Raw genomic sequence first — 71,510 nt, 5'->3', positions numbered from 1 at the left:
CACATTCTCTCAATCTGTCCTTTTCTTCCACCCCTTGACCGGTATCCGCTCTTCAGCTGGCTCCCGGATCACTCAGCATTCCGAGCAAAGCCAGAACAAGCTTCCCAGTTGCTGTCTGTCTTTTCACACATCTAAGTCAAGCTCCTGCCTTTCTTCAAGTTCGGCATCAACACGCAACATTTCAACCGATGCTAGAGAATGTGACACACAAAAGCATATTCCTCGGCAACTGCCTCCCAAGCTTTTTGAGCAGGAGCAGAGCAGACCGGAGGCAGTAAATCAGCTGCAGAGGGATGCTGCATCAGTACCTCCCCCACGCTGGGCAGCAGAGAGGCCCTCCATTCCCCTCGCCTGGAAACCAACCATCTGCTCCATAACGCCAACACCAAGGAGAAATAGCCATCTATTCTCTCCCTGCATCTCAAACAGAGGCCAGCAACCATGAACAGAGAAAATGGCTAATGGCCAATTTTGCGCAAATCTACATAATGACATGACCACCACCTTAATATTGTAGTTTAATACAAATGGACTCCATGCTAAGAAATATTAAACATGTGTAAAGATTGGTGTAGTACTAACAGAACTAGGTGTTTTGAATCAATTATAGTAGTCAGGGAAAACCTAATACAAAACTGTAATGTGACATTGCCATATAGGTTCTTATAGGTTGTAGTAAGATATTGGTTTGGAGTCTAGCTCGAATGTTCAAGCTGTGCTGCTGCTCTGTGCATGAAGGTTATCAATGACCCTTGAGGGACAGAAATGGGAATATTCTCACCTGTCATTTCGATTAACTGTCGTTGACCAGCTTTGTCAACAAGTTTAGCAGGTCTGCTGGTAGTACTAGGAAACGACTCTGTTGTGGCATTTCATATAATATGACAATTTAATGTGCAGTAACAAAATGAAAGGGCTAATCTAATAGATGTGTGGAGACAAAATGAAAATGTACCCACTGGATTATATTAAGGGAAATATGCCATATGATTAAATATTTAACACACATTAAGCGTATTTCGAGAGCAAACCTCAAGGTGAAAAAAATGACTTCTTTGCAGGGATCTCCTTAGGCATGATGGCTTTGTGTAGCAACCTGGCCAATGGCATTAACACATTAACGCCAAACCACAGGAGAATAATACTACACTATTATTTTATTATTGAAATATTGCTCATTTAGCCTCACAGTCACTAATTTAACAACTGATCCGGAGTCTTGCTTCCATTCTCCGTATCCTCACGTCAAGCGTTGTCAGAAAATTCAGGAGCTAGATGAGACTGGCAGCTCAGGAGCCCAAGCACCTCCTTCGTGCTCTGCCATGCCACTGGCTCTGTGCACTGATTCAGTGGAGCATTAGCAGAAATCAATGCAGCGCTATGAAATAGAGCTCCCCACTCATGTTTACTTCGCACTAACGCAGCTCTTAATCCAGGGCTAATTAGGGACCGATCGATACTCCGAATCGCCACAATTCCCAGAGGCCATAAACTAAGTGAGTGACGGATACGGGCCGCCCGTGCGACAGGGCGACATGACGTTGGCCGTGATTAACAGAACTCGTGTCTATAAGTTATGGCGGCTCGCAGACCTGCGTGCTCGCCACGCTGAGCTTCAAGGGCAGTACTACCAGTGCTAGCACCACTACAGCTGTGCGATATTGATCTAGTGCTGCAAGGTCTTTCTTGAAAGAGGCTAAGACCTGCTTAGCTTCCTAATGCATTTCTTGGGCAGCTTCTTTATAGAAAAAATCTCATGTACTCTACATGTGAATTGAGTCTTGGCTAATCACAAAGTATCTGGGACAAAAGTGTCTCTACATTTTCCCAGACATGTACATTAAGATTAACATGCCTTATAACTGTTATGTTTTCACATAAAGATGATTTGCGCTGGTTCACATCTCTCCCAGTCCCTCTCTTTAGCGCCAAACCTTTAAATATCACTGTGAACTTGATAGCATGCCAGTTTTGACTGGCTCAACATTACTCCAGTGCTATTGGACAGTGAATCTCTCTCATTTAAAGCTATGGGGGAAGCAGTTTGAAAGGCCGTTTTGGATTGGTCCCGTGTGGGCAATGTCCAGTGTTCCACACAGTAACATGGCACCAGTAATAACACACCACCCATTCTGATATGCAACATTAGAGCAGGGTCAATATTGACATGGCTTGGAGTTGCTGGTGCACCGACGCTCTGAGTCATGCTGGTGCTTGGGGAGGGCTCAGGCTCGGCTAGCGTGAGGCTGCACCACTGAAAAATTGTCATCAGGGGCAACACTTTTAAAAGATGCCAGAGAGCGGCACTGCTAATTTTCAGGGATGTCTGTGGGATTTATTCTTGCAGAATGTAACAGACCGAATGAGCAAACCTGGTTTCGATCTAGTGTAGAAAAACAAACAATTGAGAAGAGCTGTCAGTTTTTCAAACCTCAAGAAAAGGCTTTAGATAAAGAGAATGCTGAAAGTCCATCAGTATCTCAGTCTGCAAGGCTGTCGCTTACATTTCTCTGGTCATAGAACAACCATAAGTTCAATTTTCCATTATCCTTCTTGCTGCAATAGACATTGATTCTGGAAACATTTATGGAAATTTCAGGTAATTGCAAATTATAGAGTTGAACTGAGACACTGTTTGCGTGCACATTCTGTTGTGTACATTAACATTTATCAGCTAAACACAGTGCACTGCTACAGCATACTGTGATTATTTACCTTTGGAAAAGAGTGATGTAGGACCTGGGCTAGAATGGATTACAGTAGGACAGAAGAGTGAATCTGAAAAAAACACACCAACCAGCTAAGTGTCATTAATCAGGATTCACTGTAATTAATTAATTGGTTAATCATTCTCTTGCCTGAACTGCTCATTAACTCTGGATGTGCCTCTGCCCAGCATGACTGGTCCTTAGCAACCCAGTTGCATACTAAATGTTCACAACTAAATACTTAATGTGGCAAAATGTAGCAAAATATATTTTTTTTGTATTTGGGTATGAAAAAAGACCAAGTGTGGCTCTTTCAGAAAGCTGCATAATATTTTTCAATTCTAATTATTTTTATAAGCCTCCAAAACTAATTCTGTTCAAAAGGCCAAAGTGTGTTCCAATTGTTTAAAATGCCAAAGTGTGAATCCTAGCTTTGCCAAAGGAGTAAAGGAAGTGGAAGTGTTTCATTTTGAACTTAGACTCTGTTCATAAAAAAGTCCACTTCTATTGGTTTTAAACATTGCTCCACTTTATTAAGATTCAGCCATTGTTATATGGAATGATTACAACATGATTCCAACGGCTGGAAGCTCATGCACCAGTGAGTCACTGGCAACAGCTCTGAATTTACTTATGGTGCATAAGTGCCCCAAAATCCATGCAGACACTTAATCTCAGTATCCCATCCTGACCTGCTTCCCCCTTAGACCCCAGGGTTGAGGTTCCATTTTTTTGGTTCCCAGCATCCTTTAGTGGCAGGTGCACACATACCTTCATGGAACCTCTGTGAAATGCTTCGGCCTGCCTTGCGTTAAAAAGTGGCTTGTTTGGAAGTTGCTAATGGAAAGGCACTTTACGGAACCTTGAGGAAAGTTGATGAGAATTAATGAGGGTTAACTTGGCAGGGGGGCTACCTCACTGTGCTTGAGCTACGCTGCTCTGTCCTCAGTCCTCCACAGTGGTAGCAGTGACCACAGGCGATACAATTAAGCAGAAGCAGGATGCTAATGTGCTAATGCAGATGCCTAATGACTCACTTTAGTAAGTTGCCTACTAAAACAAAAGTGATCAAGCTTATATAAGATGGTAAAGAGGTCAGCAATGGTGACTTTATGTTAATTAACATTAAGATAGTGTGCTTTTTAAATATGCAAAAAGTAGATTTCTTTAGAGTAAGTTCTAACAGTTACCAATTGAGTTGGGGGTTAATGATATGGTTGATGTGTTTTTATGGTTGTTTAGGGGAAAGCATTAGAAAATGAAGAGTGGAAAGATTGGGGGTTTTTTTTGTGTGTGTGTGTGTGTGTGTGTGTGTGTGTGTGTGTGTGTGTGCGTGCGCGCGCACGCATGAGGAAACACCGGCTCTGCAAACTAAGAGGAAGCAGAAGAACCTCTCAGACAGACAGGAAGTTAAGGGCAGCAGGAGGCAAAATGACTGACATCCTTTTACACACACACACACACACACACATTCACATACACAGCCTAACACACACACACACACACAAAACATTCAATACCCCGCAGAGAAGGTCCCTCAACCTTCTAAAATATAGCTAGAGTGCACACATTCATTTTCTGAGCTTGTGACAGTTTCCACCACACACTCTCCCCACCCCCCTCCTCTTCCAGGTCATGCAGCTTTCCCCCACCCTCTGGCCTTTTTCTCTGGGTCCCTCCACCCTTTTGCCGCTCTGTTCTCAGCCTGATCACTCTCAGGGCCGGAGAGAGCCAAGGGCCACTGGGCCGGAGGCTCGCACCAGCGTCCGCGGGGCCCCTGGGGGCCTGCGGCTTTTTGCTCTCCTCCCTCCAGTCGCTCGCCTCCAGTTCCTCCTGTTCCCCCATTCCTATGTGGTCCAGTACAGGGGTCATCCTTCACGTCATTGGGTCATTTCCCACAGAGCCTTCCAGGTCAGTTGCTGCTTCCCAGATGCGTTTTTTTTTTTTTTTCCCGAGCTGGCAGGGCAAATGCTCAGCTCCGAGCCACGCAGATTCCCTGCTGTTGATCTCCCGCACTCACCTGTAGCTTAGAGGTGGGAGGGGTGTTCTGTTCCCAGATCGTAAAACTGACACGGATGTTGTTTTTGGTTCCCATCACCGTAGCGTGTGAACCGGCCATTCAGTCGGCGGCCTTGGGCCTCCACAGCGGGTGTGTTGATTTGTTATTTGAACGATGACGAGGGTGAGTAGCGGGGTTCGGGGGAGGGGTAAGGATGCTTCAGGGGCCCCATGCTCCTTCCTCTCACCTTCAGAGCAGCCCATGTGTGGAGGGTTTGGGCACTCCTTGAGTTTCAAGAACAGAGCACTAATCTTTTTCCTTCTGCTCTCTGATCCTGATTGGCTCTAAGCAGAGGACAGTACGCTCGCATCCACAGTATCAACTCCTTCCACAGTAACGACTCCTTCCACCTTTCAAGTTTCAAGTTTGGTTTATCTGTCACATACATAGTCATACACAGTATAACTCGCAGTGAAAGGGTTTGACGACACTTAATGACATTTTCCACCTTAACGACTCCTTCCACAATATTGACTCCTTCCATCGTAACGACTCCTTCCAGGATTCACTGTCACTGGATGAAACCAACATAATGGTTAAATTGCTGGCTCAAGTGGCATGTGCCTCACGTCGCAGTAAGTTGTCATGTACATGAAATCCTGCAGTGCATTCCTCTCCTCATAAGAATCCTGATGAACTTTGTCTGGCACCTGGCACAGGCTCCCATCTGGCCTGCAACCTCAGCGGCATTACGCCACAATAAGCAGTCTAAGTTCCCCATATTGCACACATGCATACTCAAACAAATCCCTCTTAAGATGCACCACTTCAGATGTGAAGGCAACAGAATCGATGAGATGCACTCTGCCCACTGCTTCCTGTTTACTGCTGGGCTCATTAACAGGAGGACGGGGAGGCTGTGCCGTGCCGCTGGGTGGCTCGGATATTGGGGACTGTCTCGGTCTCTCTGTCTCTGTCTCTCTCTTTCTTAACTCTCAAATTCCACTGTCTGGACCGCTTGAGCCACAGGGTCTCGCTCTCCACCAGCAGGAAATGGAAAGAGGAGTGCACTCGTCCGAGTGCTAGAACTGGGCGCGTAGCTCTGTGACACACTGCGGTCGGCCGGAGTGAAAGGGTGTTTAGGGCTGGCTAATGGCAGGAGATTAAAGGAAGCAGGGGAGTTTGTCTGCTCAATTTCCGACAGTTCAGTTAAATTGTACCAGTTATAACTATAATACTACTTTCCATCTGTAATTCTTTGGCAGGGATATTATAGAGAATAGCTTCTACAGACTGCATATTATGGTAAGCATAAAACCGGGTTGGGTTTTTAAACTGCTTTAACTATTGCTGAACTTCTGTGATTTGATTGGTCAAGTATATTGAGCATCAGAGAATTACATGAAATCCATAATTATGTATTCCTCTCTTTAGTCCACGGTGCCATCTCCTGAGTGTGTGGGTGTGCATTTCTCTAGAGCTCCACAGCTTCCTCTTCTGGTGAGTTTGATCAGATTGGGCTTCTGGCCACTGTGGCATCACTGGTGCACACAGTTGGAGCCCAGAGCCATTGAGTAGCATCTGACAGACCAACGTGGGGTTGGAGAGGGAGTCCATCTCAGAGACATTCTACTGTTGTGGGTCTCTCCCCATGGAGCACACAGACCATGAGCTATCCCTCAACTCCATCCTAACTGGAATGTTCAGTTTGCACACACACACACACACATACATGTGCACATGCATGCACACACACATGAACACACACACGAACACACACACACACACACCATACACCAGATGGGATACTGAACTACACACTTCTTCCTCCTTACATCCCTGTACTCTTTTAGCAGGTAAACCAGTCAGGAAGCAGGAAGGAGACACCAGCATGAGCCCAGTGCTTGGAATGTCCCTGTCAGGGCTCCACACCTCTGCTCTTAAACACTCTACAGTACATCACACACTTCTCACTCATCCACATTCACTCCCACAGGGAACTCCTTCAAAGCTGTGCTTATTAGTTATGGCCTGCCTTTCCAAACACATAATCTAAGTGATCTTAAGAAGAGTTTATACTATAATACCTGTTTGATTAGGAAGTTGAGAATGTTTAGAAAATGCTACCTGACTTTGCCCTGACGAGGAAAGCACAGAGTTCATCTCAATTTTTGCATGTTGCAAAAAATAGGTTCCTTTTCCTGTTTTCGATCCTCTATTCAACACTGTTTAAAAGCTTTCACTGTTTAAAAATCTTTATTTTCTCTTTTCCTCTCTTGTCAGTTCTCAAGCATTAATTTCACATTGCCTTGCCCCTTACAAAACATTTTTTCTCTTTTATCTTCATTTTATATGCCTTTTGTTTTCTCTCAGGTGTTTCTGTGTATTGTACCTTTATCTTTGTCCTTTGTTCCCAGCCTGCAGACACTTCCCTCTCTTTCACACACACACACACAACATGCACACACGCATGCACACAAGCACACGCACACACTCGGCCGACCACTTGCTCTGCACTAGAGATGACAGTAATGATGAGCTATGTGCAGTCAGCCTGGAGATGAGAGACGCATCAATCTGTCCTCACTGACAGACTTTACATTTGATTTGTTTTCGCTGGGCCAGACTTCTACCCCATGCCAGGAGAGTGGAAGAGGGAAACAGCGTGTGAGAGAGCACAAGAGAGAGAACACAGACCTTTCACGTGTCATTATCTGCATCATCTCAATTAAGGAGAGAGGAAGAGAGGCTGAGAGAACGAGGGAGTGACCGAGGTGACGCCCTCCGCCGGGCTCACAGGAAGGAGGCCAACGGAGGGAACTTCATTACATTACCATCATTATAACTGAAGAGGAGAGTCATGCCCACACCACAGAGGAAGAGGGTGAGACCTTGTTCACCTCCTGCCTACCTGTTGTGGACAGTCATCAATAATGTACATCAGTCTGAAGTAATATTTATCGGGCCCTGCAGGCAGGCTGTGTTGCATAAGCATAGTGGAACGGTATTGCTGCCTGGTATTAGTTTGAATCATCACTGTATGATTCAACTTACATTTATGATTTGACTCTGTATGTTCTGTGAAGCTTTAGGATGCATTACTGGACATCAGTAAGGTTGTGAACATTTAATGGATTCACAAGCTTGCTTCACACAGTGCTGGTATTTGTGTCTATAAACTGATTCATTTTCATCTTGCTAAAATCTTCTCTTTATAGTGAATCAGCAGGCCCTGTTGTCACTGCAGCAGTGTGTGCGTGCGTGTGCGCGTGCGTAGCCTAGAGGCGATGTGTTCTCACGTAATGGGATCAGTGTTCGAGACTGAGGCGGTATTAACGGGGATAATTGAGTTGCTCATTCAGGCACAACGGAGCTCTGTATAGATACATGGAGTCAGACTGGGGAAGCTGCCCCCCCCCCCTCCTCGCTCAGCATTATGAGGTGCTGCTAGGTGCAGTAGGAAAGGTCACCTGCACTGTGCACACAGTCCACACAGCTCAACACAAGAAAGTATGAACGCCATTTTTTTTAAGATCTTCAGAAGTAAACGGGTGCTTCTTTTAATTCTCTTTCTTTCTCTTTTCTCTCGCACGCTCTTTTTTATTTCCATTTTTCTCTCTTGCTCTCCCCTTATATCTCTCTCTCTCTCCAGATGGTAATGTTCCCTCTCCTCCCAGCACAGTGCAGGCTCCTCTGTGAAGAGAGATTTATAGCAGCCCACCATCTCAAAAGCACCACCCTGTGTCCCCACACACCATGGAGTCTGTGTGTGTGTGTGTGTGTGTGTGTGTGTGTGTGTGTGTGTGTGTGTGTGTGTGTGTGTGTCCGTGTGTGTGTGCGCGTGTGTTTGAATACATTTCTGACTGCAGCAGCTTGTGTACATATACATCTTTGCAATGGGCGTGTGTGCATGCACACGCTCACACATGCAAACAAACAGGGTTGTCGTGCAAATAAGCACGCGTGTGTTGCACTTCAGGGCGAGGCGGGTGGCTTGTGCGCTCAGCTGTGACCCCGCTCGCTCTCTCATTTTCAATCTCAGCCCAATTAATTTAACAGAATTAATCTCTTGCTGTGCACAGACGCTCCCAACACACACACACACACACACACACACACACACACACATATATTATCTCCTCCCCACATCACGTGGCACAGTGAAACATGAAATAGTGTCTCATGCCACCATCCATCTGGCATCTTTACACACACACACTCTCACACACACACACACACACACACACAAGCGCACGCACACACACACACATACACACACTTCCATCCTCTCTGACATTTTGGAGATGGGGGTGTAAGTGGATGGGGGATGATTTCCTCAGCTAATGAAGAACTCGCTGTGTTCATGCAGGCAGAAACACGCTGGCCATGTTGACGGAGTTCTCAGTTTCACAGCCCTTTCCAGTTCATGGGTTAGACTGCACAAGATTTCAGTTTGATTTCCATTTGACTGTAAAACAACAGAGGAATGTACAGATTGACTGATGGATAGATGGATGGATGGATGGATGGATGGATGGATGGATGGATGGATGGATGGATGGATGGATATGGTTGGATGGATATGGATGGATTAATGGGCATACAACAAACAGCCACTTGTTACAGGCTGTTTAGAAATGTTTACAGTATTGAATGTTTCTTGGATGTGTTAGTCAGGAATGAAGATGAGGAAGAGCACATCCCTCTAGGAGTAGGAGTAGGAATACATTTCTTCAGTAATCAGAGCACGTCTCTGCTCATGAGTCTGCATGAACTGCGGTAGGTTCCACGGCAGACAGCAGGAAGTGCCGCCAATGACCACCTCCATCCGCCGCGACACCCTTAAATCCTTCATGATCACTAGTTTAGACCGGTGTGCAATGTCAGCTTCCTAATTTATGTGTCCTAGAAAGCACCATCCAATCCCAAGAGGCTGCACTTTGTGCATTCCAGAGCACCCCACCAGGAGGAATTCAGACGCCAAAACAGTTCCACACTCCCAGAAGGCCTCAGTCATATATCCCAGCTGAGTTACTTAGAATTCTGTACTTGGAGAGCTCACCTCCCTGAAACAACAACAGGCCAGAATATGCATGTTCATGCAATAAGCGTTTTAAGGTTTGTTTGCACTCTTACAAACAAGAGATTATGAAATACGATGGTGGCACTTTGGAAATGCTAACTGGATGGAATGAAAGAGATGCAATAAAACAAAAAGAGGTAAACCTACAATAGGTTGGTAATGTCATCGTTCAAAGCTTCATTACAAAGCATTAAGCTAAATGTGTGTTCATATGAAGAATGAATATAATGTATATATGTGTGACAAAAGACAAAATCACAGACGTTGTAGTGGACTGGAAAGTTGCATGGAGACTACTGTTTTAAAACCTCATAAAAACAAACCAGTTTCAATCCAGGCCCGGTATGTGTGTACTAGAATAAATGTACTGATCTAAAATATTATTGTATTTGTTCAGGTTTAATTATACTTAATGTCAAATGACACCACGTCATGCTCCACACTTTCCATCTCTTACTGAGGAAAGATAACCTTTGAAAAGAAAGCTTAGTATTTGCTTCTGTAAATCATAAAACATAGTTCATACCCTGCACAGTCAGGCTTGTTATTTTCCAGGGGGGGTGTTCTTTTTTGGTTTAGGTTTCTGGGAATAAATCAGGTTTCACAGTGAAACTATAGGGGATCCAGGCAGAATTAGTGACAGCTGGGCCCTGTTTTCCAGAGGCTATTCTTTGCATTCAATTTTATACTTAGTAATGTGTGTGTCTGCCAGAAAATCTGTGTTGAAATCATTATTCTTCAATATACGCCTCAGTATTGCTTAGCACAAGAGAGGGATCTTAAAACAGGGAGTGTATATCTTGTGTGTGTGTGTGTGTGGGTGTGTGTGTGTCTGTGCTGTGTTGCCGTGTGCCGAAGTGTGTGTATGTTTGTATGTTGTATGTTGCCGTTTTTGTGCCTGTCCCTCTAGAAACCATGCCAACCTGGCCATCAAGGCACCTGCCACCCATGGCTACCAGTCATGCCCAGTATCCATGCCACCAGTTGCCCTGACAACCTTGGCCCACAGCTGTCCAACTGATGGAGTGAAATTATGAAAGATGGAACAAAGGGGTGGAAGAGAGAAATGTGGAAAAGCTAAAATAAAAGAGAATAACATTCAATGGGGTTTTGACTATGCCTGAGGTTTCAGGCCAGGATTCTCTCATCAAGACAGTGTTGGATTTCTCTAAATAAAATAGTTCAGACTATTATTTCTACTCTAGTTGTCCACCATTGGGGATTTCAGAGCAGTAAAACACTAAACGACAGTTATATGGGGTTTTTCCTCATGAAATTTAAAGATGGAGTCCTGTATGGGAGAAATGAGTGCGTAAGTAGATCCTTGAGAATTAGTGAAAATATTTCAATATTGATGCCAAAAGGTCCTTTTATATATATATATATATATATATATATATATATATATATATATATATAAACATCAAGCTACTTTAGCAAAGAAATTTTTCCATATGAATTATTCTCCTGAAAAGGCATGAGACTAGTAATGCTCGACTACAAAGAGGTCAAACGATAAGGGAACAGTTTATTCAAAGGTTATTTTGGCATACTAACAACACAAACCTACCAGGAAGCTGAGACTAAGGCTGATATTGAATAGATCTCCCCAGTTTTATAGATTAAGTCCTGTCTTGCACTGTGCCGTCGAAGGGTCGTCGCCACTGACCGTGCACTTTAACGTGTGATCTGCGACTGGGAAAACTTTCGCGTCTCTATCAGCCACTGCTGACATCTAGAGGCCGAATGATGTTACTCTCCTTCCTCAGCTCCTCCAGTGCCATTTAGCCCTTTTTTGTTTTGTTTGTTTGTTTGTTTTGTTGTTGTTGTTTTGTTTTGCTGTAAATGTCAAGTTCAAATGCTTTATCGAGCTTAATTTTGGAGCCACAGTTAATAGAATAACCCTGCAGTGAAAGTCTATGTTAGAGGCATGCGAAATGTTAAATAGATCTCAAATAGATCTCAATGTACATAGCGAAATGCACAAGTAAAGATGTAGTTGTAGTTTTACTACAGAGCCAGGTTTATAGAAATAGACATTCCAAACAGACATCCAGGAAATGAAGAAAAAGGTTTGTTTTCCACTTGAGAGAAGTAAGGCAGACTTAGCCGCACAGCCCCTGTAGTGCAGTACAACTGCAACAACTGCAGGTTTTGGAATTAAGTATTAAAGCCTTGGGGTATTTTCCACTTAACTGTGACTAGTGCATTTTAGTAGTCTGGGCACAAGCTCATGGTCACCTTTACCAGAGTCAGCAGACCGTCACAGAAGTTAATGGCTAACTAAGCCAGACTTCCCCGTTGCTGAATATGGAGGTGCTGCCAGCTTAGGCAGGCTGAGAGATTCCTGTACTAAGGTGCTTGGCACAGTTTAGTTGTAATTTCTGGAGAAAGGGTTGTAATGAAGTCCAGAGTTGGGAAGTCAGCGACGTTAGACATAGTGAGGATGTCTTTTGAATGCATCCAGCCAGTGATTGTGTATCCAATTGAGGAAGTGTTAATAGGCAAAAGATTCAGTCTAAATAAAGATATCCTTTGGACCCATGGACACTATCAGCAGACCAGAAGACATATTAGTAAAATCTAATGTAGACAGAAAGCGTGATGTATAGCAATGAAAACAGTCCTGGACTGTGTACTAGATTGCTCTTAGCATATCTTATATATGGGACTCAGTACAATGCCTGTAAACTCTAAGCAGTTTTAGCCAGTTAATGATGTTAGATTCCCCTGCATCTAATTCTTTTACCAGTGACATCAATTTCTAAAGCCCAGCTGAACAATCATAAATGTTTCACAGCATCCACATCAAAGCGTAGATCAACCATCGAACATTTTACGCTTCCATTATCACATCTGTCCATTTTTGACCTCCTTCTGTACCAAAGGAGAGATGAGAAATGAAAGCGCGGAGGATTGTATGAGCAAGATAAGCTGGGAGAGGGTGCAAATGTGGTGAGAGAGAGAGAGAAAGAGAGAGAGAAGAACAGAACAAGAGAGAGAAGGACAGAGAGAGAGAGAATTCCATCAGCGGGCATGGAGTGGCATTACACAGCGTAGCAGCGACGCTTCATTTTTCCTGCCGCCCTGGCGACGACCCCGGTGCTGATGGGGTGAAGAGCAGGTGGAAGGAGAGAGAGGAGAGAGAGAGATGCAGTCAGAGGAAGGGGGTTCCAGGAAAGCATAGCCGCCTGCTGCTTATGGCTATTACCATGGCAATGCCACATGGTGTGCCTCCGATGTCATTTGTTTACCAGTAGCCAATTTAGTGCACACAGAAAAAAGAAAGTAACCTTTTAACGAATGTGTTTAATGTTGTATTGCTCTTTATGTGAGAGCCTCCCTCACTCTCTTTCCTTGCTCTGTTTGTCTCCATGTTCTCTCTCTGATCTGCCTTTGTTGTCTGCTTAATGTGTTCCTTTCTTCCCTTTCTTTTCATTTTCCTCTTTATCTTTCTCTCATGCGCTCTCATTCTCTTGCTCTTTCTCTCTCTCTCTCTCTCTCTCTCTCTCTCTCTTTCTCTCTCACCCATGCAAACACTCACTAACACACACACACACACACACACACACACACACACACACACACACACACACACGCACACAAGCACACGCGCACGCTCACACGCACACACACACACACACACACACAGTAGCATTGCATGCCCCAGGGGACTACAGTGTGATTGAGAATGGAGAGTCTGTCATTGCCCCGCCGATGAACTCGCTGCCTACTAGATTCTCCTCCTTGCACACACACACACACACACACACACACACACAAACCCATAGAAACATCATCAGCCATGCCACCATTGTACTGCCAACGAGAGTGTCTGAGAGGTTTCTCTCCAATTTCCCTTCAAATTGTAACACATACCAGAGTGTCACACACGAAATTCTATTCTATTCTATTCTGTTCTGTTCTGTTCTGTTCTATTCTGTTTTTTGCTGTTCCACAGCACCTTTTTAAAGCATATTTACAGCAACTCTACACACGTTTTGCCACAGGTCATAGGTATGGCACCTTTCAGAACATGATCCAAAAATTAAGAATGTGCATAATAAATATATAAATGATTACTTCCCAAATTGCACGTCTAAATGACAGCAGACTTAACCAAAATGACTTCATCCTCTCTCTCTCTCTCTCTCTCTCACTCATTCCCTGAAAGAGTGCATTACAAATGGCCCCTTGGAGTCATAATGGTGCTTTAAAGTGGACGTGAGTGGCTGTGATGAGTGGCCCTAATGAAGCCTGTTTACGCCGCTCCCCCACATCTGTAATGATTAGAGGCAGGATGAATGAGTGCACAGGCCTGCCTGACAGACTGCCTGCCAACCTGGACACTCTGCCACCCTACAGTGGCTCAGAGGGCAGAGGTCTAAACAAAAACTGGTCCACAAGTTAACCAACAAGTGACCCAGGCTACACGCAGGTCAGGGCCAGGTCAAATGCACCTCATTTGCATTTCGACGGCCATGACCACTACTTTCTGTCCAGTAGGGTTGGCCCTTTCGCATGGTGCAAAGTACTGAAGAGCTTAAACACAATCCATACTGCTGACCACCTGGTGAACTGCCTGTGTTTTGGGTGAATCTGAGGTCACATTAATATTCATGAAAGTGTGTGAAAATTCAAATATTCCCATATATGGTACAAAACAAAAGTGAAGGCTACAGACATTAGCCACCCAATGATGTAGAAATATCTGAGAATAAGCCTTGCTCGCAGACAAAAGGAGAGGAGGCAACAAACCTGCGCAGCAGTAAATAGGCAGCTGCCTAAAATGTTCACAACATGCCATTTCAACATGCAGTTGGTTCATGCTTCCCTTTCAAATGCTGCCATATGTCTTATATGTGAAATGATTTCTTTGGCAAAGGCAGTGTGACAACAAATTGGCAGATAAACTGAGCATTGATGTGCATAAAGCTACTCACAGCTTCATGCTTCGAATGTTCAAAATTCCAGGTTACCATAAAATCTTGTGTGCTCTGAATGATTCTGAATTAGCATCACATGTTATAATGGCAAGAAGCAAAACTCCATCTAGTACTGCATAAGAGGTCAGACGCGATCATCTGGGTCAGGTCATCACCCTGAGCAACATCACTGAACCCTTTTGTTTTAAACACTTCCCTGCGAAGCTGGCTGGGGACTCACCCACCTCAGTAGACATGTCTCATTCAGGTCTGAACTGCTTTGGGCTCACTTCTCTGAAAAACAATATTTAGTGCCTGAAATGCACAGCTGTCCAAATGAGCCACTTAATGCCAGCAACCGGGTGACCTCCACTTTGGTCTCATAGCAAGGGCAAATATTGGAATAGGGGAAAGCAGAGTCTTCCATTTCCCACAGTGTTAATTGAAACATTTGCAAGACCCTGCAGGTCCTGAGAGTCACCCTGTGGGTGACCGGAAAATGACCCTACGGTGGAAGTGACAGAGGCTTACCTCAAAGACAGATATGCTGGCTATGGGAACATGCAGGGGCTCTAGGGGGAGCACAGGTCAGAGTTTAGTGGACAGTGCTCTCCTCATGCAACTGAACAGGTAAATCAAATTTCAAGTTATTGCTTTTTTAAAAATGTATAATGTTTATTTGTAGGCTCCTGTTGGAACCAAATAAACACGGCCAGAGAGTACCTACTGGATGCTTTGCCCCTAAGGATTCTCCACATACATTTATTGCCTCAATAGATAAACTCCAGAGGAGAAAGCACCTGAAAACTTGGGTCAAAGCAGCTTTTTGATGGAAGATACTTTATTCAACACAAGAGCCTTATTGCATTAGGGTTCCCGTGTAAACCACTGATGTTGACCAACAGATGACCTGATGTTGACCAGGAGATGACCTGAGGCCGCAGACTGACCCCACCGTCACCATGGCCGCTGGGTGACCTGCAAAGGGGTCACAGAGGGCAGAGCCTGGGGTCAGGTCAGCTCCAGACACAAAGAGTCTCTGGTAACACAGCAGAAAAGGACAAGTGGTGGAACATAGGGAGAGGGAGATAAAGTAAAAGAGGGGAGGAAGAGCAGGGATCAAAGGTCAGCTTCTAGGCTCTTCCTTTCTCTGTTCATTCACCCGTCCCACTTTCTTTTTCTTCTCTGTTCCCTTGTTGCCCCATGACCTTTGCCCTAGGCATGTGCTGAGGATAATATCTGGGTTGACCTGACCATGAACGCAGAAGCTGTGAATCCTGTAATTGCCAACACATTCCCTGCAGCCTGGTGCTCAAAATCTCAATTAGATGTAGCAAAATACATCACTTCCCTGTTAACATCACTGCCACTGCAGAACTTTTAAATAGTTGTCTAGAAATCACTATTTTCTTGCTGGTCTGCACTCAATTGTAGCAGTATTGCATTTCAAAGCAAAAGGTGAACCTGATCAGAGATCAGTCAGGCAGAACATCAATGGCTCAAAGTGCTGTGTGGCACTGAGCCCCCCTCAGTTGCAGGGACAGACTGTGATCCTGTGGCCCCATTACGGCATTGCAAGGCCATTTGCCTGCAAACGGCATTTTGATCACAGCAATCGATCCTGCAGACCGAGTCAAAATAAGTTCAAGTGAGCGAGGATGATGGCTGATGGTGGGTGGAATGGGGTGGGGAAACATGGTGTCCAACCAGATGTTAATAAAAGGAAATGGCTGGTGTGGTGGTGGTAGTTTAAAATAGACTGTGTGAATCAGAGATAAAAAGAAATGAGAGCAATGAAAAATGGAAAGATAACTAGGAAAGAAAAAGACATCAAGCAGAAGAGTGATGTGGGGAAAGAAAACATGTAAAAAAGAAGCGGATGAAGGGAAAAGCATATGAAGTAGAAGAGGGGTGTTTGAACCTCTGCGTGACCTCCCTCTTTGGCCTTTCACGGACAGCGAGAGGGGGATCGAGAGGGAGACAGCAGAAAGAACACGTATCAGTCTCTCTGTGTGAGTCTGTGATGCATGTGGGTAAGACAGTGCCAGCACAGCTCCTTTGCAGAGGAAAGAATTTTAAAGAGTGCCGCACATATGGACCGTAGACACATTATACCACCTAGCACAGCAGGACTCAGTAAGAGAGAGGGAGAAGGGGGTTCACAAAAGACATATGCTTCACAAAACATTCTTCAAGATGTTCCATTCTGTGGGGCTTGAACTTGGCTAAAGCGCATGGATATGATTGAGAGAAAATGTGTTAACATGAAGCATGACTTTCAGGCATAAAAGCAATGGCAAGTGTAGCTATGTAGCTGCTATCACGGTCCAATTCCAGAGTTGGTCAACTTTACATTTACTCCGGGTCGCACGTCGTCGGATCTTACTAACTATTTACATATTCAGAAAACACATCATTTAAAAATGTCGCCCCTAGCCCGTACAATTGCAAATACATTCGTAACATCCTGCTCCGAAGCGCCATCTGGCGGTCAACAGATGCCAGCAACATTATATAAAGTCTCGACACTTTTAAAGACAAGATACATAAAACACTCCCAAGCGGACAGGAGTGATATTCTATTCTATGGTGTGAACGCCTCTGTCGTAACATCCGATAAACAGAGGCTGAACGGGATTACATTCTTGAGCCGCTATGGTGATATATTGATTTTTATTTCCCACCACGCTCATATTGGAGATTACTATGGGTTTTGTTGAGCTGCACGGGAATATAAGGCAGTGCGATGATGAAAAATTATTCATTCCGTCTCCACATGCTGGAGATTCATTTCTGGAATCGAGAGATCCCATATCATAATAAATCCATGAAGTATATCAAACCAATGTAGTCTCTTAGAGTTTCTTTCCTCTTGCGTTTCACACTGAATAAAAGTAACTATACTAAAGTTAGCCTGCCTCCCTTGGCAGTTTTCTTCAGCAGTATTTCTGCAAACTGTAAATAGGTGTATATTTCTTCATCCACAACAAATTCTGCTTATTTCATATCTACTAATAAATTATCTGATCTACTTATTGCCAATGATATATATTCAAGCAGTCGAGTTCATGTTTTTATCAACTGGCATTCGAGACGACAAGATATTAATGGGAATGAATGTTCACTTTAATGTAGTAAATTATTGTTTTATATGTGAAGAAATATAATTAATTCAGGTGGCATTCAACGTCTGGCCAATAGATGGCAGAATTGGACAATTTTTCATTGGTCTATATGTTAACCCGTGTAAAATGTAGTATGGGGTTTTTTTTGCACTAGAGGGCAGTAGACCATACAACATGTATTCAATCATCCTAAATGCCGCCAGCTCGATACTGTAAATGTACATGTAAACATCCTAAATGAATCGAATTACAGCCGGAAGCTATAAGCGGCGCTATGTTTCTCAATTGAGCTGTGCACGTACGTAGCTAAACTTCTAACTGTCATTCATTTGTCTGATGTATTTAAAAGTAGGCTAGCAGTTTCCTAATTTTTTCCCCTCGGTATAAAATGCTATAAATTGAAAGGAGTATATCAACATCAAAACGAGTGTGAAACTATATATGAACAACATGTTGTACCTGTGTGTTATATAACTAATAAGTAAATGAACGAATAAGTAAATTTAAACAGTCTAAAGGTTTCATTAATTAAAGTTAAATATTTAAAAGCAGTTAGTTAAATCAATTCATTTAAAAGTAATGACAGTTTATAGATGGATAGATATTATAGATAGATATTATAGATAGATATTATAGTTTATAATAATAGTTAATGGAGTGGTGGAAATTACCTATTTAAATGAAAATTCTTCTGACCAACGTGACGATGTGTTTCATGTTCAAAAGTTGAAGGAGAAGGAGGGGTATGAATAATGGAACAGGAGAAAGGTAATAATGAAGTAATGAAAACCATTAAGATGATTTGGGCATGCAATAACCAGGTCTGCATACAGCAGTGTGCTATACTACTCTGGAGTAGGCTTGGTCACCTCTCTATGACGTAGACCTCACTAACTGGTTAGAGCCTGGATTACAATATGGTGTCCGCTGAAGTGCTTGTCCCTAATCCCAGTCCTTGACAGGAACCCCATCTTTGGCACAGGTTCATTTACTCTAACACTGTTCTCAGTCCATCAGATTATCAACCCATCAATTATCAAGGCCTTTCATCAGCTACGTCGGGTTTGTTCATTATTAAGCAGGAACAGAGGAAACCCCCCCCCCCCCCCCCAAAAAAAAAAAAAAATCTACAGAGCACAAGATCGGCATAACTAAGATTGGGAACCACTACACCAAAATAGCATTTGATCAAAATAAACTTCATTCAACCAGAGCTGACCCAAAACAAAAAACAAAATCCAACTGAACCATGTGAAGTATCAGAAGGCCATTACTGATGGATCCACAGGACCTTTGGGTATCTCCTCAGTTGGTTAAGTTCTCAAATGATCAAATCAAATAAGAAAAGATCAAATGAAATAAGAAAGAAACTCTGAGAAGCATTGGAAGATTCTGTTTTTGTATTTGTTCAAAAGCTTTATTGAACTATTCACACAATTATTGGGAAATTATAAAGCCTTATTTCTTCACAAAACGACTTGAGCATGAGAACACCTAAGTCAGGTCCCTGACACCTTGGCAGAGTTAACAGACAGATTGTGCACACAACATGACAGAGTTGACATACAGAGCATGTGCAACGTCATGGCAGAGCTGACAGTCGCTTCTCTTGCTCTACTGTAGCTCTCCATCTGTGCATAAACGTATGACTGTGTCCTCATGGCTCAAACAAGGTTCCTGGTTTAACGTGAGTAATTGGGTAATTAAGACAATCATGGTGTTCGGGCAGGTGATAAATTTTGTTAGTGTGCGTCCTTTTTTTTCCACACATTTTAGATTAGAGCTCTTTCCTCTACATTACCCCCGCATATACACATCCACATGCAAATGTACGCATGCACAAGTACACAAATGCATGCACATGCAAATACTTTCTCTTTCTAATTCTGTGATCTAAACCTATGTGTTCTAATCCTGTGTGATCTAAACCCATGTGTTCTAATCCTGTGTGTTCTAATTCTGTGATCTAATTCTGTGTTCTAACCCTGTGATCTAAACCTATGTGTTCTAATCCTGTGTTCTAATTCTGTGATCTAAACCTGTGTTCTAATCCTGTGTGTTCTAACCCTGTGAATTAAACCTGTGTTCTAATCCTGTGTTTTCTAATTTTGTGATCTAAACCTATCTGTTCTAATCCTGTGTGTTCTAACCCTGTGATCTAAACCTGTGTTCTAATCCTGTGTGTTCTAATTCTGTGATCTAAACCTGTGTTCTAATCCTGTGTTCTAACCCTGTGATCTAAACCTATGTGTTCTAATCCTGTGTGTTCTAACCCTGTGATCTAAACCTGTGTTCTAATCCTGTGTGTTCTAATTCTGTGATCTAAACCTATGTGTTCTAATCCTGTGTGTTCTAATTCTGTGATCTAAACCTATGTGTTCTAATCCTGTGTGTTCTTACCCTGTGAGAACACACAGGATTAGTGTGTATATTTAGTGTGTATATTTATATATATATATATATATATATATATAAATCTCTATACATTAGTATATGTCCTCTCCTCTATACACTCCTCCCTCTTTCCACTGCCTCTTCATCCTTCTGCTGTTTGTTGTCTGCCTGACACTATCATAACTACTGCACCTTCTTCATTTGCATATATGTGTCAATCATATTGCATTGTAGATAGTCCATAATTTTCAATGAAGCTTCCAAGTAGACTCTTGATCACAACTCTGCTCATCAGACTTGTAGTGACTGCATTGAAATAGTAGGTTCCAATGCACATTATGTACCCGTGTCTTATAGCTTGCCTAGCAGCTCCTGACTTTAGACACCTGGGACCATTGCCAGAGAAAAAGACAGGCTGAAGACTCCTGTAAATACCTCTGCTAGCTGTTCACTGCAGTCGTGCAGCACCCATCCTAGAACTCCATCAGGGCCTGCAACTTTGTGTGGGTTCACCCATTGGCGTGAGAACATTATCATCTCCTGTGGTCGGGATTCGTGCTGAGCTCAATGGTGGTGTGATGTTGCTGTAGGAGCAGGCAAGCTTGGTCTTGTAGACAGTAATGCCTTGCCACAGGCTTCGGGTGTCAGCAGTGTTAAAGTGATCCTCTACATGCTGGCTGTGGCCGTGTGACTTTCTTAATACCTTTTCAATTAATTTCAGTTCAGTTCAACTTCATTGTCATTATACCAATACAGGGCTGTGCAGTATAGTGAAACATTGTCAGGCTATTCTCCAGTGCAGTTGTATGAGCAAAGGATAAGACAATAAGACAAAACAATAGGCATATATGAAGACAGGGGTTTTTTTGGTCAGATTTGACCTGGCGTAATTATATGCTGCAGTGTCACCAGATTTACAGACACTGGTGCAGTCTTTTAGAAAATTATGGCCCTCTTAGTTCATCCATGGTTTCTAGATTGGAAAGATCTTTATGTTTTTACAGCACCATGGATGTCCAAATCCATGTCTGTGCCTCCTCTGTGCCTGGGACTTGTTTGTTTTGCATTCAAAACAGTCTTGGAATTACGAGGCGGCTTCATCGGGCCATTCTTTGACCATCTTTACTGCAGATTTGTTCTTGTGGATGAGAGGTCTGTATGCTGGTGTCAGGAACAGTGAAACATGGTCACGTGAGATTGAGTCTCTAACTGAATATCCATTCATTAGGTTTTTTAATACATAGATGAAATAGAAGAAAATGTAAATATAATATTTCTAACATGTGTAGTGAATGTGTACAAATCAAGATCAACAAAAATCTCCACTTCTATATTGAACAATCAGTTATCAAATGCAGGTTTTGATGAATTGAGAAATTCTTGAAAGTTCTAACCAAAGTCACCTTCGTGCTAGTGCTAATTGACTGGGCTGAATGTGAGAAATGATGATGTGCATCAAAAGTGCTACAAGAGGCTAATGAAGCAGAACACATTGTTTTTACCCCTCCCTGTTCATCCAGGGCCACCCAACATTCGCCCACAGCACACAGTACGGGTCCTCTGATGCACATTCTGTGTGCGTGTGTGTGTGTGTGTGTGTGTGTGTGTGTGTGTGTGTGTGTGTGTGTGTGTGTGTGTGTGTGTGTGATTGTTTAATGAAATATTCAGTTCCAAATTTTTCAAAACTTCAAATGTTACCAACAAAGAGCTACAAAGACCACTGTTGCAGAAAGACAAATGATAACTGAAATATAATTTAAACAAGAAATTTCTAAGGAATATGGAGCCTTGGTATGTCTTTCTAATAGACAAACAGAGAGAGAGAGAGAGAGAGAGAGAGAGAGAGAGAGAGAGAGAGACTGAGTGAGAGAAGGGCATAAGGAAACAGTGAACGCGAGACTTCTACTTTTGTGCAAAGATAGTTCTATTCAAGGACAGACAAAAATGCTTTCAGAACAAGATTGGGCCAGGGTGGTCACTGTAGCAACCAAGGCAGAGTGTAAGAATAAAGTAAGATATGAAAGTCTGTGAGCATTTCAGAGAAGCGCGTGCCTTATGGAAAATTCCAGGCCATGTTTATTGGAATGGCCATTATCTTATAATAAGAAACTATTTGCATAAGGCAGAAATCAGAACACATAAAATAAATCATACAAAATCGTATTCCCATACACCAACCACTGAGTCATGCAAACCCTCTAAGCCTTCTGCTTGGTTGCAACATGGGCACCACATTGAATGGATTTCAGTAACAATTTCATCTGTCAGTCAAAGAACCTCTTCTTTGGACCTGACACAGGCCTAAGTGGTCTGATGTTCATATGAATCAAGCCCTTAGTGTACACATAGTATTTGGGGTTAGGAAAGCTAAAGTAATTTTCTGCTTTGCTTGTAAATATGTTGGTCTACTAGCTCTGTTTTCACTTTTAAAGTCAGTGAGCTTAGATGCCTGTGGATACAGTTGCTCAGTCATGAGTAAGAACATGTCTACAAGGGTGAGAGAAAAAAAATGCATGTTAGGGGGCTGGGGAAGACAAATGTCTAAAGGTCTTAGGGAGGGGAAACAGCCTTGGGGTAAATGTCCTCTTAGCCCCATTCGTGTCATGTTCTACCAACCTGTAAAGGAAAGGTGATTAGAAAGAAGAGAGACTGGTGAACCAGGCTGATGGCCTCAAAGTGCAACATTTTAGTGCTTGGATTTAGTGCTTGGATCTTAGTTGTATACACACTTAAGCTGGAGATTTTTCGGTTTTCGCCTCATATTTTGCTGCCATGTCTTTACCAAGATGGTAATGACCCATAACTAATATAATTTTTTTAGGTGAAATACTGCAGTTATTACAGATAGGTTGCATTTACACCAGCCTGCATGCTGTCTACCCATGGAAGATTTTTGACTGTGAAGTTATCACATTATAAATTACATGAGCACTGCAGGCCAATCAAGATAATATATAAACTGATAGAACTGGTGTTATGTGTTTAATGGAGAGTTTTCAATTAATGGGCTTTGAATGAACATGTTTTAATGCAAAACTGTTGGGTATATTAGTGTATGCCTTACCTTTAACAGGAACGCTGTCATAAGAACTTTGTAATATGTATACTCTATTATTAATAAGACATCTGAACATCAATATATGCACATCAGCCCTTATAAAAGTAGTTAGGCACACAACTGATACAAGAATATATGGTAGAGCAATATTATTAGATTGTTAGACTGTCTGGATTCCTTCACTTCACCAGAAAGTATTATATATTTGAGCCACTATATGAATTAACATATAGAAATAATGCAGGAAAAAATAGACTTTAAAATAAGTGGTTATCAGACCTTTGAAAGAAACTATAAATTGGTCTCTATGAGTTGTCCAGCTACAGGACAATTTCAAAACTTGCTTTCATTTATAAGATGCTAAAGATAGATATAGCTCAGCAAAGATAAACCTTCTATAGGAATCGTATGCATGAAATATTCCACAAAGCATTTAGGCCTTATCACAGTACAGAAATGGTACTGTTTAAGGTAATAAATTACTAAGGCTATAGCATGGTTACATCTCCTTCCTCATGCTGCTTGATCTCAATGCAGCATTTGAATTGGACTAGACTGATCTGAATACACAGTTTTCTGTTTTTCTTTCCTCATTATAAATTTTAGTTGTGGATGTATACGTCATCGATGCATCTACGGCAAGCCACCACCTTTGCTCCTCCTCTGTCGAGTACAGACGCCCGCCCCATGAGTACAGACACCTATCACCTAGTGTAGATGCCTATCCCCTGAGTACAGACACCTATCACCTAGTATAGATGCCTATCCCCCTGAGTACAGACACCTATCACCTAGTATAGATGCCTATCCCCCTGAGTACAGACACCTATCACCTAGTATAGATGCCTATCCCCCTGAGTATAGACACCTATCACCTAGTATAGATGCCTATCCCCCTGAGTATAGACACCTATCACCTAGTATAGATGCCTATCCCCCTGAGTATAGACACCTGTCCCCCAAGTATGGACATCTGTCTCCTGAGTACGGATGCCTGTCTCCCTTTTTTGTGTCATGACAACTTTCTTGTCAGTGTAGTATACCTTTGCATTATAAATGGATTTCATGTTATGGATCATTCTGAAGGAATTCTTGTATATGCTTTTGTTCATTTATTATTATTTCTGATCCTGTATTATTATTATTATTATTATTATTATTATACACTGTATGATATGTATGTATGATACTTTCTTACAGGTTTTATGCTTAGGTTTGTACAATGTGTCTCTGAAGCATCTGGTTAGGGCTTCCAAGACCTCATTCACCCACTCTGTTATCTCTTGCCCCTCCCTTGTCCTCGATTGAAATACCACAAGGCCATATGACAAACCTGGTGGACAGCTACAAATACCTAGGGCTTCACCAATCACATAGGAACCATGAGGCAGAAACAATAAAGAACAGCAACACCCAAGTACTTCCACGGGGTAATAGGTACTCGATCCAGATGAATGAGAATAATAAGATCAAAGCCATAAACATGTATCTGCCCATCATCAGATACCCAGCAGACACAATAAGCTGGTCAATAGAAGAGCTGGAAGCTGCTGACATCAAGACCATAAAAAAAATCTCTCGTAATGGCAGTAAACCAGGTGGAAATGTGAAGGAAAGGCCCATCCATGATGACACCCAAGCAATGGCCTCCAAGGAAGACTGAAGAAAGAGTGCCTTAAGCAGATAGGGTGCCATGGAAACAGAGTAGGTGCTATGGCAAGTTAATCTCTATGAAATGTACCACTGACAGACAGCAAATGTGTCTGATGTAAAACAATCCCACCAATGGCTGGAAAAGGCAGGAATGAAAGACAGAGGCACAGAGGCTCTATAGCAGTACAAGAACAAACACTAAGCAATAAGTCAGTTGAAGCAGCGGTATATCACACCGGACAATACCCAAGATACAAACTGTGCAAAAGAGCACCAAGTAGCAGGGTGCAAGATGCTACAGAGACAGCATACACTAAGAGACACAACCAAGTAGCAGGAATCTTATACAGGAAAATATGTAAGACATATGAGATGTATACCCCCAATTCAGAAGAGCCACAGAGAGTGGTGGAAAACAGCAAAGTTATAGTTCTGTAGGACCTTGAGATCCAGACAGATAACAAATTATGGTCCAGCATTATTAAAATGCTTTGCCATTGGAAATGACAAATCTTTCATTCTGATGGTCCGAAGGTGTTCAACAAACCAATCAGCAAGCCTTCTCTTTGTTTCTCCAACATAAAGATGATTTGCATCTCTTACAAGTAATACAGTAGACAACTCCCACAATGCATGAGGAGGGATGGGTGATGACAATTGATTATTTTGAGTATATATATATATATATATATATATATATATATATATATATATATATATATATATATATATATATATATATAAATTGTCATCACCCATTCCTCCTAATGCATCGCACACACACACACACACACACGCATCAGTCGCAATCATAACTCACCATAACTCAGTGCTGAAAGTATTAACCATAACAACTTAGAGCAGGTCACCTTGATCTTCTGCTGGGTTTTGGAATTTTGGAACAACCATAAATCTTTGGTGTGCTGGAACTGGTTATATGCAAGTGCATTGTACGTGTCTCATTGGAAATAAATATAAATAAATGACAAATTGGTAAACCCTTAAACCAAACAATCTGTTTTCAGTTTAGAGATTATAGTTAGATGTCATTTTTAATGATTTTTTAAGTAAAACAGAAGTCAGATGTTTCCAATACTTTATAATTGCACCCTGTCATACTGTATATACGTTATAAAAAAAACAACATGTCCTTCACAGTAGCAAATTCTATATTTAAAGCATTTTATTGCATAACTGAAGAAAAGTTGAAGCTAATAAAACTGAAAGGTCTCACAACATTTCTAAAGATTTGGGTTTCCATCAATTAGGCATACAACCTACAACTACAAGAAACTCAGTATGATCAGTGGTCATTCAACAAAGATGAGTGTACATGAATGGCACAGAATCTTCAAACACACCACAAAGATCTAAGAATCTGCACACATTCATTGCACAAGATATCATGTTCTTGAGTCTATCATAAGAAAAACACTGAACAAGAGTGGTGTTCAATAGTTCTTTGGTAAATGTACTCAACATTATATTTAGAGACTACTGCCATACAAAACTTTGCAAACCACCAAACATCAAAACCTTAACCCAACTGTCAAGCATGATGGTGTGGTGCTGCTTTGCTGGTCCAGGGCTAGGATAGCTTACAATCCTTGAGAGAGGTTTGGTCATACTGCTTGACAGTAAAGAAGCAAATCAACAACAGAATGTCACAAATTGAAGAAATTCTTTATTTTAGATACAATTTTCATGATCTAAATCTGAGTCCCTATAAATAAACTGAAAATGTACCAAAATACTTACTTCTGTGTGAGACTAGTTAACAGCAACAGCAAGCCTTTATTTTATGCTATTGCCAATAATTAACATATTAACTAGCTTAGAGTTCATACTTTTTTCCTTCAGTGACCTTGACTGTAAAACCATTTGTTCAGTAATGCAATCGCAATGTAATGCTTGTTTAACTCATTGTCATTATGACAAATACTAATAAGATCACAATTAAGGTATGTTCGCGCAGAAACCCGAGAAATTCTAAAACGTTCTCAAACTTTTACAGGCAAACGGACCAGTACGCTCTGCTTGGAAAGAAAACTACAATTCCCAGGATTCTACAGTCTCCAGCATAAGCACGCTCGTCAGAATTGGCGGGTTGCAAAGACTGCGTGCACCTTTTGTCTGTCTACGGGGTCTATTTCCACCAAACATTGTGAAAAATCATTTTGCAGCACTTTTAACACGTTTTTAATTTAACACTCAGTTGGGTGTCGCAACGTTGTTTTATTAATCTAACGGTAAGTCGTATTCTATGCTCACTGCATTTTAACTAATATTAACTTACAGAGGGGTGTGCTAGCAACACCATATTCAAAAAATGTGATCACCTTTGAATGCATGGCAATAAACTGACGACACTAGTTGCATTATTTTCAAACGGCAAACAAATACCCATTGAGTAGTGAAAACAGTCTGCTGAGTCTGAAATTTTTCTTATTGGTTGATTTAGCAGTTCGTATCTAGTTATTTTTCAGCTCTGTTCCAGGTCAACATGGAGAACCAGGCGTGTAAGGTTTGCCAGCCAGCCATTAGCGATACATGTAGGCTGCTAGCCCTTAGTTAGCCAAGTTAGCTAGGATAGGTTAGTGTCGACGGAGCAGTTCATTGGTCCGTCTTGTGCCCGTAGCTAACAGGGGATTTCTAAACACAGCGAATTCCACATAGTAATTTGGAAACTAATTTGGATGCAGTTAATTTATGTGGACGGTTTCCATTAGTTACCATTTTTGTACAGTCTTAGGCTAGCCAGCCAGTGTAGCAGGGCAAGAGGTAACGTTAAAGAAGCTAGTGAGCAATGTAGTAAGCGCTGCTTGTTGGTTCAACCCACTCCACTTGCAAGAAATAAAAACGATTTCCCTTGCGTTCGTCAGCATGGCAACGGTACTGATTTTAGCACGGATGTACTATGCATTGATTCCTACTATGTGAATTCAGATTGAAGTAAAACTTGATTTGCTTATGTGTTCTACATGTAAGATATTGTTCCATGTACCGAGTCGAATATTCTAGTTACCGATGTGTTTGCGCTCACCCGCACCGGAAGCGAAAGTACTTGCTGGTAGAAAAGGTCAAGGAATCGGGTGTCTCGCATCGACACATCACCACTAGTTTACATTGCACATGTTTGAGTTTCAATTTTGTGATTTGAACTAATCTAGAAATTATAAAACCCTTCTCGTGTTGAGTTTAGAAGATGAAAAATTCACAAAAATATTAATTTTTATTTTGTCACGGGACGATGCTGATTATAAACGACTGCAAACAACAATGAATTTTAATTATTTTTCCAGTACATTTAGGCTTAGCGAATGAGCAGAGGTGTGTTGTTTTTGTTTTCTTTTTTGCCATGCTCATTCAGATTTGTGTAAGTGATGCACAAGTGTCAAATTTCTGTCCTGAAGCAACCTGCATGTGCTCAATTTTCAGAAAACCTTGTCACAAACCTTGTTGGTTTATGTGTTATTGACGAACAGGGCAATCAGGTATTAAAGGTCAGAATGCATGGCTGTTCCTGTTTTAGTAGATATTGCCAGCAGGTGTGCAGAGAGATGTGCATGTAGGAGATGAGCTGGTAGTGTGTGGACTGAGACTCCAATCTGAATTTACTGTACAAGGAGAAGGTTGCTTTTTGATGGTGCTGTATGGTCTTCAGAGGTACATGGTACTTAAATCTCACTAATTCACAGACTTGGACAAGAGATAAACAGTGTTTGTGTCTTCTTTAAAACATACACATTCTGTCCTTTTTCATGAGGTTAAAGCCAGGCACTAAATCTTCTAGGACGTTAAAGAAAGGAGTTTTGTTTCTAAAATTCATGTCATGCTCTCCAGGCAGCATCCTGTAATCAGTAACAAATGAGTGTTTTAGTGGTCTCACAAAGTTGATGAAGAAAAAGGTACAATGAGAGAAGGTGTTTGCTGCCAATTTGAATGGACAAATTAGCTATACCAGATACAACTACTGCTTGCTGTATGCTCTATTGTGACAATTGCTATTGAGTGATTATGCACTTCTGAATAGTCTCTGCACATCCTGCTAAAATTTGTCAGGCTATGTGAACACCCGTGATTGGACAGAACACTCACTCTGCTTTGCATTGTGCAGGCAAAGCACACAGTAAAACTTATGGCTGCTGAAATGAAATGCATTACTTGTATCATTTTAGTAAATCAACTGTAGCAGTTAACCAGTTCGTTATGTGAGAAATTGTGCAGTTGTGCTATGAGTGATTTAATCTTGTTTTTTGGTTTGTTTCTGTTCTCGGGTGCTTGTCTAATTTTGTCACTGAAATTCCACTGTGCTCAGCTGCTGTATTCTCTCTTGCAGGGGTGCTTCCTTTATAAATGGCTTATCTTACAGTCACTCCTAAATTCATTAATCCTAACTCTATCTGTAATCAGACTTCCCTATGTTCTTTTTTTGGTTTGATCATAGGCTTAGAATGTACTATGAGTGGTTTTGACCCTATGAAATGGCATGTAGGCTTTCAAGTGATTAAAACTGGTCTGTGTGAATGAGGCCTAAAGCACCCCATCCCCAAATCCTAAGTATGTAACCTACAATCAAGTTCTGGCCTGTAGCAAATGTTAGTGACCATAACCATTGTTTTGTTCATAATGGCTCTGGTGAGTGGGGAGTTACTGGCAGTTCACAAGTTTTAGTAGAGACTTTTCATCTGATGACCTTTATACCCGTCAAAGTGTTACTGCTTTGAAAACAGGTAGCGTAAGAGCTGATTGTAATCAGTGTTTTACTTTGTTGCTCAAACACCTTTCAAGCATTTTATGTGACAGTAGACAATAAAAACCCACAGACTAACCACACAAGTACTTTTCATCCAATACATGTCACCTTATAGCAATAAGCAAATTACAGCAGTGTCTTAGCACTACTATGATTGTTTTTTCTTTGCCATTTTTAATGAACTTTGTTAATAGTTGGAATTTAATCTGTTAACATTTAATAGTCTTTTTATGGCAGTAGTCATGTCATACTTACCTTCTAATAGTTTGAAAAGCTTTTCTATTTTGTAGGCTACAAGTATCACTACTTCAGTGTTTTTAATTCAGTGCTTTACACATGACATAATAATGCAGTTTCTCTGTATCATTCCAAGTAAACCATTTTACCGAAACTTGATTGGTTCAAAGGTTTATTGGTTAAAAGTTAAAAGCCCCACTAGCACAGTGGTTTGTACATTGTCTGCAATAACTGTGCCGGTGTTAGCAATTGGCTACTTTGTGCAATAATACAATTGATAGTATTTATAGTAATAATAATGCTGTGTAATCTTATCAATGATATTTTATGCTGCATTGTTATTCTTTCTCTGATATCACTTGATTCATGAACTGTGACCCTTCCCACCCCCTCCCCCTCCCCCTCCCCCTCCCCCTTATCCACACTTTTGCTCTGTTCAGCTCTTTTGACGTTGACAAGGAACCAGAAGGTTCCACAGACTCTGCCCTGACGAGTATGAGCCGGCCTGCAGGCACCACTAGTGATGCTCCCAGTGTCACCTCAGGTGTCTCACATCTTTCTACTATACTAACCTTCAATTCACTGTGTTGTCGTCTCTCTGTCTTGTGTTTTGGGGGTGGGTGGAGGAGATTTGGCTTCACGGTGGCAGTTTTACAAGTTGCTGGAATTGCATCTGTATTGGTAGATAATTGGTTACAGTTGTATATTATTGCTATTGATAGGATAATTGGTAGTTGGCCATTCTTTGGTGCTGATGTTTTTGCTTTAATTAGTTCAGCGGATGAGCAGCCACAGTTCTGGCTGTGGCCAGATTGTCACTGTCTGTGCCTCTGAAACATCACTTTACAGAGAGGACATGAATGCTCGCGGTGCATATGCTAAACCTATATTATACTGCTTTCCAGTTTCAGCAATAATTTTCATGCAGGTTTGTTGCTTAATTTGGAGCATCCAAAGTTTGAACGTTCAAACTCTTCCCACTTCTATCCTTGATTGGATGTTAGTGTGGGTATATTCTCTGTGTCCACATTGGGTTCATGGCTTCTGTTAGTTGTTCCTTTTTCCACCAATCCCCTCTCATCTGTGTCTTATCCCCATGATGCCATCTAGAGGAGGGGCTTTGTGGAGCAAGCTAATTTGGGACTAAAGAAGTTCATCACTGATCAGTGGTGATAAATTGGCAGATGATTTTGCAAAGTTAGCCACTATTGACTATTTGAAGCGAATTGATCACACATTCTCTGGCCAATGTAGACCTAAAATTCATGTTTAAATATTTGATCATCAGGGTCTTTGTAGAACTTAAGGGACATAGTCAATGTATGTGTGTGTTTTACAGAAAACTACAGCAATACAGTAACTAAATGATTTTTCTCTTAACATTCAAATTGGATTTATGATTGTCATTTATCAGCTCTCAAATGCAGAAAGAAAAACCATCATCCTGCCTACTTTTGTTTTTCCTTTGTGGAAATTTGGTTAATGTTTAGGATGTGCTGAATTTGTGTTTGTGAATTTGTGTGGTGTATAAGTGGGTTTATTTCATTTCTTTTTGGAGTGAATCCACAAGGGGAACTTTACAAGTGATGGCATGTTTCAAAACAGGCTCACTGCTTACCAGGTTGAGATTTTTTGTCATATGATGGATAGGAACATGAAGGGAATATCCCACCATGGATCATCTTTTGAGTAAAAATAGATGTAATGTTCTCATCGTTTGCTACTGGACATGTTTGATATATGGTTTATTTCCAAGTAATGCTGTAACTTCTGCTTTGAAGGCAATGCATGTTCAGACAGATTATATGCTCCATCATATAGAAAAGGAGTATTTAAGATGAGTTGATGTTTGGCAACGGGAAGTATCTAATAACAGGCATTGAAATCTTACAGCAATATGAATGAAATGAAAAGGTGTTTTGAGTACTAGTTTGTATACAGTGGTGATATCTGCCATTTCTGGAATGTGATTACCTATAAAGTCCAGATGATCATCTGCTGGGTAGCCTTTTAGGTACATGAGGACTAGAGATCTAGAGCCTGATGGCTTTGCTGTAATAGAAATGGAAAAAATAAGGCTACCTTAACCACACCATGCTTTTTCTGAGACCATTTAGTCTGATCTGCCTGATCAAATTATTCTGACTTTGAATTGGGTTGCTCAGAGTTGTGCCTGAATAGATTTAGGTGGATTTCACTACTTCAGTGCAGATTATCATTTATTTGTTGCTTTAATATTGCAAACTAGTGGGATGTGAAGAGAGGCTGTTGGGTCTTGAAGATTGTTTTATGTAAGGTCTACACACCTGAAATCGGACACCGCTTAAACTTTGGAATGAATAAACTGAAGGTTTTTTTTGGCTTGAAACCCATCAGAGATGTACCATCAGTATATGTTTGTTCTTTTCTTTCTACAGTACCAACCTATTTGTTGAAATAATCAAGAAAAATAACTTGTTTACCAGCTCTTCAAACATTTCTGCTCTCTAGTACCCCCACAGGCAGATGTCAAGCTGGCGACCACTGGTGGAAAGAAACAGACCAAGAAGAAGGTGGAGGAAGTGGTGGAGGAGGAGGAGGAGGAGTATGTGGTCGAGAAAGTTCTGGACCGGCGCGTAGTCAAGGGCAGGACTGAGTACCTCCTCAAATGGAAGGGTTTTTCAGAGTGAGTGCACTAGACACATGCAAGCGCAGGGGTCTTCTGCAGTTGTTGCTGTTTTCCTCTGACCTGGAACTGCATGTTACATTAATGTATCATTCAAATATCATAATAGCTTATATCCTAGATGCAGCCTTTGGTTAAAAATAAATAAATAATGTGGCTAGCAGTATGGCCTGAAAATTCCCAAGTTTAGTTTGAGAGAACTTTATATTTGCATAAGCATTCAAAGTCTTTAAGGGGTTTTGTTTTTCCCATTGCACAGCAAGGCTAAAGCCAGACTGAGACTATGCTGCTGTAGACGAACATTGCAGATTGTGCAATTTTTCTTTGGCTATTCATCGACCAATGTCATGCTCGATGGCAACCGATTTAGAGCCTCTGTGACCAAAGACAGCCTTGCTCCTAAATTTGTCTCCAAAAATCTCGCAGTGTAACTACTGCTAGGGTGAACATCTGAATACAACCAATAGGCAGTAGCCACACACCCCCCCCCACATGTCAACTACAAATGAATGGTTATATAGCCAAACTAAAACAAAGTATGAGGACCTCAAAGCCATTTTGTTCATTGTGGCTCTGGAGAGAGTGCATTTTTGATGTCTCATTTTGGCAAAATTAAATGGCATATGGACACAAAACAGAATATAATTTTCTATTATTCTGGGTTTATTGCCAGAAAATCTTTATTGTATAGTTTGACTTTCAGCACATGTGAGATCACACACTCACTCATGGAATTTGGTCAAGATTTCACCTGCAGCATCTTGTACAGTATGACCTGCTGCAAATGTAGAAGACTGGTAGAATCGCAGTGTAAAGCCATCTTAAGAGTTCTCTGGTCACTGAATTTGGTGCAGTTGATTTAGGCCAGCACTAAATCATCATTTCTTTTATTTATGTGCAGAAACAGCATTCATAGCATTCATTGAACTTTTAAAACTGGAAAGGTTTTAAAAGTAATGAGTGGTCTTAGTGTTTTACAACCTGTGAATTGGTTCTCTTGCTTGTATGGCGATTTTTATTTTATTTTTATTTATTTATTTTTTATTTTTTTTTTAAATCCTCAACAAAGTGCCGAGGTATTTATCAGACCACAGTGATCAATAGAAAAAACAACACTAAGCTCTCTAGCACAGACTCGAATTTATGGAATCCCATCCTGGTATTCATGACCCCTGCAACCCATGTTAGTTTCTATTTAAAGATTGTTATTCCTGCAATGTGTTTTAACAACTGACTCTAGAGAGACAGTTTTATGACCGTTTGAATATCCTCATCAGCGAAGACAACACTTGGGAACCTGAAGACAACCTTGACTGTCCAGACCTGATAGCAGAGTTCTTACAGTCTCAAAAGAAGGCCAGCGAGGGAGAGAGAAAGGAGGTGGGCACCAAGAGGAAAGTGGGTGAGTCGGACAACGAAGCGGGCAGTGAAGAAAGCCGGCCTAAGAAGAGGAAAGACGAGGTGAGATTCTGTGCCCTTGCTTTGTGGACATGCCTACTGAGTTTAGCCCTGGACTCAATTTCACAAAAATATTAAGGGGGGGAAAAAAAAGAATTTAACAGAGAAATGAATCTGATTTTTACTGAGAAATCAGTTGTCAACTGAAGGTGTATCAGATGAGAACCACTTTCATTTCTGAGAATAGCGACACTTCAGCTGCAGTTAACGTACCTACTCAGAGACTCAAAATGGCAGCCCACATTTGAACTGCAGCCTGAAGGTTGGAACGTGTTCTTAATCTGGATTTCCTGCAGCAAGAAAAACCCAGGGGTTTTGCGCGGGGATTGGACCCTGAGCGCATTATTGGAGCCACAGATTCCAGTGGAGAACTGATGTTCCTCATGAAGTGGTAAGTGGAGATATTTAGTTCTGCCCAAACAACAACTCCTGCCTCCAAGTCAATCAGGTATGAGGCTGTGGGGAAGACCATCTTGGCCTGTTTCTGACGACCCTCAGCCAGGGCACAGTTTTGTTTCTGTTCCAGCTCTGAAAAAACCTAAGCAGTGTAATATCCATATAGAATAGCCCACAGAAGGCAAAACCAAAGAAGAAAACAACAAAAACCCACTAGCATGATTGTTAAAGCCCAAATGCACATCAGTCGGTGTGTTCCTTTCGAATACACACATGCACTGTAAAATCTACATTCTTGACTCTGCTCTCCTTTGGATCCTATGATTTATGTACCATGTGCACAAGCCTTTTTCTAGACTAGTACTTGGAAGCATAGCAAATGTGCCTACGCATAGCCTGCCTCTGCATGCACATATGCTGAGGTGGTGCAGCCCCACCTGCAGTGTTTAGCGTGGACAGGTGGAAAGTTTTTTTGAGGTAGTGTGGTAAATATATGGCTCTGGAATCCGTCAAGGGTTCCTGTGTTGTGAAAGACAGTTGTGATTTTCTTTCATGTCACAGAGAACTATATATTTTGTGTGCAGTTGGATCTGTCTGTGGAGCTCTTGTAGATGACTAATCACACTGGCTGGAACCTACACCAGGGATGGGCATATCTAGCCCTGCAAAGCCACAGCATGGCAGTTTCTTTTCTATGTAACAGCTAAAACCATGAAAGGCCTAATATAATAGAGACATGACTGGTGTTATCCATTCCTGGTTTATACTTTAGTGAGTAAAAGATAGGTAGGGATTCTTGTAAATGCAAGATTTTTCACTGTCGTCTTGGAAAAGGATCTGGATGTCTTTTTTCCCTTTCACATTTTAGTGTGTAAATGAAAGCATTTCTTTCTGACATATAGTTGACTCATAAGTCTATATAGCAAGGTTGGCCTCACTTTGAGCTTTACTGTATGTGTAATGTTGCTCTGCAGGAAGAATTCAGACGAGGCAGATCTTGTGCCAGCAAAGGAAGCCAATGTGAAGTGCCCACAGGTTGTCATTTCCTTTTACGAGGAACGGCTCACATGGCACTCTTACCCCACGGAGGAAGAGGAGAAGAAAGATGACAAGAACTAACCAACGGACAGGTGGTGTTGTCAGTGGGTGGCTAAGAAACATTGGGTGATGTTAGGAGGAGAGGAACAAGGATGGGGCAGCAGAAAGCTTTTTGCTGTTTTTAACTCTTGCCATAAACCATGGACACTCGATATTGTGTAGAACTCACAAGAATGCAGAATTGGAGGTCATCTGGAGAACATTGAGTTGGAAAGTCCTTAAGGGAACAAAGTGGATGTTTTTCTCTATACTAACCACAGAATCCCTTCTCCATTTAATATCTCCTCCTTTCATTAGCTTTTTTTTTTGAGGGTATGGGAAAAGTAGTCTACCAAGCTGCTAGATCACTCGAGATCAGTGCTGGCAGCTTCCTAGTGGGTTGTCTTGCAGGTTTGTTTTGGGTTATAAGTTTTACCTTAATATTTTACATGTTTGCTGTAAGAATGTAAGGGCCATGATTCCTTAATGTCCATACGTACAAAAAAGTGATATATGTATATATGTTTTTGTTTTTGTTTTTTCTTTCTATACAATGTTGTCTTGTATATGTAAGTTTTTATTGATCTTTTAAATATGGGCTCCCACTAAGTACTGCAGTAAGTATGCAGTGTTTATTCCATGCTCCAAGGATTCCAGTCCTAGCTCCTTGCAACCGAGGACATGGTCTCATTAGCAGCAGCAGCCACCAGTGCTCTATGTGGTAGGTCCAGAATGTTCTATAGTGTGGCTGTGGTTGATGCAGTAAATGCAATAGGAAGGAAGGGTTTTGTGTTATGAGACAGCGATGCAGGAGTCATCACTCAAAGCGTGCAAAGCTCTGACATGGCACCCCATGACATCACAGATGCAATACTGAAGTTTGCTGCTGTTAGGGTTCTGTTTGAGAAACAGCAGTTGTTTATTTGCTGTACTGTTTTACCTCTTGTGTTACTCAGTAAATAATGGGTTTTCCTCTGTATTTGCCTAATCTCTTTGTTTAAATAGATTTATCAGTGATTTTAGATTTAAAGTAAGGGAAGGAACATTCTAAGAATTCCTATTTTGGAGGCACTGCATGAAATTGCAATGCTGTTTAAAACCTTCAGCAGTACTTAAATGTTTCACAGTTAATCCTGACTGGGACTTTATCATGTCAGCTGCATTTCATAGAAGCCAGATCACACACAAGGTATTCAACCATGACATTTTGAGGTAATGCCTCAGATTTATTGCCCCCCCCCCCCCCCCCCAAAAAAAAAAATCAGTTTAAAAATGTGTTACAATTCAGCTTTGAAAACTACTTTTCCCCAAAACCCTGTCAGTGTGATTTATGTTTAAAGGTCAGCAAGGAGATTTTTACCTGGCCATTTTACTTGGAGAAAACTATCCAGTGGGTAGTTTCACATCAAACCAGTGTTGTATCAAAACGCTGCATTTCACTTGGAGAAAACGATTTTGTTGTCCTTAGTAACTGAACAGAGTCCATCACCTAAAAAGTATTTTCAGAAAAGTTCTGATTAACTGCTTCAAGGCGTATCTGTAAAATGGCACAAGTCTAAACGTATAAAGCACTACTTCTGAAAAACTTTCCCCCGTCAAACCTGGATATTGCCATTGGAGCAACTTTTTTTAAAAATGCTGGACTACCACTTAAACCCTAGTTTTTTTTAGTTGATTCAGTTGGTTTTTGGTTTAGTGACTCGATCTCCCATTCAATACTTATTGTGTTTTTAGTGGTGCTATTTTCTTTGACTGATTTTAAGGGGGAATTTTGCTTTCCTTCAGTCGACGTTTTATGTTACGGTTATTGTAATCTTTCCTGCGCTTTCTATGTGAAACCTGTCATTTTTCGTTTTTGAAAGTATCATCTTTTAAAAAATAAATAAATCCTGTTTTTTATTAAGTGTTGCTTGTTTTAATGAACATTCCATTTGCAACTACTTTTACTCAGCCTGATTTGATGATTTGACATTAATTCTTGAAATATGCAGAAAGCATTTATGAAGAGTCAATGGAGAGAGAGAGAGAGAGAGAGAGAGACAATAAATATTTTTAATTTTTAAACAATCCCAGCTTGGCAGGAGCGCATGTAAACAAAATTACATTTAAAAACAATTGAACAAGTGCATATGCAAAACAATTTCAAAGACTAAGTAGAAAATAGTTAATACTACAAATTTTTATAAGAAATATTTCCCTAATAATAAATTGACAAACATGACATTTACAAAATAAAGCTTTATCCTTATTCCCTGGTGCTACAGACATTATTTCAGTGACCCTTAATCCTCGGTGTTGAAGTTTGAACACATATTTACAACCTATGAGTAATATCTGTGTATTGCACTTATCTACTTGTTAACCATAGTCCTGCCAAATCTGCCTACAAGGCACTGTAGTGTGTTTTAAATATCATCAAAGGTCCTATGTGGCAGTTATGTTGTCGAGGTATAGAAAACTAATTTTAGAAAAATTAAATCCTTAGGCGCCACATTAATGCTATTGGAATTCTATTCCATTCCTCCCAGGTGAATGTTTAGAATTTAACTGTTACTAAAACACTAGCACACTTGATTGACACTTTCCTGAAAAACCACTTCCTCGTTTGCACTTTAAGCATGTTTATTTTGTTCCTTTTCTTCTCAGGCATATACACTATTTGGCCAAAAGTATGTGGACAACTAAAGGTCACATATGCCTCTTGGACATCCCATTCCAAAACCATGGACATTAATGTAGAGTTATCCTCACCTCTCTCTGTGCCGCTTTAACAGTCTTCATTCTTCTGAGAATGTCACAAGATTTTGAAGTGTCTTTTGGGAATTAGTGCCCATTCAGTTCAAACAGCATTTGTGAGGTCAGACACTAATGTACAAGAATTTGACTTGCAACTGATGAAATTCATTTCAAAGGTGTTGAGGGGGGGGGGTTGAGGTCAAGGCTTGGCGTAGGCCACCGAAGGCTGCAGATTATTCTCAGAACTGTTTCTACAAAGGTGTAGGAATATAAAATGTTGCTATAATATTAACATTGCCCTCCACTGGAGCTAAAGGGCCTAGCCCAAATTCTGAAAAACCATCTTAGATCATTCTCTCCTCCACCAAACACATTTACACTGCTCCACAGTCCAGTGATGGTGTGCCTTACATAACTAGCCGAAGCTTGGCATTGCTCATAGTAATCATAGGCTTGTATGCAGCTGATGGACCATGGAAACTCATCATGATGTCCCTGACACAAAGCTTTTATGCTGATGTTGCTTTCAGAGTTAGTTTGGGAATCTACCTTGTGATGCAACGGGTAAACTGAACTCAATAAGTAGAAAGGCTAGCCACATACTTTTAACCATATAATGTATCAGATGTTAACACCATTAATTTTTGACTTTATAAATGAATGCCATTAATTTCTACATTTCTGAAAAAACTTTGACATTTATTATAAAAGCCTATCAATGCTTTGATTACAGGATATTTTTTTGCAAACTGCTTGCCTTACAACCTGCACAGCAGATCTTTCTCAGCCTTTCCCCCCCCATCTTAATTATGGTAACCCTCTGAAGGAAGCATACTTCTCTGCAAAAACAGGAGATATAGCACTTCTGTCTTGCCTTATCCATTGAATTTTGCTGCGTCACTGTCCAGCCTGCAGGTGTAACATGAAAACGATGCAGTAGTAACACCTTAACCACTGGAAGCTCAGTGGTTAAGGTACTTGACTAGTAATCAGAAGGTTGCCAGTTTAAGCCCCACCACCACCAGGCTGTCACTGTTGGGGCCCCTGAGCAAGACCCTTAACTCTCAGTTGCTCAAATTGTACTCAGTCAAAATTGTAAGTCGCTTTGAATAAAACCGTCTGGAAAATAATGTGATATATCTCACTCCTCATCTTTGCGCCTTTTGTTAGATTTTCGTCTGGATTCTGAGCCGTGATGTGTGGAGATTGACACGTGGCTATGGTTGCCCTGCTGCAGGGTTGGGTCAATGGTTGAGCAGAGGATTCCTTGCTCCTCCCTGAGTCTACTGTATACCTCCTGATAAAGGTCATTAAGCCGTTGCTTCATCTCTCTGACAGAGCGCAAGATTTCAGATTTTTCCCTGAGCAGTCGGGCACGATGACAGTGCAGGCCATCAACGCTGCACTCTAGATCCAGTAACACGTTCATTTTCCTACGCCTACAGTTCTGTGCAGCCATCTTATTTTTGCCTCTGCGCCTAATGTCTCTGATGAGTGTGAGTTGTGCCTCACTTAAACGGTGCTTGGCAAGAAGTTGGTTGAACTCCTCGACTGGCAAATTAATTATTCGGTCATTGGAAAATGGAATCTTCAGTGCACGTGCCCGCTTCTCATCTCTGGTGGAGAGCTTGTCCTGGACATTATGATCAAGAGATTCATCTGCATGCTGTTTGGTGGCCTGACATTGGCTAGTATATTGGGGCTGGTTGTAGGTGTGATCATGGCCAACATGGAAGTGCTCAGCCTGCAGGAAAGTGCTGCACATCTTGTTTTGCTCTGGACTAAAACCCCCAACAGCTCCTCCTTCTTCTTCATCTTCTTCTTCTTCATCATCTGTCAGTTCCTCTTTGAGGGAAGCATATCCTACAGCCCCCTCAGGAGCTGATTCTGTGGATGACCACGAGGATGTCGAGGATGAACATGAGGATTCTGATCCAATTGGGGAAGCCGGGCTTTGGCTGAAGTGCAGAGACAGACCAGAGTCCGAGTCTGTCTCTTCGTGTTCTTCCATTTGGGAATCCTGTAACTGGCCAAATCCCTCCTCCTGGCCTAGATCCAACAGACTGATCTGATTAAACATGGCTTCTTCTAAAAGAGGATCAAAAAGGCTTGACAGGCTTTGTTCCTCCATAGAGGAAATAGGTAAGTTGTGGTTTCCATCGGAGCTGACTAGTGAAGGAGAAAGAAGGTAGTCTACAATGTCGGAGTCATTCAAATTCAAATTTATATTAGATGAGTTGTTTAAAAGGTGCTGCATCTGGTTTTGGTTGGAAGGGCAACTGTCTTCGTGGCTGCTTCCAAAGCAGATCTGTCTGGATGTTGGCAGTGTACTTTGCTGAAGGCTAATATACTGGTGGACAGGATTCTCCATAGATCCTGTTTCACTTGATCCTACACCAACATCGACATTGATGTAAGAATTGTCTGATGGGACACCAACATCCATATCCTACAGAGACAAAAGAAGTGTTATAATGTAAAAAGGTTTGTTTAGAACCTTGTTCAGATGTAGGTTTAGAATTAGGATGCGCTGTGCTTTAATTGCATGTTTTACTATATTCATAATGTTCCTGCTGTAGCGCATTTGACCGACGATCAGTTTAATCAGGAATATAAGCAAAGAAAGAGCTAAACTATACAGTGACCATCCGGGATAGGCATTTGATATTATTGGTTTAGAAAGTAAAGCCAAGTAATCCATTTTATTTTACATATGCTCTTAGTATATGCACTTGCCAGTTTTGCTGTGTGTATTTCTTAACAGAGGTCACATTTATAAATAAAATATTTTCTCAATAATTACAACAAAATATAGAAATTCAAACATTTGGTGAAAATACTTGGCTGGGACTTCATAAAGGAGGAGTGGTAACAGTGGTATTACCTCTGGTTCCATAATGGCCTGAACATCTTGCCATTGCTGTTCTAGGTCCAGTAAAGGCTCATGTTCAGACAGTAGTGGGGAGAAAAGTGACCCATGATGATATAATGGGTCCTCTGCATCAGCATCTGCCACCTGAGAAAAATACATAGATCAAATCTGACTGCTTTGAATTGTAATGGGCACATGTAGGAACAGACAGTAAGTAGTATATTTAATATGATCAAGAGGCTGCCATAAACTATCAGAATTTTCTGGCAACATCTACATAAACCTCCCTTCCACTGCACGGTCACAGTTAATAAGGCCATATCAGGTAGTTCTGCACCATATCAGGTCATTCATGTACTAGACTCCTAAAACTGGTTACAGTTGCCTTTTCCACAAGTGTTATGCTGGAAATTGGGGCTAGGAAGTATGTGACAGTTGTCGTTTAATAACTACGGTCACTCCAGGTGTTTAAAAAGGTAGAAAATGGGGAGGTTTTTTGGGCTATGTATGCGTGTAGAACAGCACAGGACATCATTTAAAAGCTACATGTTGGTGACGAGAGAGAGGACAACAAGGTGTGGCCTATGCCTGTCTAGAACCAGCAAGTCTGTCATCCCATCTAAATGGTTCTGTGGCTCTGAGCAGTTTGTAAGCATTCCATGCTGAACCACGTTTGTGTGGAAATGGAAATTGACTAGTTACTGCCCATACTTAGAACTGTTTGCCCCTACAGTGGAAGAGCGGCTTAGTGAACTTACGTGTTGATGGTCTTCTAGGGGCAAGCCATTTTCTAGTAGTTGCAGACATTCCTCAATGGAAAATGAGGTATTTTCCCCTAAACCTGCAAACTGGTAGATGAGTGTCTGAGTAAATATGAGGAAAATATCTCAATTTGAATTATGTTACTAAGTATGAGGAAACTGTTTTAGTTCCTAGAATGAGGCTTTGGTCTTGTGCCTCTGTGGAATGTAGAAAGACAAGGTGCCACTATGGACTCCGTGGCTCTGGTAAGATATCTGAGAGGGGGGTTTGAGCTGAGGGGGTGGCTCCAGGTGGGGATCGTAAATAGGAAATAATAAGAAATAATAATAATAATTTTAAAAAGAGCCTCCACCATGCTCCTTGTGGTGTGGTCCCAAGAATTGTGCGCTACGCTACTCATTGGGTGCATGCATAAATGGTGCAAGTAAGTATTTCTCTCTTTATTTCTGTTATGGCTTTTCAAATCCAAAGACACCAATTATATTCTACTGAAAATAAGTGAATACAGAAAAGCTGAATTTTTATACAACAAATAATTTACAAAAAGCATTTTATTTTTTTATTGTGGAATTTAATTAATCTAAAAGTTGTGAAATATCAAATGTCTCTTGAAAGGTACTGCTTTGAACACATTAAGTGTTATAACCCATTAAATATTCTTAATGGAGAAAGAAGGTTGGGACTTGAAATGTGTAATGCAAACCTTAGTAAGGTGCCAACCATTAAGCTGACTGACCTGGGAAATTTCCCCAACCCATAACCCCAAAAACCCACAATTCCACACTTAAGTGTGCATATCATATTCATTACTGTCAGAGTTCTGTAGTGCACATTATTTTAATACCTGTATATCCTCCCCGAGTATGCTGCCTGACTGATTATCAAACGGGAATGGATTTCTCCATCTGTCAACCATAAGTTCATTCTCACTGTCTTCATCAAATAAACTGAGGTGCTGGTGATGACTTTGAGATAGCTGCTCCTGGTAGACATCGTGATTGGGTTCTTGTTGCCACAAAAGATTTTCATCTTCCTGGAAACATAAGATTATCACTCAGCCATGGTATCCCGAATGCTTGTTAACTTTTTCATTTTTAACAACAAATTTAAGACATTCACTTTTAATAGCCAATAACAAAGTACTGCACCATGCAAGATAACCTATAATTGCAAGGCAAAATAGTTGTTAGTATTTAAAATGTCTATTACATATTGTCTTAAAGTGTTTCTTTTTACTGCCTCAACAGGAAAAAGAAAATCACAACCCACATGATCAAAAACATGGCTGGGATTTATTTATGGTAAATGACGCCCTAGAACTGGTTGTTCACACCACTGTCAGTGTGGATAATGCTTCTACTATAATCCACTAGTAAGCTCCTGATTTGGAAATCAGCAACCTTAAACAGGGTTCTGAATTTCTTTGGGTTGGTCAACTGAATAACAATTTTAAAAAGGTACATTCAATTCATCCTTTAAGATCCATTCTTGTTAAGAAATCATACACCTTTGCTTCATTGTCACAAACTCTGTGCTACAGGGACAAACTGTCTAGGCTGATGTAAAGATTAGCCAGGAATTTCTGTGTGTGACAGACATGTGATCCACCAAGATACCAAGATATTTTTAATTCAAGTCATTTTTCCCGCATAGGTTGTGATTAGCACTACCTCCCAAATGGTGTAACTCAATTTTCTCCTGGCTGTATTTGTAGCCTTGAATGCAACCAGACTGCCAGGCTGGCATATATCAGCTATAGACATGGGGTCATATTATTCAGGACCTTAAGTCACAAGCACTAAAGATTTCTGTTTGTTTGTTTTGTTTGTTTGTTTTTAAACCTTTTATGATCAGTGATGTGCTTGACATACAGCTAGTGTCTATAAATAAACGTAACCTTTTCTTATGCTGGCAAGGGTTTAGTGAAGCCGACTGGTTGTCTATGCCCTTGTACTACTATAATTAGGCTTGGAGAGTCCTTTCTCGCTTATAGACCAGAAGAGCTATATATGCTTCTATAGGTCATTGGTTGGAGAATAATATGTTACAACATACCATTCCAAAAAAACTAAACTTTCTATTCATTAAATCTGGATACATACTTCTGTCTCTTGCATGCTAGGTATAAGGTCTGAAGATGTAGCTTTACAATGTAAAGTTCAACATTAACTTTAGGATCAATGAGCATCAGACTTAATGAATAAGAGAAGTCTTTAGATAAGATAAGTTTTGTTAGGATTACTGTCTACTGCAGGGTCACTGTGGGTCTTTTCTTAGAGGTCACACAGAAGAGAAATTTCACCTATGACCCATGGGGTGATACTTTAGGTTATAAATACAGCTAATCCACCCTCTCTGTCCAATAATGCATAACACACAGATGATACCCCCATGATAACCCCTTTTCACCTAAACAGCTGAAATGGAATATTGTCTGCCCCATGTTGTGTCATTATTTTACATGCCAATGCCAAGTTTGTGTGTGTGTGTGTGTGTGTGTGTGTGTCTGTCTGTCTGTCTAAGAGAGTCCATAATCAGCAGCTGGTAAACAAGCATTGCGAAAGTGAATGTGCACACGAAGACCCCAGTGAAGGCTACTCGGGTTGCCAAACAGCTCAGCGTAGGGTCATGTGAGCCATGCTGCATACAAGCGCAGGCCCAAGCATATCTGACCCTAAAGTGCATCCATACTTATGGGTACATGTCATGACAAGCCTGTCTGGTAAACCCCAGGGTCCTTTTAAAGCCATAACGGCATTGGCGGAATTCGAACAGACAGCGGGGGGTGCATATGTCCCAAATAACCCTCCTGTCTGTCTAGTCTGAGAGTGCAATCCTTGTTTCTGTTGTCAGTTCATGGTGTCAAGACAAATATTACATTTATGAACAGGACAGATTGTAGAGGTTTGATATCTACCACAAAATTACATGTGAATAGACATGTTCAGTACAAGGTTTATCCTTTCCAGATTCACATATGTATTCAGACTGCAAAAGATTTCCAGTGCCTAGTTAGTTTAGACTGCAAATTTCTGCTTACATTAAGAAGTTCCCAAGACCATGAACAATCATCTTTCTTATTTTCTTTTGCCCATGTCAAACTGGTACAGCTGAGAAGCAAATTTTTAATTCCAGAAATAGTGCAGTGGTTTGATTTGGATTAAAACTGTAGATTTAACAATCACAGTAAAGAGCAGAGCCCTGGCTTTCCTCATCCTTGAAAGCTTGCAGTTGTGTGATTAAGGGACCAGACAATGACCAGACACCCTGTGCAGTAATTCTTCTTTATACTGAACAAGCTTAGCCACTAAGCTACAATTATCACTCCATGATGCTCTGGTGCTATTATGCTCTGTGCACAGAAAGTGAAAGATGGCACCATGAGGCAAAATCTCCCCTAGCACTCCAGCACTGCATGCAGTGAGAGAGTGAAAGGGAAAGAGACGCAAAGCTCACCACAGCCAGTCATTTGGTCTTAGAGCCAACTCCATGCTCCAGCTGAGACTGTGACATGAGTCTCCTCAGACTGAAATTCTAATTATAATATAATTCCAGTTATGAATTATACATGTATAGAACCATAACAATTCTGGACACTATATTTGCATATGTGTGGTGTTTATGAATATCTGTACAAATATGTACACAAGAGGATTCTTGAGATTCCGTGTTGGTCCTATTATTCAGTATCCAGAGAGCCTAGTCAGCATTGCTGTGCTGGCAGATGATCACACACAGGTCTCAGCGATTGAGTAACAAGAAACCTGATCAAGACTGAACAACAGATCAGGCCAGAGCAATATCCAATGCCTTCTGTTGCCCAACACTCAGCCCCACCACAACAAGTCATGCTTACAGTACTATTTCAGACACATGTTTGTTCCTCAATAACAAATAATCCTAGTTTTTACATTTTTAATCAGATGTAAAAATACATAACTACTCTGGCGATATGTGATGATGACAACCTGAACTGATGATGCATCACTCACCTCTTTAATGTCCTCATTATCTACTCTTGAGACTGAAGCCACTGACTCCAGGCTCTCACTGGCCACTGGGCTATATCCCAACCCAACAGTCTCTCCACCTCCCATCCTCATGGTCAAACCTGCTGGGTCCTCCAATACATCAACCCCATCCAGGGCCCCAGCCTGGACTGGCATGATTGTAGAACTGTTCTCAGGGTCTCTGTGGACCAGCCAGGCTTCAAGCTCTGCTGAGGGAACTTGCAGCTGATCCAGAGAGCGCACCCAGCGCAACAGCCTGTGGGTCGGGTTGAAGTCGTCCAGGTCCACGCTTTTCGGGTGGAGGCCATGTCCATCCAGAGAGTTGTGGAAGTTGTGGAACTGGGTCTGGGTGAGGGCTGAGCTTTGGCCATGGATGATCTCACGAAGAGGGGGAAAGTAAGAATTCACATCAACACGTATCCCCACCAAACTGAGGAGAATTGCCACCTGAATTAGGCCTTCTGTGAAGTACTTCTTGAGGGACTGCATGGTCCTTATGAAAGCAGCAGTGATTAGTTCTCTTAGCAATGAAGGGAACGTTGGTATTGTGGTAAATTTAAATGACAAAATTATTTTTATTTATTTATTTTTTTTACTCCATCAGATGAGGATGGTATCCTAAAATAACAAATAATTATTGGATAACATGTAACATGAACAGCACAATATACAATATACCCGTAACACTCCAAACTACCCAAAGATGGATATTTGCCAGTGATGTTACACAACTATGAAGTATAAGTCTTGAACATTCGCGCTCCGAGAAACTACTAGAACAACCTTAAAGATGTAGTGTTATTTGAAAGTCGTATTAAAACAAAACAGTCTGGACAACACTGACCTATAACGATAATTTATCAAAAAGTGTCATGACCACTGATCTACTGTTAGCTAACTGCAGCGGCGATATGAGTCACATCTGGATGATTTAAGAACGTGATGTAATCTGGATGTCTCCGAGGAAATCAACATGGCAGTTTAGCCCCGGTGAGTTTTCCCCCCTAGTAACTCGTAAATATGTCCTACAGAGTTGCTGGTGTTAGATGAACAAAATAATTGCAACATATTTCTGCCGCTTTAGATGGTCACACTAATGATATAAATCTATGCGAAACCCGTAGATTAGGAGAAATTAATCTTACCGATGTCAAACAATAATGTTACAGGAATAGATTTATAACCGGGGTTAAGTCGTATACATATAATATTTTCTTTACGTTTTTATTTTTTTTTCACCTTGTATTTTGTTTGTAGGAAACAAACGATCAATGTACCGGCTGTAAAATCGTCGATTTTCAGAAATCGCTCTAAACACTTATTTTTCACGGTGAAAGTTAAAGTTGTATGATTCACCTGTCGCGTTGAATTTTTCTGGGTAACGCATGACATTTCGTAAACACATAGACAACGTATAACGCATTACTATGATACATGCTTCTATGTGAATATTAAAGAGACCTTGCTTACCTCTCACTGGGAGAGTTTACTCTGAAAACAAAGCTAGATTATTCCTCTACAAGCGGTCGATGCACTGACTTGAGCGTTGCGCACTGTTTCAGTGGGTGTGTAGGCAGTTACGCACCGAGTGGTATCCTACGCGGCAAACATTATTATCTCCTCCCAATGTGACGCTTTACGAATTTCGGTTTTCTTTCATTCAGACAAGTCACGATGCTGTTGCTTTACAGTGTCAGGAGTGATTAAAAGCAACAGCAACAACAATAAAAAAAAAAATGTTAAAAAACAAACAAACAAACAAACAAAACGTTCTTGATTAGTTTGGCCTAGCCCACCCGGCACAGTTCTATATAGCCGCATCTGACAACTAGAAAAACTCAAGGTTCTTAGGTTATGTTAAACTTTCAGAGGCTGTAGTGTATAAGTTTAGGCTCAATCCCTGTAGGCTACCTGCTAACATATTCTAGTGAGAGCGACTCGTTTAGGAGTCAGCCTGCCTTGTAGCCTACCTAAACAGATACTTGTTTAAGCGTTAGGAGTCACCTAACGACAATTATCTTAATGTGCTGCGGTTAGATTTAAAGTTTCTTATTTTAACAAAATATTGATCTTGATCAAAATGAAAAGCTACTTCTAACATATAGCCCTTGATACTTTTGTATTATTGATTTAAGTTTATAAATAGCTTATAGAAACCTCATAGGTCAAGTTTCCATCTTCTAATTAGTGACCAGCTCCTGTCCTGCTAATAAAATACATACAGCGCGTATACATCGCGAGCATAAAACATCTTTATTTGAAATCATTTTATGTATCTAATTTTCATCTGTAATAAATTAAGTGTTATTCAACAGTTTCTGTTGAAAACTGGTATTTTTTGTTTATTGGGAGTCATGTTGTGAGACATTTTCCAGGCTAAACCAGTTAAACTTACATTTCACAAACTTCCAATTAACACTAGTTAGCTTCTGGTTTACCCACTGGTTGAGAAGCCTTCTCGATTTAATGACGTGTTAACAGCGCCACCTATCGGAACGGAAGATATATCCTTTTTTTTCTTGCACGTTGGTTTTTCTCACCTGCTGCTGCGTAAACTTACCTGTTGAATTTGACAACCTGCCTGGCGAGCAAAGCTCTAATGGTGCTGTATATTTATGCGTTGAGCAGAATGACTACTACTTTAGACTTTTTGAAGACTGATACCGCCCATACTAGGATTCCATCAACTGTTAAAATTATGCATAAAGCTTAGTGATAAAGTCTGATGCGAGTAATTAATTTTATTTTGAATTAATGCGCAATATAAATTCAATCCATCTTGAATTCAGTTAAACAGATTAATGCGCAACTGACGACATTCCGGTTCTCTACAGAAGAGACTTTTCAACAGGTTGTAACCGTTAGAACAGAGCCAACATGGCCGCTCATATAAATTAGTTTCGCGTTCGTCTCATTCACTCGTTTCGACCCGCCTCTTTATGAGTCAGAGGATTTTACAAGAGCTACAGTACTGACAGCTCAAAGCTGTCCACGTCAACACTAAACGCCACCATGGACTCCGTGGCTCTGGTAAGATATCTGAGATTTCATTTTAAATCAGTTTGAAAAATGTGTGTATTCTCTATTCATGTTAAAAATACGCCACTTGGTTTTAGCCGTTTTTGCGGAATGATAATGTTTATATGCTGACGTGGGGATCTTCCAACAGCATATACTGAGAAGGTTAAAAAGCTAGCGTGCTAACTTGAAACACTTTTAAGGTCCTGTATCTTACATTATGGGACTACTGGAAATACGGTGAGTTCTTAGTAGTTCATGTAGTCATTACGCTTAGCGCAAAAAATAACATAAAATGCAATATAAATAAGTAGGTAAAATGCACGCGACAGTGAAAAGACACAATATGTTTCACTCTTTTCGCAGAGACAAGAACAGCAATCTAACAGATGGTACTTCTCCGAATATGGCAGAACAGAAATACTGTTTAGGTCCGAACGAATGATACGCTGCTGCGCGTTGTTAATTGTGTCTCTGTGTTGACATTGTTGGGGATTTTGAGCAGCGACACTGAAGTTACAAATGTTTTATACTTAGTTGGCAGATGCTTAGAAGTTGTACCCCAATATCCTAAAATATACACGGTGCTGTCTTGGGCATAGTCGAGTGAGACGTGGATGCCACGTCCTCGGTGCGTAGCTGTCTTTTCAGACTCGCCGGAGCGTCTGCTCTTTTGAGTTGCACAGTAAGCGAATTGATTCCACAGGTGGATTGTCTCGATTTGCAGTTTCAGCACAAGAATATGATTTTCGTTTTGTACTTTTGGACTAGTTGACCACGTAAAGGCTTATGCAAACAATTCCAAGCACACGCTCACGAACACCATTATTTGTTTTATTCACTCCCACGTCCAGGCACCGCCACAAAAATGAACAGATTCAAGGATGGCTACTTTAGCCTCTGATAAAATTAGCTATTGTATACATGGTAAAACCGTACAAAACGCATTAACTGTCTCTCTAAAGCATCTATCGTTCCAAATTCTTTGCTTGGGAATGACGGGTTGTGGGCGGAGTTTGCCGGATCTTAATAGGTGTTCTGAAAGTAACTTGATCCTGTTATTCATCGAACATAAATAGTAAAGGCATTTCATATATCTTTAACTCGGTTTTCCTGCATCCCCGCCATAAAACTGTTCTCCTGGCCCAAGTTCTGTGGTACACTCCGACTCTGGATCAGTGGCAGTCAGTGCATAACAGAACTTTGGTCCGGACAGACCAAAACTGCAGAACGGAAGAAAAGGCTAACAAGCCGTGGGGACTGATGACGTCTAACGTACTGCATGTGCACGATACCACGAACTGTCCTGCACCACCTTTGTGCTCATTTATGCGTATTAATTTATGTCATCTTGATTTATGCTTTAAGATGACGACAGTTTTTTTAATGAATGTGTAGTAAAAGATTTCTCAATCGAAAAATTATGCATAATTAATTATATATCTTAAACTTAATAATACACATTGCTGTTATTTCAGAATCATGTAGCAAAGGACAGCAAAAAAAAAAAAATTCTGGTGTATTAAGATCTTTCTTTTAAAATTATTTTTCTTTTTTTAATCAGGAACCTTCATTGTACACAGTAAAGGCAATCTTTATCTTGGATAATGATGGAAACAGGCTGCTTTCGAAGGTATTTGTATTTTATGTACACTTGCAGCTTTTGTGAATCTTTTGTGAATCTTTATGCATCATTGGACTGTGCAAGGTAGTTGTGCATTAACACCTTTCAATAATGAAGCTCATTTGCTGACCAGTATGTTTTACAGCTGAGACTATATAAAAGAAAGCGGAGAAGATTTCAGCTTAGCTGCAATTTAAGATGGTGCTTTCGCTCCATCACTCTAGATGTACTCCACCTGAACATGATGCGCACATTATTATTAAAAACAATTACAGATTACTTAGGATGAGGGTTAGATGTGGTTTGTTTGTTAAACCAGGTACATTATGCTCTCCATATGTATGATGCATGTGTGTTAGAAGTGACTTATTTGTTCTTTCAGTACTATGATGCAGAGCTGTACCCCTCTATGAAGGAGCAGAAGAATTTTGAGAAGAATGTTTTCAACAAAACACAAAAAGCAGATAGTAGGTTCTGTGAGTGTGAGTGTATGTGTATGTACTGAGTGTAGACCTTCAGTTTTGTTTAGGAGCATACAGTAACATCAAGAGTAAATATGCCTAATGCTTATACAAGTAGAAGTAGGCAATGTTATCCTTAAAAGCTCCCCCAAGACATGTCAGGGTTGTTTAAAACTTATTTAAACAGAATAATTTTTATGGTGTCCATTTCATAGTAGAATATGTCTAAATTAATCGGAAGAGTTCTTTAAACCCTTATGCCATCTTTAATGTCATTTTAATATCTTTTTAATAAACTCTTGGACACATGCAGAAAGATGATGCCTTTAAAAGGCTGGAACATTATAATATTAGCTGGTTTATGGTTTATTAGCTGGTAATGGCTTACCACAGTGTCCAGTTTGAAACCTTTTTGAATGTTTGGTACACTAAACTCATTTTTCTAGACATTTTGGTTTTTAAGAGTATGGCTTATCAAATGACGGACTTCTCTGTCCGTAACATAGTCTCATTGTCATCAGACACTGGAGGCTAACCCTTTCACGCATGAATCTCAAGTTACAATTTAACAAGAGGGCAGAGAACTAGTTCATCCACTCCCAGCTGTATCTGTCTATGGTATGAATGAAACACGCAGTGCTCATACAATAGAAATTTCCCCTATGCCCGATGGGGTGATACTTTGGGATATTAATACTGCTAACCCACCCTCTGTCTCCCATGATGCATGACACACACATATACCCTTTTTCCCCTAAAAGAGGTGAAATTGAATATTGACTGCCATATATTGTTTCCTGAGGTTGTTACTGATCATGTTTAAAATTATTATTTTACATGCCCAGGCTGTGTGTGTTTGTGTTTGTGTGATGGAGTCATAAATTGTCCTTGTGGATTATCAGATGTTATTCAGTAACACCCATAGCTGTTCCTTTTCTGCACTCGCTCAGATGAAATAGCCTTCCTGGAAGGACTAACCATAGTCTATAAGAGCAGCATAGACCTGTTCTTCTATGTGGTGGGCAGTGCACAAGAGAATGAGGTTGGTATTTCTGAACAATTTAGTCAGTCACTTAAATGGTGGAGCTACTGTCTTTGTCACAGTTAAATGATGTTAAGTAAGAAAATTAAAGTAAACAATGTAACCAGTTTTTTAGGTCAAGAAGAGTTGTTGCTACAACAGAACTACCCCTTGCCTTCAAGCACATTAAATGAAGCAACCATATTTTCTGCTAAACCAATAAGTAAGTATATATAAAGAAAAAGAAATGGTCTGACCATCTCTTGTTTTCTACACAGCTGATGTTGATGGCAGTGCTCAACTGTCTGTTTGAGTCTCTTAGCCAGATCTTGAGGTATGTTTGTTTTAAACACAAAATACGCATTAAACCGTCTATGAAAACTTAATTAGCTGTAAATGCTTTCAGTAAGACATAAAACACAGAGATAGTCTAAGAACTCTGAATATGGCCTCCTTTCTCAGGAAGAATGTGGAGAGAAGATGTGTGCTGGATAATCTCGATGGAGTCTTTCTGGTAGTGGACGAGATCATCGATGGAGGGTGAGAGTTTACATCTATGAATGCTGATAAACAGTAATGCCCGAGTCTCATTGGTGAATATGTGGCATGCCGTCTAATACCCTGATGGTCTTGTTTGGCAGGGTAATCCTGGAGAGTGACCCTCAGCAGGTGGTCGAGAAGGTTAACTACAAGGTAAGCGCACAGAAACAGATGCAGATGCAGGCTTTGTGTGTGAGCCGATGGTAGAAGTGGACAGCTGAGTTCAGACTCTTTTGGATTCTGAATTTATTTGTGGAATCTGGAATCAGACCCTGGCAGCGTGCAAAGGTTTAGTACTTGGTCCAGGATTTTGTGGTATCTAGTTTCTTAGTAGTAGCTACTTGGTTACCTTCTCTTGAAAAATACTTTTACAGTTGAAGAAAATAATGGTATGATTGTGCTACATTATGCTTTATGCATTAATGACACACTTCTTAAAAGCTATAATATCTGCATTTTCAGATTTTTACACACACACACACACACACACATATACATACACACACACACACACACACACACACACACACACACACACACACACACACACAGAACTAAATATTCACTCCTCTATCCTATCAGTGTGTGTCGGAGCAGGCCTTTGGCTTTGTCCTGTTCGATTACATCACGGGTAACATGGAGGGCCAGGGACAGAAGAGCCAACTCTTATAACTCACAGAGCTCCTCCTCTCCTCTCCTCTCCTCTCCTCTCCTCTCCTCTCCACTCCTCTCCTCTCCTCACCCAGGGGAGAGAGGCATGGAGAAAAGAGGAGGGGGAGGGAGAGAAGTTATGGGCAGGTAACTGCATGGTGTGGACAAGTGTGCTCTCTCTGCCTCTTCTCCTCGAAGCATGAGCAACACTTTACAAAAGTTGAATTCGCTGCGGCAGAATCGACACGCAGACATACAGGCTTACTGACATTGTTTAAAGCATACATTGATCTTTGAACTTTTAAAATAAGAAGATAGTCCTGCTAACATTTTTGCATTTTTTGTTTGTTTGTTTAAGATAAATCATTAGTCAGATTGCTACAAATTAAACCCTTATGTTTTTAAGCATTGGAGAGGTTAAAGCAGGATGGTTTTTAAATAAATTGGCTTAGAAAAGACATCTGAAGCACTGTTCAAACAGCTCTTTGCCTCTCAGGGAGAACTCGGCCTCTGTAGAACAGGTTTTTTAAGGTAGAGTGTAATGTCAATGAGCAGAAATGTGCCCACTTGGGCAAAACATTGTTGAATTACTTGGTCTGTGAAAATCCCAAAGATTTGTTTTCCTTATGCCCCATGTTTGAGTTCTCCTGCTTGCTGTTTTCTAATTTGTCTGGTTTCATTCTTATAAATTTGGTTTTGGTGGTGCATAAGTACATATGTGTGTTCTTACCTGTTTCCTGTCTTGTGTGTTTCCATATGCTCTGATTAATCTGTGGGTGGCTCACATCTGGGTTCTGTTCTAGGCTGATGACAACCCGTTATCAGAGCAGAGTGTTGCTCAGGTGAGGCAAATGCACATATACATAAGCTTCATTATAACCCCCCCCCCCACACACACACACACACAACATACACGTACCCATGCATGCATGCACACAAAGTATGTGGTCACAGTATTATTTATTTTGCTTAGAAATCTAAAGAGCAGGTAGAGCTTGACTAAGTGACTCTTCAACTATCCATCTGTAACCCAAAACCCTGTTTTCTTCAGCTACACATTATAGAGTATGCAATAAAGCAGCACAATACTCTTGCCCTAACAGTATAATTAATAAAGTAAAAAGATCCTAACCCCTTGCTGAGATGGCAGGCATGTCAGACTGGGTGGATATTGCCATTCCAAAATTTCAACATTTCGATTTGATATACTAACCCTGCATCATATGTATCCCTGAACCCACACAGCATATCACAGAGAAATTGGCTCTCACTACTAATGTAAGTGTGTTCTCACACTCACACACAGACTCACACACAGACTCACACACACTTCTGCATCATTTCATTAGATGTTACCCAATTTTTACATTTCCTAATAAATACTGGTCTCCGGGCGCCACCTGGTGGCTAAGTATTGCAAGTATTTTTCACCGACGTTAATGCATTACGCCTTTTGCTCATTGCGCATTCCTTAATAGACTTTTATTGTTTATTTCAAACTTAAAATCACTTAAATAAAACCAGTTATTAACATTACAGGGATAGGTACAACGGCACTTCATATGTGGCTATATACTAAATACATAAAGTTAAAACATGTTGTACAGTCTAAATTACCACTCATTGATTAATCCTGATCTGTCACTTACAGGTGTATTGCATTTATTGTATGGTGAACTGTAATGTTCTTTTACTATTTTACAGGTGTTGCAGTCTGCAAAAGAACAGATCAAATGGTCTATATTAAAATAATCCCACTTCCATCTCACTGGTCTGTAAATTATCTTAAGGCAATGTGGAAGCATTGCAGCTATGCAGTTTTGTTTTTATGAAACCCACTAGGGTAATTAACTGTGAGTTGGTTAGTTAAACACATTTTGATTTTAAGTCATTCAGTCATGAATGCTTTGTTTAAACATATTGTTCAGTTATTGTTTAAGATTTAAAGAAAGGAAGCCCTATTCACAATGCATTTTGAGGGCTATTATTCAAGAGGTTTCTAAGTTTATAATAAGTGGTGTTGTGAGGGTTGCACTGAACATTTTCTATATGCCTGCATGAATCTCTCCTAGCTACCTAAAACCTATGCTGCAAAACAATTAATTAGCTCTGAATTAATTTTGTGTCAAATTACATATATTTATTTGTTTTGTGTTCTTATGTGACTAGGGTCATGTCTGGCTGTTGTGTTGCCTTTCATTTAGTGTATCATTTGCTGTTTTAGTGTCATTTTGTCTGTTCTGACTATAACCAAGTTCAAATTTAGATCAGGTAAACAAGTCACATTCTGTTACACAGGCTGATTAGCGGGTCTTTGTATATGTCTGTCCAAATGTTCCATCTTAAATCATGTCTTGCTCAAAAGCCAAAGAGTATAAGGATGGGAAAACTTGGTGATTCATGGAACCTAAAGGGTAACCGGAATGCCTCATTTGTAGGCCAGTTTAACATAACTGTGCTTCCAAGAGAATATAATGGCTTTATATACCTACCTGGTCAAATCTATTGGTCACAGATCTTAATGTAGCCTAATTCTAATATAAATGTTTTAACTAGTTAAAACGGTTACACTGTCATGCAAACAAACCAAAATGAGGCATTTTTATTTTGGTGCTAAATCCCATTAAAAACAATAGCATAAATGAATGGACCTTTTTATATAGGCGAAACCTGTTACTGTAAAGTTGTATCCGTAACAAAAATGTCATTACATGTTAATAAATATTATTTTGGTACGATGCTTGTTATAAGACACCTATTTTTTTTCTGTCCAGCTAAGACGATAAGGCGCATTGGCGGATAGAAAGTTGGAACTGACCAATCGTTCTTGACCTGACATACATATTCTGTATGTCCGTGCATCTCGTGAATTTCAATAAGGTTAGAAGGCGTGACTTACACTGCCATTGGAAGCTTGAAATGGCTTTGACGACGTCATAGTGTGTACGCCCATATTTTTATCCAATGGAGGCTTTGTCAAATCATGACTGGCTTTAATAATGTGGGTGGGTCGGAATTGTCGAACCCAACAGTCCAATGATTTTACGACCGAAATCCAAGACCGACTGTCTTGTACCCTTTAAGACGTTAATAACAGGTCAAAGTTACTAATAGGGCACAACTTAATACAGAATATGCTGACAAACAAGTACAGAGGAAATAGTGTAACCATTCGAGTACTCTGAATGTGTTACTTAAGTTATCGTTTACACATTGTGTATGTAATATCTATATTTACAGTCCAGCCACAAATATTTATAACCTACATTTTGTACACGTTTGCCCAATTATAAAACAAGACAAATACAAAATCTTTTTTGAATAATTCTCCACTAAAAGGTGAAAAGCAGGTACGCACTTATACTTTCAATGCATGTACGGACTGTTATACTTTTAATGCTGTATTTTTCTACCTGATCATCCAATGGCATCACATTTGGCGAATAAATGTAAGCAAATAAAAGCTATAAAGAATAATACAGCATAGGCCGACCAATAAGTACAACAGCAATAATATTGAAAATGTTATGTTGTGACTGGTCTGTTGGAACTTCGTCTGGTGTTATTTTCTTTTTAATTTAATTTTGTTTCGTCTATTTTTTTGTTTTATTTAATTTTGTTTGGTTTGTCGTTTGTTCTTCTTCTTCTTTTTCTTCTTATCATTATTATTATTATTATTAATTTGAGGAGGGGGCGGGATAAAACCCAAATAGCCAAATAATTATCTTTAATTAACTATAATTGTCGTAGTTCTAGCAAATATATTGTTATTACGATTATTATTGTTGTTGTTGTTCTTGTTATCGTCAGCAACAACATAAACAAAAAAATCAACATCATTAAAGAGCGTTTACGTTACGTTTGCTTTGCTTCTGTGTGTGCATGTGTGTGTGATTTTAAAATTACTGTCATATGCCTCGTGCGAACTAGTGTATTATTTCAACACTGAAAACCTGAAAGTGTGTGCTGTTTTTCCAACTTTCCTAGATTCTTTTCAGAAATTCTACATGATTAATATTGTGAATCAGTACGGGCGTGTCTGATGTACGTCAGCTAAATACGTCACATACAGTTATACAGCCAGCTCATCGTACGTAATCATATTAAAGGTTAATTAGTGAAAAGTCAATAAGTGAAGTGAAATGCCTTGGGATTCTATTACACTTTTTTTTTTAAATCATAATTTGTGTTCAGTGTCAACTGTGAATTTGTTACGGTATTACACGTCTAATGTAGACTTTCTAATAAATAAGGACCTTCTCGGAGGAAAGTAAAATGTGTTTTGTCATAATATCACAAAACAAACGAATATTCTGTTTTTCTGTGCTTAAATACATTGTAAAACACATTTTAATTATTGCTATTATTAATTCATAGTTGCAGTTTTAAAACACACAGGCAACAGCCAGATTATGATGATGATGATTATTATTATTTTAAATTTGCCACACAGGACCATTGGGCTAAAACAAGAAAAGGCATAACGCCGAATTATCATAATGTAGACTATTTTAAATCTGAAATGGTTTTATTTTCAACATTATTAAATGCACTTAAGGTACTTTACACATTTTCGACGCTTTAAATGCGCCTTGGTGACTGAAAGGTTGAAAAAGCACTGCCATATAATAATAAGCGAAAGGCGCTTTCTGGTGCGTGAGTAGCCCCATCTAGTGGTCAAATGCGAATATGCCTGGGTCTCTCTAAGAAACCCAGATTTTTTTTTAATAATTTAAATTTAAATGCTTAACAATCTTCGCAATTTTTTCCACATTGTTCGAACTTTACCCTGTTGTTCGTTTTATCAATATCCGTCCGTCAATCTAATCTGCCCTCAAACTTATTAGACACTATTTTCTTGTAGGCATTGTAGGCATGTGACACACCTGTCCCTATAGCCTCTTTAATAACCATCGATGAAAGAGGATGTAAAATAAATCAAATCCACTTCCACCTGCCACGGGTTCTTCAAAACTTTTAAAGAATCTTCCCTGCACCGCACGTGCACACGGCTTAAACGGGACATCCTTCTATGAGGTCACTATGGTCAGTTCCCAGACGTTTCATAAAAACTTGAAGTTGAACTTTGCAGTAACCAGTCCGTCCAGTATTTTTCTTCGCTTTTCACTTTTAACACATAAGAAATATTCACTCCACTATTAGTGCTAGCTCTTTAATCACCATTTTCGCTAAGAGTTCGTTTTTCACCTCGAAGAACGCTCCGCTTTGACGGCTGTCAGTCAGATGTTTTTTCGGTACCAAGGACAGCGCGCCACCTTACAACGGTTAGACTTATATTTGGCATACGATATATCATGTATTATGTTGGCCACAAAGGACGAAAAACCCGGGCCTATGCTGTCTTTATATCTATGCATATCTCTTCCATATGGCATGGCTACATAGAACTGATGTCACGTTATGCCAGGGTCAGCTGGTGAATGGGAAGACCTTTGAACCGTTCCTCATTTTTCAGTGCATTTTATGTTAGTGATTTATGCTGGTGTGTGTACGTTGCGAAAGAGCATAATGAGGTGTACGTTCGTAAAAGGGGAAAGAGGTTTGTAAAACATTTGGTGTGTTGGTTTTAACAGTCAGCCCAGTCAAGTCTTTAAGATGTACGTGTGCGTTAGGTGCAACATTTCACTTAATGCAAATATACCTTAGAGGCAAAATAGCCTCATCATTAGACTGAAACGTATTTATCATTGTTGTGCTTTCTTCTTTATCTGGGGCCTTTTTTCTAAAATATTCCATTTCTAACAGTTCATAAACAAATAAATAAACAATAATAATTCCAAAGTAGTAATTAAGAGGCTGCATTACAGTAGCTTCTTTCTCCCTTGAGCCTTTAAATATCACGTATCTTTCCATAAATCCCTAGCATATGATCCGTGACTTCGAGTTCCTGCATATATATAGCGACATGTAAACAAGGCGAGTGTGATTGGTTGCCTACTATAAACTAGGTCCAACTTGATTGGTGAACGAGAAGACATTGATGGATTGGTCATGTACTGATTGGTTTCTCCAAAACATGACGTTTCGGTGTGATGGGCAGGGCCAAACTTTGGGGAGGTGGCTAGTATTATGTGTGCTGTCAATCATCGGGGCTTTGCACACAAAAGAACCATTGCAAGAATACTTGGTAGTACAACTTTGTTGTAGTACAAGACGAATTTTATTTACCAGCTTGAGTTTGAGAAAAAATGTATAACTTGTAAAATAAAATAAAACTCCATTAGGTCTTCATAACGCTGTTCACGGTGCAAACTCACATTTTGCCATATGAAACTCGTACTTTCACATTAAATAAAGATACATGTGAAAGTTTTTTAATGCCCGTTACGCTTTATATTATACCACATTATAAAGTTCCATAATTTAAAATCACATGAAATTACGTTTTATGTCTGACCTCGGCGCATCATTAAATTATTCCATCCATGGAACCAAGGCACTTTCTACCAGGCAGCCCACGCCGTATGGAAGGCCTGCGCTTACAGAGAAACGGTTCTGTCCAGACTAACACCATTTTCTCTCCTGGTTCTTGTCAAAAGCTAAGGCCGCCTGCCAACCTCCGATCTCTCGGTCAGGGCCTCCAGAAACACATGGTCCGCGGGGTTCCTCAATACCCTCGCGTGCCACGCTCCCCATTTCAAATAAACACGTGAGTCCGTTTGGCGTAACTAAGCCCGCCATCTGCCTAAACAGAGCACGCGGGAAATAAATGATAGCGCTCTCCTAAACAAATAAACTCTCGCGCAATTCTAGGCCTTAGGCTCAGCGAAATTTACGTGGAGGCTGAAGCGTAGGAAGGAAAAAAGGACGATTTATTCTCACGAAGAGTAAACACGGCGACAGGTCCCTGAAAATATGTGAAGACGGGTGGAGTGGCGAGGTTTCAGAGAATATATCGTCAACAGGAAAGCAATCAAGCGAAAGTGAAGTTGAAGTCATTTGGAGAAATAAATTATTCCAGCACGGAGTGGTTCTCTCTAGCTTACCTCTCAAAACTATTTGTAACAAAGAGGTACAAAGAGGTAATTTACCCTCTCAAATGTATGCTGAACAAACTCTATCGAGTTCATGTTGGAAAGGCCCACGATGACATAAGATGTGTGTCACATAAAATATCACATAGAAATGAATGCTTCATAATTATTATTATTATTATTATTATTATTATTATTATTATTATTATTATTATTATTATTATTTCTACTACTACCTTTGTTGATATTTTAGACTGGAATATACTGAGAGATTTAGATGTCCTGAGATTACAGTTTTTATTAGCCTACCATGCTGAAAATTGCAGAAGCAGTAAAATAGACCCATCAAGGTCGATATACAAAAGGTATTTATGTTATACACATAAAATCAGGCTCATAAGATTCAACATAACGTATTGGCTTTTATTCCAATGCTAATTAGAGAGACAGTTTGTATTTTTCAAAATGAGTTTCCCCATCTTATTGCATTATATTTCAATATCATTATATTGTAAACCTCACTGTAGCCAGCAGAGGGCATACGAGTATCGGTGAGCAGTTACCGAATTAGTACAAGGCTCGCTGCATTTTCTCTAAGACATGACGACTGTAACACACATTTAGACTGCCATGGAAGACTGCCATCAAAATTAATATGAGAACCAATCCTACGACGTTATCACAGGGTTCTAAAGGCGTTCTGGCAGATATGTGAATTCTACAAGCAAGAGAAAAAGCTTGGAAAACCTTGGAAAAAGCTATGATTTGACCGCATGCCTGAATAAAAGTTTAAACCTTCCTGTCCTAATATATTGTTTGTTCTGACTAACTGCTGTATTTTATTTATCATAATTTATCATTTGTAAGAATGCATATCACTACATTCCTTAAGCCATAAAATATTTTATTTGTATTGTATTCAGTAATTAATACACCAGTCTCTCTCTCTCTCTCTCTCTCTCTCTCTCTCTCTCTCTCTCTCTCTCTCTCTCTCTCTCTCTCTCTCTCTCTCTCTCTCTCTCTCTCTCGGCTGGAGAATAAGCTGATTGGTTGTTTCAGTGTTGTCATTCAAGAGGTGGAGCTTGTGCCTGGAGGTGTCCTTTTTGGGCTGTAATTGAGGCAGACATGATGGCATGCGTGGGTGTGATAGGGCGATTGTGCCACAGAAAGTAAGAATGACAGGAATGACAGCTCCATTCACTGGCTGTTTCAGTCTAGTCAGTACAAGAGCATTCAGGGCTACTGGCCACCTCTTTTGTTGGCTTGTGCAGTGAGCTCCTGGTGAGCAAGCATTTACTGAGTGCGTAGGCCACAGAATGACCCTCTATAGTGCAGTGCATGGTGGGAAATATCTATGGCAGGTCTAATCTCTGATGAGGGTAACACACATGCATAAAAACATGTAAACACACACAGCCCACCCACATATTCAGAAGTAAGATGTGTCTTGAACATAATGCCACATAGTAAGTATGCCTTTCTGAAATTAGGTTCACAGGTTTGACTTCTAAACTACAGATAGCTGCTATGATTCCATCAAACTAAAGGCATATAATTATATGCTATGGAAACATTTACATTAAGACAGTAATATTTGTTTACTCATTTACATTTCATGTAGATATGTTAAGTGTAAGCATGTTAATGTGAAATCCATGACTGAGGCCTGTAAAATCTGGATTTCAGGTCATTTAGAGTAATCCACTAAATCACTTGATTTTCATGGCAGTCTACATCTACCTCATTCTTCCAGGAATCTATCCAGCATTGAGGATGAAGACATTACCTTGAGTGGTTTCTAGTAATTTCACATACGAGACCTTTTTTAATAAAAAGCATCCTTACCCAAGTGTAAACTTTGAAGAGGAAAAAGGTCTTGTTGTACTTGGCAAATGCTTATGGTTGTGATAAAATCACAAATGAAATTTTCCACACACATATTCAATCAAACACTAAGCTTATAAATCTTCGTAGTATATATGTATGCATAACCTCCCAGTCTCAGAAAAGGTTGAAGGCAAATCGGTTTTCTCAGCAGGGCACATCCTTGTTCTCTAACACTGTTTTGATAGTAAAGTATTCCAGCTTTATTTGCCGTGACCATTTAGAGTCATAACAAAGCTGATAAACTTAAAAGGGATAAGGAAATTTCAAATATTACAGAAACAGCAGTCAGTTTGGCAAAGTATCTGAATGTTTGAATCTCTCACAAAAAAGAGCAATATAAAATAACAAGTGGAAGGACACAGAGCCAATTTAAATAAATGCAAGATCAAGTAGCAAAAACTGCAATAGAAAATAGCTAATAAACTAAATCTGTCAAGCTCAGCAAATTACTTAATAAGGCACATAATCATCTGGAGAAGGTGAGACCTAGGATGACATTAAATCAATTGGCAGATGATGCTTCTTTGGGCAGGCTGCCGCTCTTAATCTCTGAGTTATGACTTGCAGGGGTGCCCCAGGGCTCGATATTCAGCACACTCACACTGCTCACTGTCCAAACTTTACCCCCAGGATTCAATTAATACTTACCTTGAGTGCATCTGACAGGTAGCCTGTTACTTGGCACTTCTCGAGTTGCTAAGCTATGGTAGTGGTGATTAAGGGTGATAGAGGAGGATCAATGAGAGTGTAAGAATGGTGGAGAATGGCTTACTCTTAATGGAAGAGGGAAGATTATTCTGTCCTGATTATTCTTATTGCACCATTTGCATTTGGCAGGGCATGATGTAGCTTTGTGTGTCAGACATGAAACCATAAGTACATCAGAAGACTTGTTTATTTGATTGATCAACATATATATTTAACAGTTGTTTGGTTTAAATCATGAGACTCGTGTAATCAAAGCATTCCCTTAGAATATTTTTTTCTGTCTGGTGCCATCTCTAGTGTTTCTGTCTCATTTATTGATGATCTAGCTATATGGTAATCAGATGTTAGTTGTTTGTGAGCTAAACTAGAAGGCAGCTTGTTGCTAATGATCAGAGAACACACAATGTGCCATGATCTTTACCTCAAAGAAACACTTTGTCCCTGTCACCTCTCTGATTTCAAACCAATTTCACTCATGCATGTTTTTCCCATGGCACCATTTAGTTTTGCTCATGATGGCTCAAAACAAAGCTTGTTTCTGGGATGAGAAGCACCAGTAGGCATTTTTGCACTTAGCTGCTTGCATAGTTCTGCTAATCAAGAGTTGTTGCGCAATACCGATAAATCTCCCATGCTGACGGGTGGCGTAAATAAAGAAAGCGGGCCTCAGTTTGATTATCCAGGCTCCCTGTAAGCAGACAGCCATGAGAAGGGCTCTGCTATTCATCAACCTGGATCTGCTTTCCTCTCAATCTCTTGGCGTGCTCGCGAAAAACCCACTCACTGATTGCGTTTAATGTCTAACACATGGCCCTGGCCAAGCATTCCCACCACTGCCGAGAGAGGCGCCTGGCTTGATCAAGCGACTGTGACTGTGGCCAGAGGGTTGTATTGTGAAACTGCAGGGATCTGGAAAGCATGGAGGTAGCGTGCTGAGTGCAACAGTTGGGATGTGGCAACTGTGGCATTTTGGTTCCTCTTAGAGCTACACAGTATGATTAGGTGTTGGAATCTGAATTGCAGCTAAATGTTGGTGATACTGTATATGTGTATATGTATTACCTACAGTGTTCACATTTCAATGTGCTTCAACCTGCCCTTTTCGGTCACTGTTCTCCCTCTTCCTCTCACCCTCTCTCCTTTTTTCTCCTCTTTTACTCTTCATTCATTCTGCATCTCGGCAGATCTGCAGAGGACCCTTTCTCAAGCTGCCTGGGGTCACGTTTAACCTGGAAGTACTGTGATTGGGCTGGGGGTCACTTCACCGGCCTCCAAATCGCCTGCATCCATCCGTCACTGTCAAACCATTATTAGTGCTATTATCATCAAAGTCAGAGGCTGAATTATTGCACATGCAAAAGCCACGCTGCTCGGACTTAACGGTGACCTGCAGCAGGATGACTGCCAATAGGGGTGAGACCTTGCCAATGACATCACTGTAATCCCTTAAAGGTCGAAATAGCTGACGCTGAGCAGAGCAGCTCTCTGGGATGAGAACTTGCATATTGCACCGTGTCTGATTAAGTTTATAAGTCTAGGTTTAGAAGAGGTTTTTTTATGCACTGTTATTTTATTAATAGCAGAAGAAAAATACTTTTACCAACAAACTAAAAAAGTTTGCCATGTGATCCATAAAATTACTGCAAATGCTTGCTAAGAAACAAAACTTTTTTTTTTTTTTTGTCTCAGGAAGAACCCTTTTGAAATAGGTTTTGTAAAGGAACCCAGAATATTAGATCGATATTCTGTCCCATCTGGGAAACATGCCTACGTTTTGAACTAATAGAGTGGATTAGTGTGCTATGCACACAGTCGGCCTGCTACTGCATCACATCTACAGTGCTGCCTTGGACACGGAATGGCCTGCATTGTGTGGTACTCAAGTGTCAGTCCTTGCTCTTTCCATGCCAGGGATCATGAAAAAGCATTGTAGTCCTCAGGCCCTGCATATTCATGAAGTCAGTGAGGGGATAAAAAACTGGTGATGAAAGAAGAAATTGGCATGGCAGGGAGTCTTACTGAGTCACAGACTGCTGAGTATGTCTTCAAGCTGTCTGTCAGCCGTAGTGTGTGTGTGTGTGTGTGCGCACGTGTTAGCGTGTGTGAACTAAAGAGGGCTTAAATGAAAATACACAGAACACACACACAGACACATGCTTTTTATTTTGGAGAATAAAGGAAGAAACAAAATGCCTTACATATTTGTATAATCATTGAACACCGTGCTTTAATTCAGTTAAATTGTGTCTGCATTTCTGTAGATATGCTGGTGTCAGTAAAACAAACTAGAGTGATATGAACACATGAACAACACTCCAATATTTCTAAGTTCATGAGTCTCACAGTCTGTTTCATTCAAATTATTTTTAAACAGTGCACACTAACATACATTGTTTAATTATACAAAAACAGTTTTATTATACAAAATTAACTTGATATTTATATTATCATTAACCACTGTACTTCTGCACATGAAATGCTGATGTGTGTTTGCGTGTGTGTGAGCTCTCTCAGAGCTGTCTCAGTCAGGCCGACTGGCTCTCCTCTTTGTCCCCTAAATGGGTTATGCTTTCCCTCTAGCTGATGGGAGTGGGGTCAGAGTTCACCCTCGACAACCCCGTCTGGTCAATCAAAACTCACTCAATGCCAATGCATGACCCCTTTCTTTATGGTCCTATCTACTTGTTTACTCTGAAACACTGCAGGGAGAAAGAATGACAGAGAGACAGACAGAGAGAGAGAGAGAGAGAGAGAGAGAGAGAGAGAGAGAGAACTGATGCTGCTGTGGACCAAAAGATTTTAAATTTTTTATGCAAGTTATGCATGGATTCAGTTTGATGTGTAGGAGGAACAGTTGCACGTTAGCCTTAGTGTGGTCAAATTAGCCTGTTTATACTTTGGTGCCTTTTTTTGGTGCTGCCTCATGGTCTGTGCTTGGCAGTAAGAGCATCTCTCTCTAGCTGCTGATATACAGACATGAATTTCACCTTTTGCATGATGCAATTTCTCTCATTAAATCTCTAACCCATTATGAGAGAAGCTGTTAAACTCTGTTGATATCAGCAGAAAATAGCAGGTCAAATCATTTCCAAGGGAAGTCGCATTAAAGTAGAGAAGCGATAGGATAGAATGCTTGGCAGAATAATTATTATGTCTGTTGATGAATTATTAATGTGATTACTACATACATCCAATATCACACCTAAACAATTTACTAGACAAGACATTACATTTACCTATATGATGCAATTTTGGATTTATGGAGGTCAGTTTCAACAAACTACTGTTATGGAAGTCTGAAACTGAAATACTTTATATTGCAAAAAATCATCATTGATGTAACAAATGAAATAAATCTAGATTCACTTCTCACATAAGAAATGACTTCATTAATGCAATGGCCATAATACCTCCTTACTACAAAAAAATAAAAAATAAATAAAAATAAAATAAAAGCAAAGCAAAAAAAAAAAAAAAGCAAAGAAGGATCTAAACAGTGACCCCATCTAAATCGCTACTGCTAGCAAGCAGGCACTTTAATAGCCTTCATCTCCTCCTACTCTGGTCATTAGTCCTGTTAATGAGTGGCCAGTGCACCTTCAGCTAGTTCTGGAGACCCTCTCTCCTCTCTGGCTTCCCTTTGGAATCTCTGTTTAATGTCCACTTCCAGAACCTCAGGTGTTTCCGGACACACTTAGTCTTCACCCTTGGGCACCTGGGACTGACTAAGGTCAAATTTTGTTCAACCTTTCGCCAGCATCTGTGCACACACAGTCAAAATGTAAAATGAGAGAGAGAGAGAGAGAGAGAGAGAGAGAGAGAGAGAGAGAGAGAGAGAGAGAGAGAGCATTGTGGTTTCTGAAGAAAATGGAAAATCAGGAATTATAAAGTTTATATCATCATTAACATATTTTCCTCAAAATGTACTGCTTAAATGATTCCAAATGTTCAGGTTCTGGTATTTTATTAGATTCATTTTCATAATATACTTTTCACGGAAATGTAAGCAGTTGTATGCTACTTAGAAAAAAGGGCAGATACACTTAGCCTATTAATATATTCATAGATTATGAACAATATCAGTTTTTATTAATCCCGCCTCGGGGCATTAAAAAGGAAAAGCTCTAAAAGAATTCTTGTTAGTTGCTGATACAACCAGTCATCCGATGAACAACAAAAAAATGAATGCAACAATTCAGATTTTCTGATACTCGCTGAAAACATTCAGCTGTTTAAGATATTCTTTTTATACTCTTTAATTTGGACTCGCTGAACGGTGAGAAGCCTGTTACTTATGTCCACACGTGAGAAGTCATCGGACTGTCACGGACCTCAGCCACGCCATGATCAGCATATTAAAGAATCGGGCAGCTTTTCAGTGGGGAAAACGGATAATGGACGAAAGATGAGAAGGAAAACAACCGCAAAACGCCTTCTAAATAACGCATGCGAAGGCTATGAAGAACAACCTCAGCATGAAGCGATTGAAGTAAGTATGCCACAGTTCTAAGTCTTCGGTCGATGTAAGCATTAGCCTTTTGTCGCCGATATGATAGCTACCCCTGGGAGACCCATGTTGTTAATTATAACAATTGTTTTTCAGCATAGACCATCGAAGATAAGACGACAGCTACGCCCTGCCATAGGCAGGGCAGAAGAGATCAGACCATGTGATGCTGGTCCTTTGAAACTAATAACAAGGGTCAGGCTTTCCTTACTTTTATACTAACTGATCATTTGAATTAATTTCCTTGCTGACTTGCTCATAGCTTTACATGTGCCATGCTTGTTTGATTAGGCAGATCTTTGAGACGTACTGAACTCTTTAATAAAGATAACCCCTGAATATTTCCCTTAAAGCATGTTCATGTACAGGTGTCTTTAACAACTGCATTTTGTATTCCCTTTGTGAAACAGACTTTTGAAACTGATAACGGAGCAGAACTGACCATAAGAGACGGTGACCTCACTATGGAGGTACAGTCAGTTCAACACACTTTACGCACCAAAGATCATGAGGTAGTCATGATATAAAAAGTAGTACATTTTAGCCATGTGTTCACATTTATCCATGAAGGGTCTGTGCATGGTCGTGGCATATTGTCATGGCTGTACTCATCATTCCAGGTGTTAGGAAATCTCCAAACCTGCTCCAGATCAGAACTTATCGCCATGGTGTTGAGTATGCAGCGGGAGACAGACAGCCTCAGGGAGCAAATAAAGACTCTCACAGGTCTGCAGGACTGTCCGATGTCCATAAATGGGATCAGTGATTAGTTGTATGCATGCTACCTACTTCTACAAGCATATGTATTTCATAGCTCTATAGCAACAATTTGAAGTTGCATGTTTATTTTTAAAAAGTCATTTGAAATGAGAAAATTAATCAGATTCTGATTTACAATATGTTCAGCATGTTATATATTATAATTAGCACATTATATGTTCAATATAAGTTTGCCAACAAATGTTTTCTACTTCCAAAATCCGGGTCATTCTCTAATTTACGTAATTCACTAATCCCCATAGCTGTGTTGCCTTGTTCTAAACAGCATGTGGAAGGTTGGCACAAAATCTTGAAGAGTTGGTCACAAAGAGCGACGGGTGGTTAAACTGCTGCAGTGTAAATACAACCCCCAGCATTCCAGGAACACATGAGGGAAACTTTGCCCCAAGTCAAATATCTGGCCCAGATGTCAAGAAAGATAAGAGGGTGGAGCGCCAAGGCTCCTCTCAGCAGGGGCGTGGCCAAGAGAGAAACAGCGAGACACTAAGAAGTGAAACGGCGCATTTCCAAGAGGTAATCTATCTGTAATGTTGTCTTATTATAGATCTGGCCAATGTCTTAGGGACATGATTCATTTGTTTCTCACATATTTAACACTCTTAAAAGGAAAAAATACATCGCATTTCTTTTCAGGGTTCAGTTTAGAAGTCAATTTATTAATCTTCTGTCTGAAATTGAATTACATTTAATTTTCTGGGACCTTGTTTATGTATATTGACTGTAAATTTAATTCTGTTGTCAAAACCAAAGATAAGCCCTCAGCTGCTTGTTCAGTGATGTGCAGTTTAGAAGAAAAGCGTGCGCTGTATATTTTAAAACAGGTCTTAACTATGCCATCTGTAGCTGTGGGGGGAAATTCTGGTTAAATGCAACTCCAGACAGTTTCACTCAGAGGAGCCTAAAAATATTCTGCTGCAACAAGAATGCTTATATTAAATAAAGTAAAGCATTATAACAAAAACATGCCTTTGGTCAGTCTGACATGCAAGGTTAAATAACTGAACTCTTTTACTAAATGCACTAGTTTTAAGCCAAAACACACATACGCATCAATCTGAAATTTATGTGTATTCATGTAACCACAATATATACCCATGACAGACCTTGAATCAGAAATCCATGCTACATGGATTTGTACTCTCATAAATTGCTGATGGGAAAAGCCCCAGAGCAGGCTTGCGGGTAGTGGCTGTGACCTCGCGCTCCACCGTCCCCTCCCAGTTTATCCCTGTGGAGCTGCTGGAGCGCTGTAACACGGGCACCACGGCACAGAAGCTCACCAACGAGCTTCTGCGGGGCCTCTACGACAGGGACCGCCTGGCCTCACACTCCATCTCCGGTGCCGTTAACACCAAGAGGGGCCAGCCCAAACCAGCACTGCCTGCCAATGAAATCCAGGCTATTCTGAGTACGCTCCCTTAATGTCCCTTTGCCCAAAAAATTGTTTTTATTTTCTGTGATCTAATCAAGTTGAGTGTCAACATGTTTATGCAGGGCCAGTTAAGACTTAGCTATACATTTACATATTCTGTAATGGCTTTCTTATTTAATTTCTTACTGAAAGCATAATAAGACATCATTTCCATGTTTTTTTCCCCTGTTACCATGCAGAAACACTATTCAAATAATCTCCCATTCTTTATGTAGATGATCATTTTGAATTTAGGTTTCTAACTTTCCATAAATATCTCCACATTCTCAACAGGGGCAGTGCAGCGCTACTTCCCTGGAAAGACAGATTCTGAAATTAAGGGCTACATTCGACAGAAGCTTCAGAATGAAGCCAAAAGGCTCCGGAAGAAGCCAAACCCATGTGAGGAGCCAGTGGCTGAGCCTTAGGAGGGTGTGGATACAGTTAGTCCCAAGAAGATTGACATCTCATTAAAACAGTGCTATCCCTTGACCACTGAATGAATGGAAGAAAATGAAATTCTTCTCTTGAAAACTTTCTTTGCTCTGTTCCTAGTTATTATTGTTAATGCAGTTTATTCTTTGTGATGTGGAATGTCTTACATACATTGTAAAATTGTTTCACATTGACCAAACAAAACTGCTGATTGCAGCTTCATGATAGCTAGAACTGAGGTCATGGTTTCTCAAGTGTCCAGCACTGTTGGAGGTTGTTTCTTGATTTTTGGTTAAAAATACATGTGCTTGCATAGTTATTTAGGCATAAAACAGCAAATTAAGCTTTGGTTGTTATTCGGAAAACAGTGTTGTCCTGTATAAGAACAGACATTTTGGCACTTGCTACATGTAATAAAATGAAATGTTGAATTACACATGTAATGGGATCATAATACTTCATTTTTATGTGCTGTAATTATACACTCTCTCCCTGTGAAGCCTTATTTGTGTCAGATGGTCCAATTTCATCTTTCAGCCTATGATTGTCCAATAAATAGTGAGTTTCACTACTAAACAACAGTATGGCATTTTTACATGATTTAGGAAACAAGTTTTCTGTTTGCCTGAACCTCAGCTACGTCACAATACACTTAAAAATGTAAAATATGCTGCTGATAAGTTTAATCCCCATGGCCTTCGTGCTTCATGATATTTAATAAACTGACATTATATGACAAAGATGTCCATGCTTTTTAAATGAAAAACCGTACAACTATTCATTGAAAATAATAGTTCAATCGTAAAATGAGGAAGCTCCTGAAGGCTGTTGATGTAGTCCAGTCGTATGAAAACAACCAAAGATGAGCAAGGAATGTTAAACATTTGGAGGAATTGTATCTGTATTACAGGTTTAATAGCTATTCACTTTAAGATCTAAGTTTCCCTTCCATCTTCTAATACCCAGGGGCCCTTCAGGAGCTGCCGGCGGCCGGCTCGCGAGGAACTCATCCTTGCACCAGCCAGCTGTGCTGCCTTGCTCCTCCCCCCTGCTAATATGAGAAAAAGAAAACAGTTGAAGACTGGGGACAAAGGATGGCGTGGGAACCACATATGGTACATAATCAATAGGCCTTATCATACACACACACCGGCTCACTGACACACACGCTATGGGCCAGGCCATTATCCGTGATACATGAACCTAATCCATTTAGGTGTCAATGATACAACAGATCGGAGTTCTGAGAAACAGCAGTTTGGTACTGCAACCATATCTTCACCGATCCAGCCATCTTAGAGACCCCCCCCCTCCTCCATTTTCAGACAGGAGATCTGCTAACAGGAAATCAATGGCCTCCTTTTGTAGCTACAGTTTTAGACATCCTCATTGTGTCGTTCCCTTATCTAGTGTCCTGTCTTCATGAACCACTTTGCTTGTATTGCGTAGTGTAGACACCGAGTTTGGCCAGAATCTTAATCCAGTTCCAAACAAAGAAAGATTTGATATCTCAAATAGGTTTTGCTATTGCTATTTGATTTTTGCTAAAAGGAAGGCA

General features: G+C 40.3%; 4 protein-coding genes across 11 annotated transcripts; 3 read left to right on the top strand and 1 right to left on the bottom strand.

The window, feature by feature from the left end:
- The first annotated feature begins 27,032 nt into the window (after positions 1–27,032).
- On the top strand, positions 27,033–37,437 carry cbx1a (chromobox homolog 1a (HP1 beta homolog Drosophila)). The gene is made up of 6 exons (XM_026998010.3): positions 27,033–27,194; positions 30,379–30,482; positions 32,429–32,603; positions 33,881–34,064; positions 34,358–34,452; positions 35,432–37,437. The coding sequence occupies exons 2-6, from the start codon at positions 30,434–30,436 to the stop codon at positions 35,574–35,576; spliced, it is 648 nt and encodes a 215-aa protein (XP_026853811.1). The 5' UTR covers positions 27,033–27,194; positions 30,379–30,433; the 3' UTR covers positions 35,577–37,437.
- Positions 37,438–37,568: 131 nt separating this feature from the next.
- nfe2l1a (nfe2 like bZIP transcription factor 1a) lies at positions 37,569–47,522 on the bottom strand. Of its 2 annotated transcripts, none has more exons than XM_081711287.1 (6): positions 47,385–47,522; positions 45,897–46,407; positions 42,749–42,937; positions 41,901–41,990; positions 41,155–41,286; positions 37,569–40,719 (listed from the first exon to the last, which is right to left on the bottom strand). In XM_081711287.1, the coding sequence occupies exons 2-6, from the start codon at positions 46,401–46,403 to the stop codon at positions 39,412–39,414; spliced, it is 2,226 nt and encodes a 741-aa protein (XP_081567413.1). In that variant the 5' UTR covers positions 46,404–46,407; positions 47,385–47,522; the 3' UTR covers positions 37,569–39,411. The 2 variants fall into 2 exon arrangements, with proteins under 2 accessions (XP_081567413.1, XP_026853783.3); XM_026997982.3 differs by having other exon boundaries at positions 45,897–46,532; positions 47,385–47,516.
- Positions 47,523–48,845: 1,323 nt separating this feature from the next.
- copz2 (COPI coat complex subunit zeta 2) lies at positions 48,846–55,964 on the top strand. Of its 6 annotated transcripts, XR_014122826.1 has the most exons (11): positions 48,846–48,944; positions 50,497–50,565; positions 50,939–51,023; positions 51,968–52,059; positions 52,317–52,372; positions 52,501–52,578; positions 52,680–52,731; positions 53,161–53,376; positions 54,033–54,071; positions 54,475–54,507; positions 54,934–55,964. XR_014122826.1 is itself a non-coding variant. In XM_026998007.3 (10 exons), the coding sequence occupies exons 1-10, from the start codon at positions 48,927–48,929 to the stop codon at positions 54,979–54,981; spliced, it is 570 nt and encodes a 189-aa protein (XP_026853808.1). In that variant the 5' UTR covers positions 48,846–48,926; the 3' UTR covers positions 54,982–55,964. The 6 variants fall into 6 exon arrangements, 2 of the variants coding, with proteins under 2 accessions (XP_026853808.1, XP_026853809.1); XR_014122824.1 differs by lacking the exon at positions 54,475–54,507; XR_004776427.2 differs by having other exon boundaries at positions 53,161–54,071.
- A 10,984-nt stretch (positions 55,965–66,948) lies between these two features.
- Positions 66,949–70,673, top strand: LOC113569896 (BEN domain-containing protein 6). Of its 2 annotated transcripts, none has more exons than XM_035528652.2 (7): positions 66,949–67,308; positions 67,423–67,521; positions 67,737–67,838; positions 67,947–68,052; positions 68,372–68,619; positions 69,328–69,514; positions 69,812–70,673. In XM_035528652.2, the coding sequence occupies exons 1-7, from the start codon at positions 67,114–67,116 to the stop codon at positions 69,943–69,945; spliced, it is 1,071 nt and encodes a 356-aa protein (XP_035384545.1). In that variant the 5' UTR covers positions 66,949–67,113; the 3' UTR covers positions 69,946–70,673. The 2 variants fall into 2 exon arrangements, with proteins under 2 accessions (XP_035384545.1, XP_026853797.2); XM_026997996.3 differs by having other exon boundaries at positions 66,953–67,308; positions 67,737–67,796.
- The last annotated feature ends 837 nt before the right edge of the window (positions 70,674–71,510 follow it).

This window comes from Electrophorus electricus, chromosome 3 (assembly GCF_041902795.1).
Source record: "Electrophorus electricus isolate QZ-2024a chromosome 3, ASM4190279v1, whole genome shotgun sequence".
NCBI classification, from domain to species: domain Eukaryota; kingdom Metazoa; phylum Chordata; class Actinopteri; order Gymnotiformes; family Gymnotidae; genus Electrophorus; species Electrophorus electricus.
The sequence above is the reverse complement of the archived record's forward strand: the minus strand, read 5'-3'. Positions and strand labels throughout refer to the sequence as shown.

What these genes read in the sequence shown, in the direction of transcription:
- cbx1a (XM_026998010.3), top strand. Translation starts at nt 30,434, where the DNA reads ATGAGCCGGCCTGCAGGCACCACTAGTGATGCTCCCAGTGTCACCTCA. An exon ending in TGCTCCCAGTGTCACCTCAG is followed by an intron (nt 30,483 to 32,428) that starts GTGTCTCACATC and finishes TCTGCTCTCTAG; the next exon opens with TACCCCCACAGGCAGATGTC. An exon ending in AAATGGAAGGGTTTTTCAGA is followed by an intron (nt 32,604 to 33,880) that starts GTGAGTGCACTA and finishes TATCCTCATCAG; the next exon opens with CGAAGACAACACTTGGGAAC.
- nfe2l1a (XM_081711287.1), bottom strand. Translation starts at nt 46,403, where the DNA reads ATGCAGTCCCTCAAGAAGTACTTCACAGAAGGCCTAATTCAGGTGGCA. An exon ending in CCCTAGAAGACCATCAACAC is followed by an intron (nt 41,287 to 41,900) that starts GTAAGTTCACTA and finishes TATTTTTCTCAG; the next exon opens with GTGGCAGATGCTGATGCAGA. An exon ending in AGGCCATTATGGAACCAGAG is followed by an intron (nt 40,720 to 41,154) that starts GTAATACCACTG and finishes TTGTCTCTGTAG; the next exon opens with GATATGGATGTTGGTGTCCC.
- copz2 (XM_026998007.3), top strand. An exon ending in CAAAACACAAAAAGCAGATA is followed by an intron (nt 51,024 to 51,967) that starts GTAGGTTCTGTG and finishes GCACTCGCTCAG; the next exon opens with ATGAAATAGCCTTCCTGGAA. An exon ending in TCTCTTAGCCAGATCTTGAG is followed by an intron (nt 52,373 to 52,500) that starts GTATGTTTGTTT and finishes CTCCTTTCTCAG; the next exon opens with GAAGAATGTGGAGAGAAGAT.
- LOC113569896 (XM_035528652.2), top strand. Translation starts at nt 67,114, where the DNA reads ATGTCCACACGTGAGAAGTCATCGGACTGTCACGGACCTCAGCCACGC. An exon ending in CTTTGAAACTAATAACAAGG is followed by an intron (nt 67,522 to 67,736) that starts GTCAGGCTTTCC and finishes TTTGTGAAACAG; the next exon opens with ACTTTTGAAACTGATAACGG. An exon ending in GCAAATAAAGACTCTCACAG is followed by an intron (nt 68,053 to 68,371) that starts GTCTGCAGGACT and finishes TGTTCTAAACAG; the next exon opens with CATGTGGAAGGTTGGCACAA.